The sequence below is a fragment of the Carassius carassius genome, chromosome 35, assembly GCF_963082965.1.
Source record: "Carassius carassius chromosome 35, fCarCar2.1, whole genome shotgun sequence".
NCBI lineage: Eukaryota > Metazoa > Chordata > Actinopteri > Cypriniformes > Cyprinidae > Carassius > Carassius carassius.
Window position 1 is genome coordinate 5479285 of NC_081789.1, and position 72089 is coordinate 5551373.

The following is a 72089-nucleotide window of genomic DNA, read 5'->3' on the forward strand; positions in this document are numbered from 1 at the left end:
GCTAGTGGAGAGAGATCAGCACTGGTGAAATATGTTCCCTATTCATTGTTCCAGTTAACAATCGGGTGGCAGCAGTTTTAACAAGTTGAAGATGGGACAATAGAGATTGTGAAACACCCAAGTACAGTACATTACAATAATCTAACCTAGATGTTTTATCAAAAGTCAAATCAGAGTCAAAAGTTATACCTAAGTTTCTGATCTGTGACTAATGATTTTCAGACAGAGGTCAAAGAAACCTGGGCTTCCATACCACCTCAGCAGTGCCACAAACTGATCAGACTGATATTTATCGAAATTAACATTTTCCTGTAGAAAAGAAAAAAGCTGATTAAACACAACCTTCTCCAAGACGTTTGATAAAAAAAATAACAATAATTTAGGTAATTTAGAAATGGGACAGTAATTATTTAAACCTGTTGGATCATCATCAAACAAGAATCTGCACAACCTCACTGGAGTGCTCAAGATACAAAAACCTATGCCAGAAAGTTATTGTTACTCATGAACTCATGAAGACATCTACATGATCATATTCGGTTATAGTTATAGCATCACCTACTGCTAACAGGAAGGGTCTTGTTTCACACAAGCTTTAACATAATGTCTGATCTGCCAAAAACATCACATTCTTTTTCTTCTGTTGCTTTATGGGCATTAACACATCCTCAGGACAATATTCCTTAATAATAGCGCCACCTGCTGATAAGAGGAAATTACTTGTTTTACATGAACTTAAACATGCAGTTTCTGATCTGCCCCAAACTTCACATGTTTTGTAAGAATACTGGTCTGAAAACATCTCAAGGCCAATATTCAGTTATAATAATAGCGCCACTTGCTGGCAACAGGAAATTACTTGGTTTACGCTAGGGCTGTCCCTGACTAAGGATTTTCATAGTCAGAATCGGAATTTTAGAATCTTGCCGATATTTGACTGATAGTCAAATCATATGTTTGGGGGCGGGGCAAAATACATTAACAAGAGTCAAATCAGACATTCGACTAACATAATTACTGATTTTAACATACAGGGAAAATGTGCAGATAAATGTACACCTTGCAGATTAAAAATGGTGGAATTAATGTTTTATGTTTTGATTAACAGATAGCTAACACTTACATCAGCGAAACCATAACAATTATTTTTTTTTTTTTACAATAGTTTAATAATATACAATAGCTCTCATTATAACGTTAGTCTAAAACGTTAGCAGTTAATGTTCTGCATTTCTGTTTTGAGCTGCGCGCAATATGACCAGTAGAGTGATGCATTTGATAGCAAGTTTTTAATCAATGGGATTCAACTCATAATTTCATATAGAATACGCGTTGTTATTTATACAATATAATGTTAATATTAAGACTTATTAAGAATATTAAGGCTATTTGCGAAAAGGGCCCGAATGCACATGAACATATCTGCAGGGCTCTGAATGCGATCTCCTTTTGTGGACGTATTTTTCACGAAACAATGTGCAGAAACACGCCAGATAAACTCAAAAAAATTCATAGCATTTTAGTATAATGGTCTTCTCATTATAATAGTATCTATATAACAGTCCCAGTCATAGTTATTAATATTCTGCATTGTAGTTTGACCTGCTGGCACTTTGGTTGGATTTATTCACGCCCTTTAAAATATTATTTTGGAGCTTCTTTCTTTTCATGTTCTTACAGCTTTATCACAATAGGCTGTATATTAACTTATTGGGATAAAACGGGTAGTTCTATGTGAAATCAGACATTTGAGCTCCCCCAGTTGAGCTTGTAGTCAAAATGGCATAATGGCATACCCCGTGAATATTGGACTGTTTGATTGGTAGTCGAATCAGGCTCCTCGAATCAAAGCATCGATTCGTCGACTATTTGGGATTACACCTAGTTTACACTAACTTAAATATGCAATGCCGGATCTGCCCCAAACTTTACATTTTTGGTAAGAATACTGGCCTGAAGACATCTGCATGCCAACATTCAGTTATAATCAGAGCACCACCAACTAACAGCAGGATGTATGGCACATATAAATTACTTTGACATATTCCTCTTAGGAGGAGTCGTGGCCTAATGGTTAGAGTGTTTGCTGCCCACTGCTCCGGGTGTGTGTTCATGGTATGTGTGTGTGTGTGCACTTTGGATGGGTTAAATGGAGAGCACGAATTCTGAGTATGGATCACCATACTTGGCTGTATGTCACGTCACTTTCACTATATTTACCACTTTAAATGTATATTGCCCACCATTTGCTGTTCACCTTAAACCATCGAGTGGCGGTGACCCCAGGTGCGATGGCACTTGTATTGCTGCTTGCAGCTTTAATTTAAGTTGAAATGCAACTGAGCTTATGATTTTCAGTTGAAATAGGTGGATTTTTTTACAGTGTACATTCAACTACATCTATTGAAAAGAAAAAGGGAATTTGGTGTGACTGATATCCTCGTCCTCTCTCAGGCTCTATGTGTACTGAATGGTGGGATTCAAATGAGACCATTTCTGCCCCCCAGTCCCAAATCAGGTATTCAAATGAATAATTCTTCTTTTGGAATATCCACACTTGACATGGGAATCAGTGATGAGGAGTGGGAAAGACTACAGAAGGCTCTCGACTGGCCTGGTCCAGATCAACATATCACTCAGCTGGATCTGAGCACAAGTCCAGTCCACTCAACATTCTCTGTTGTGCAACTGAAAAAGAGTTACAAAGTGGGAGATAATATCTCCGTCATTATCACAGCCAGAGACCACAACAAGAACCTGAAAAGATATGGAGGAGATTTTTTCAAAGCAAAGCTGTTCAATTCAAAGCTAAAGGTGAATTTATTTTATATGTTATGATAAATATTTGTACAAATCAATATACAAACGTGTCATATTGAGTTTTTATTGCCTGTTAATTGTTAATTTGTTTACAAAATATCACATATTATGTTTATATTTATAAGCTTACTTAACTAACAGATATTTGTTTGTTTGTTTGTTTGTTTGTTGTTGTTGTTTTAAGTGCATTACACTTAACCTTTTTTATTCTTCTTGAAGGCAAGTGTGTATGGTGAGGTTGTGGATCATCGTAATGGGACTTACTCAGTTGTTCTTCTTCTTCCCTGGGAAGGTCAGGCACATGTTTTTGTACGTCTTGAGCACTCCAGTGAGGTTGTGCAGATTCTTAAAAAATACAGGGAGTCTTCATTCCCACGCAGTCACTATAATGGCCACTTTGAAGGGTCAGGAGCCAAGAACACCAAGATCAGTGAAGTAGTAGAATGTAATCTTAAGTGGGGTGCCAAAGGAAGTTTGAGGACAAGCAAATGCTGCTGTGAGTATAAGGATATAAAAACAGGGAATGAGTGGCAGTGTGAGAGACCAAAGAGACTTCCTTGTGACAAAATGGTTGGTCACTCCATGGGACGTTTTGAAAGCCCATTAAATCATTTTGAGAATCAACTTTTTTCAAAGTAAGTTTGAAAATATTCAAAATAAATTTCAGAAGAATTATAAAATGTTTTTAAAAAGTAGAAAAAATATTATTATTATTTATCCATAGGAAATTAACAAATGTTGCTATTATTGGAGACAAAACAATCATAAATGTCCTTCCCAACACTGAAGTCATAGGTATGTTAACATATGGAGAATGTATTTACATATTTTGACCATTTATTTCCCTGTTTAGAATATAATAAGAAGTAAATAGCAGTTTGTTGTTGTTGTTCATCTTAATGTTCTTAATCTTATTTATCTTAATGATAACATTTTCATGCACATGCAGGAAATTTTTCAGTGAATGAAAAATTCAAGCCATAGTACAATTTATCTTATTTTACTTTTGTTCATACAATATCCTCTTTATTTTTTGCAAAAGCAAAATTGTCAAAATATACATGGACCACACATCAGAGGAATGATATAATCTGAAATCTAATGTAAAGTTACAAGAGAATGAACCATGATAACAGTCTTTTCAGGCAAATGTTTATGTGCTTTTAGGCACAACAGAGAGATGCAGATCTGACATGACAACACCAGTTCCTGCTGGGTTCTATTTCAAAGATGTTTGGAAGTCTTTTGTATGTAACACTCAACAGTTCAATTCTTCAGAAATGAGAAATTGCCTTAAAAACAAAATTGTCTACTTGTTGGGAGACTCCACCACAAGGCAGTGGTTTGAATATTTGGAAAAAAATGTGCAAGGCAAGTAATTCAACAATATGACTATGAATATGAATTTTCTTAAATAAGACTTGATAGCATCAATGTGTAATATAAATTAAATAAGGAATTTACATACATAGTCCCCCAAAAGTATATGGACTCTTAAGAAGGTCATTGGATGCCCATTTTCCACAAGTTGATATGATTATTTAGGGCCTTAATGAAAAGTCTATAACATACTTTGGTTAAAATTTCTCAGTGGTAGTGTAAAAACACTTTTTACCTTGTTAAAATCAGCTCTTTGCACAGCAACCTATTTTGTTGCATTTCCCTTTAAATGCAAATGTGCTCTGCTCTTCCTGACCCTCGCTTCTTTGGGCATTTAGGTGCATTTAGCAGCAAAACTTGCTAACTAGCACATTATTAGGAAAGGTGATTTGCAAAGATTCATAAAAAACCCTTATACTCACTTTAGCTGAAGCTGGATCATAAATTATTCGCACAAACATAGATACATTTAGATAGATCAGAGGGAGAATTCCCTTCAAAAAAGAAGATAGTGATAATCCTCTGCATCTTCAGGGCTTAGATGTCGGGAGTAAATGACAACTGCTATGTTCATTTTAACATCTAACAACAAAAACACTTTAATCGCTTAGGAGCCATTCTAGTCTCAGCACATTCTTGTCTCTTCACGTCCCAGCTCCAGCGTCGAAAAACAATGGCAGTCAGACTGTTCACAGCTCACACGGGACAGGCCTAAGGTAAGACGGCTGTGTCAGTCAACTATTGAATGCTCTTTTTCTGTGTGAACTCTCTCTCACAACAGACACGTAAGAGAAGGCAATGCGGAATAAAGTCTTAGTTTTTGCTATTTTTGGACAAAAATGTATTTTCGATGCTTCTAAAATTTCTAACTGACCCTCTGATGTCACATGGACAACTTTGATGATGTTTTCCTTACCTTTCTGGACATGGACAGTAAACCGTTCACACAGCTTCAATGTAGGGACGTAGAGCTCTCGGACTAAATCTAAAATATCTTAAACTGTGTTCCAAAGATAAACGGAGGTCTTACGGGTTTGGAACAACATGAAGGTAAGTTATTAATGACATAATTTTGCTATTTGGGTGAACTATCACTTTAAAGCAACCATCATGGCACACAGAATAGAAGAAAGGGATTTGGATGGATTAGAAACCAGATCACAAATATCTAACTGCTCAAGAACCAGCAGACAATCTGTGGCTAATTCTATGGCATTGAAAGCACGGTCTAAAGCAGAAGCTGCATGTGCTGAGCTTGCATTTGCTAGGAAAGAGGCAGAGCTAATAAAACAACAAGGCATTCTAAATGCCAGTTTGAATTAAATGAAATTAGCAAGGGTGGTGGCTGCTGCTAAAAAAGCTGAAAGCCTTGAAGGAGCTGCTGAAAGCCTTGAAGGAGCTGCTGAGGAGGAATATGAACTGTTAAATCCACTTCAGCAAATAAAAAAAAAACACAATGCCTCTAACTCCAGTCGAAATTCATTGTGGAAATGCTGCAATGCAGATTCATATGATATATCCAGATCACCAGCCTTATCAGAGTGCAAAAGCAGCCAATACAGTAAATTTACTTTTCATGGACAGAAGTGAACCGAACAGATGTGACAATCAGGTCAACGCGTCACCAAGTTAAATTAGTGAACACAAGTTTCTTGAGCAAACTAAACATTACTCGTACAAAGGAGAACCAATCTGGACCCCAAATCAGATATCCAGAACTGCACAGAGAAAATCATACAATGAGCTCTCCCACAATGTGAAACAAACCAGTGACGATTTCAGGCCTCCCCAGTTTTACTACATACAGCCACTCCCTATGTACAACACAAGCCCACCCAGTGCAGTGGCTGCAACAGACCTAGGGAAGTACCTGATGCAATGAGAGCTGGTGAGCTCGGGTCCTACTGAAGTTTGACGACAACCCAGAGAACTACTGGGCCTGGAAGGCGTCTTTTATAAGCTCTACTGATGACCTGAAACTCTCCACTAGAGAGGAACTTGATTTGCTGTGCAAATGGCTCGGGCCCTCGTTATCTGAGCAATCTAAAAGGATTTGAGCGGTGCACATTCACAATGCACCCACAGGCCTCAGGATGTTATGGCAATGACAGGAGGATGTTTATGGCTCACCTGACGTGATTGAAAATGCTCTTCTGAGAAAAGTTGAGGAATTTCCTAAGATCTCAGCCAAAGAAAACCACAAGTTAAGTGAACTGGGAGACATTCTCATGGAACTTGAAGCAGCCAGAGCAGAATGACACTTACCTGGTCTCTCATATCTCAACACCTCCCGTGGAGTAAGCCCAATAGTCCAGAAACTCCCTCCCAACCAACAAGAGGGTTGGATTACTGCAGGATCACATTACGAAGACCAACACAGGGTGTCATATCCTCCCTTTGGATTCTTCGTCAACTTTGTTTGTGAACAGGCAAAAACACGCAACGATCCTTTGCCAGCATTACAGGAGCATGGTGTGCAACAAAGACTGAAAAAAAGTGTTTCAGCTGTTGCTGTGAGGAGGACTGAAATCTCAACAAGTGGCAGCAACAGTGATCATTCAACAATAGTCAGGAAACAAGAGGATCCCGACAAACAGTGCCCACTACATAACAAGCCTCATCCATTGAAAAAAATGTTGTGGCTTCGGAATCAAAACATTTGAGGAAAGGAAAGCATATCTGAAAGAAAAATGCATCTGTTTCAAGTGCTGTGCTTCAACCACTCATGTTGGTAAGGAATGTAACAGGCCTCTGCTGTGCCAGGAGTGCAACAGTGACAAACACCTGTCAGTGCTACATCCAGGGCCGCCCCATGGAAAACTGATGTACATGTGAGTAGCGTGGATCACAGCGCGGAGTGGCAGCCACTGGAGGTCATTCCGTTTGTGACATCCAAATGCACAGAAATCTGTGGGAGTGTGAAGACGTCAAAATCCTGTTCCAAAATCTGTTTCACCTTAGTGTATCTTGCTGGCCAAAGAGACAAAGCCATGAAGACTTACATTGCTCTTGACAAGCAGAGCAATAAGTCCCTTGGAAGAACAGAATTCTTTGAACATTTTGGAATTCAAGGTGCAGGGTCGAGGTACACCTTGAAGACTCAGGACTCAGGAGTGGTGGATACAGCAGGGCGACACGCCAACAACTTCATAGTGGAATAAGTAGACGGTAACATCCACATTCCCTTGCCTACTCTGATTGAGTGTGACATGCTGCCAGACGACAGGTCTGAAATACCATCACCAGAGGTAGCCAGACATCATCCACACATCAAAACACTTGGCAGACAAAATCCCACCCCTGGATGCCAACGTGTCCATCCTCCTCCTACTTGGGCAAGACATAATACGGCTGCACAAATTGCGTGAACAATGTAAAGGGACACAAAATGGACCGTTTGCTCAGCGACTCGACCTTGGATGGGTGATAATAGGAGATGTGTGTCTGTGAAGAGCACATAAAACCACTACTACCAGCGTCTTCAGAACCAGTGTGCTGAAAAGCGGACGCCACTCCATCCTTAACCCATGTATCAGCAACTTAATGGTCAGAGAGAAGATTGACAGTAATGTACCACCCCACACCTTTCCATGTGTGTCTCATGCAGCCAATGAAGCAGATAGCCTGGACTGGGAGGTGTTTCAAATAACACAGCGCCACCATCAGCTTGGCCTGTCCATCGAAGATGAGTTGTTCCTTGACCACATGGATAAGGATGTCTACATAGACGAAGCAAACGGCTGGGTAGCCTGTAAGCTGTCAATCGACCCGCCTCCCTCCGTCGCATACTGGAGAAGAAACATGGCATGAAAGAACACTTCTTCAACTTCATGCAAGCAATGTTTGATGCTGATCAAGCAGAGCTTGCCCCAGCACTGAGGCCACAACAAGAATGCTGGTATATACCAATATTCAGTATTTATCACCCACAGAATAAAGACCAAATATGTGTAGTGCTTGATTCCATTACGAGACACAAAGGCACCTCCCTTAATGACATTTTTCTCAGTGGGCCTGACATGAACAACTCCCTACTGGGGGCCCTCATGCGTTTCCACAGAGAGCCTGTAGTGGTAACTGCAGATGTCCAGCAGATGTTCTACTGCTTCATTGTCCGTGAAGATCATCATGATTTTTTGATTCAAAGACAACAACCCAAACAAACACATCACTGAGTATCGCATGAAAGTGCAGGTTTTAGGCAACTCTCCTTCCCCTGCAGTAGCCAACTACGGCTTGAGAAGAGAAGCCTTGCATGGAGTGAAGGAATGGGACAGTGAAGCTACACAGTTCGTCATGAGAAATTTCTATTTTGATGATGGGCTCTCCTCATTCCCCACCAATGAAAGGCCATCACTGTACTGAAAAACACAAAAGAGATGTTAGCAGAGTCAAGCATCAAGTTACACAAAATAGCCTCTATTGGTCGTCCTGTGATGGATGCCTTTCCCCCTGAGGAGCAGGCCAAAGACTTGGTGGATCTAGAGCTAACTGTTGACCCCCAGACCCTGTGTGCCAGTTTCCTTGTTCTCCACAAAACACAGACATCTTCTCTGACGCATCCACTATGGCCATATCAGCAGTGGCTTATCTCAAAGCAACAGATAAAAATGGACACACTGAATTCCTTATGGGCAAGGAAAAGCTGGCTCCTTATCCCCCACACACTGTTCCACAGCCTCAAGCTTTGTGCTGCTGTCTTGTCTGTTGAATTCGCAGACTTAAAGAAGAGCTTGACATAGACATCCTTAAAGTCACATTCTACACAGACAGTCAGATTGTATTGGGCTACATCAACAACACAAGTAGAAGATTCTATGTATATTTGGCCAACAGAGTCACACACATCAGAAAGTCTTCAATCCCGGAACAATGGCACTTTATCAGCACAGAACACAACCCTGCAGACCATGGGACTCGCTCAGTGCCAGTTGCCATGTTGAAAGACACCAACTGGTTCAAAGGTCCAGCCTTCTTAGCCAAAGACACCTCACTGCCAGAGGAGTTTGAGCTCATTTAACCCTGAAGCAGATGCAGACATATGCCCACAGATCCAAGCTTTCATAACCAAGACCTTCAAAGGAGAGCTGGGATCAAACCAATTTGAACACTTCTCCAGCTGGAAGTCACTTATTTGAGCCATTACCAAGCTCACACACAAGGCCAGTTCTTTTCTCCAGCTGGAAGTCACTTATTTGAGCCATTACCAAGCTAATACATAAGGCCAGGTCTTGTGCAAAGGGCTCAATCTGCAATATGGATGAGCCGACACAAGCAAGACTAATAATCATCAGAAACGCTCAACACAATACAGGCATTGGCCGACTCATTCTGGAAACGCTGGCGTCAAGAATACCTGGTGTTACTCCAACCAAGGTGAAAGTGGCATGTGGACAAGCCAAACCTGAGCTAAGGAAATATTTTGATGCTCAAGGATGCTCAGGTCAAGCGGAATTAATGGCCTGTCGGAGTGGTGGTGAGCGCCTACTTGTAAAAAAGGAATAGTGTTACAATACATTATAACAAGCGGGGAGTGTTATGTTCTGTTGTTTATCTGGGCAAAATAGAGACCTCTTGTGGTGATTCATAACCTAGCATGTTGTTTACATTTTACTAGCAGTCTCCCGTCAATACAATGTCTCTCTGTGAATAAAGCGGTCTCATATTTTTCTCTCTTGATTTAATTTGGTCAGAAAACACGTTTGCCTGTAAGTACAAAGTCATATAGTTATCTCATCATCTAGCACTAAGGATAATAGTAATGAGATCCTTTGCTAATGAAGTTGAGTTCATTCTAAATGTGTATTTTGATTGCATATACTAATCGTTAGCTTCATAATGTAAATTCCCATAGAAGTTAGCATTAAGCTGGCGCATTTATTTTTATATGTTTATCATATTAAATGTAAATATTATTCATAAACAACTTCTGTATTTGAATGCAATACTGAAATGTATTGTTCTTTGCAGTTTTACAGTTCTTCCTGAGTAAAGTTTGGAAAGGATATACAACCCGAATTCCGGAAAAGTTGGGACGTTTTTTAAATTTTAATAAAATGAAAACTAAAGGAATTTCAAATCACATGAGCCAATATTTTATTCACAATAGAACATAGATAACGTAGCAAATGTTTAAACTGAGAAATTTTACACTTTTATCCACTTAATTAGCTCATTTAAAATTTAATGCCTGCTACAGGTCTCAAAAAAGTTGGCACGGGGGCAAAAATGGCTAAAAAAGCAAGCAGTTTTGAAAAGATTCAGCTGGGAGAACATCTAGTGATTAATTAAGTTAATTGATATCAGGTCTGTAACATGATTAGCTATAAAAGCTTTGTCTTAGAGAAGCAGAGTCTCTCAGAAGTAAAGATGGGCAGAGGCTCTCCAATCTGTGAAAGACTGTGTAAAAAAATTGTGGAAAACTTTAAAAACAATGTTCCTCAACGTCAAATTGCAAAGGCTTTGCAAATCTCATCATCTACAGTGCATAACATCATCAAAAGATTCAGAGAAACTGGAGAAATCTCTGTGCGTAAGAGACAAAGGCCGGAGACCTTTATTGGATGCCGTGGTCTTCGGGCTCTCAGACGACACTGCATCACTCATCGGCATGATTGTGTCAATGACATTACTAAATGGGCCCAAGAATAATTTCAGAAACCACTGTCGGTAAACACAATCCGCCGTGCCATCAGCAGATGCCAACTAAAGCTCTATCATGCAAAAAGGAAGCCATATGTGAACATGGTCCAGAAGCGCCGTCGTGTCCTGTGGGCCAAGGCTCATTTAAAATGGACTATTTCAAAGTGGAATAGTGTTTTATGGTCAGACGAGTCCAAATTTGACATTCTTGTTGGAAATCACAGACGCCGTGTCCTCCGGGCTAAAGACGAGGGAGACCTTCCAGCATGTTATCAGCGTTCAGTTCAAAAGCCAGCATCTCTGATGGTATGGGGGTGCATAAGTGCATACGGTATGGGCAGCTTGCATGTTTTGGAAGGCTCTGTGAATGCTGAAAGGTATATAAAGGTTTTAGAGCAACATATGCTTTCCTCCAAACAACGTCTATTTCAGGGAAGGCCTTGTTTATTTCAGCAGGACAATGCAAAACCACATACTGCAGCTATAACAACAGCATGGCTTCGTCGTAGAAGAGTCCGGGTGCTAACCTGGCCTGCCTGCAGTCCAGATCTTTCACATATAGAGAACATTTGGCGCATCATTAAACGAAAAATACGTCAAAGACGACCACGAACTCTTCAGCAGCTGGAAATCTATATAAGGCAAGAATGGGACCAAATTCCAACAGCAAAACTCCAGCAACTCATAGCCTCAATGCCCAGACGTCTTCAAACTGTTTTGAAAAGAAAAGGAGATGCTACACCATGGTAAACATGCCCCGTCCCAACTATTTTGAGACCTGTAGCAGAAATCAAAATTGAAATGAGCTCATTTTGTGCATAAAATTGTAAACTTTCTCAGTTTAAACATTTGCTATGTTATCTATGTTCTATTGTGAATAAAATATTGGCTCATGTGATTTGAAAGTCTTTTAGTTTTCATTTTATTAAAATTTTAAAAACGTCCCAACTTTTCCGGAATTCGGGTTGTATATATAATTTATATTGTTTGGTTATAAAAACATTTTGGCCAAACATTTAATTCAAATATTCACTTAATCTTTCACTTTTGGCCACTTTTTTTGGCCTTTTTAATTTCTTAAACAAAAAAACATATGGACATCACAACCCTTACAAAAATAAACCATGTTTAAAAATTAGGCTACTAAATTTTATTTTGCATGATTTCTGAATGCTTGATACTATAAAATAAATTAGAGTCATAATACATGTCAAGAGCTACTTGTAAATTGTAAATAAAACAATTTATTTAGTTTGTAAAAGTTTATTAAAGTCCTATTTTGACCGCTATAGTTGTATTTTTTTTATGACATTTGAGAAAGGAGGTGCACGGGAATACGATCCTGTTTAGGGGATCCATTTAGACAGCAGCGGCCCTAGTTATTATAGGTCTGTATGTCCTGTATTTCTGTCGACTGAACCAGCTATGCCATTAATTATGAATTTATCAGTCCAAATATTACACCAAATAGAAGCTGAAAATCTGTAATAAGAATGTAATAAAGTATTTTCCTAAAGCTGTTTTAAAGCATTTGCTGCCAAAAAAAAGGCTAATATATAATTCACAACTGCATTGCAGGAAATCCTTTAAATGTTAAGGTATTTTGAAAAGAGCAACATAAAAATCAAGAAATATAAGCAGTTATACAATTATAGGACAACGTTTTACATAAATGCTATTATAATTTGTTTTTTATTTTGTAATTGTATAGAATTATAAAATTAAATGCAAATTAATTATTATCAGGCCTGTTTTAGGCTTTTCCTTATTTTTATATTTTAGACATCCATCAATTTTGGTCATGAAAAATTACTCCTCTTTGGACAAACCTTTAGAGAGAAATTCTACTTTACAGAATACATAATGTAAGGGTTTCTATTTTCGATTTGAATTATTTTGTTTTAAAGTAGTAATTTAAAGCTTTATATAAATTTTAGATTCATCATTGCGAAGCACTCCTACTCAAGACAGAGACAGCAAAAAGCATTTGTTTTCTTTATTTTATAAAAGCACAATGTTTTGTTGATATTGTGAGTGCACACAAATAAAAGTTTAAGAGCAAAAATGAAGCATATTTTAAGTTGTTTCCACTATTATAAACAATGATCATGCTGGTGCCTCTGTGTACTGCAAAGCACGCTTTGGATCCACTCTCTGCACAAACTATTGAAAATGCTTAACAGCACACATTTATATAGGTTAAACATTTAAACTGACATTGTGATATGTTGAACTGTTTTATATCTATAGATTTTATTTTAGGCAAGTCCTGATGATTTGAGAAGGCTAAATTAATCAAACATAGCCCATGATCAACTCACTGTCTCCCGCTGGCCACTTGGTTATTCATTTAAAAAGAAAAACGTCTCAGGTTACGAATGTAACCATGGTTCCCTGAGAGGGAACGAGACACTGCGTCCTCTGAGGGGACACTATGGGGAACACCTCGTCGTGACCCGTGTCTAAAGCATACTTTGAAAAACGCCAACATGTTGGCCGGCAACAGCCTCTGACGTCACTACCAGCGCGACTATAAATACGCGCCCGTAGGACCCGTCACTATCTTCTTCGTGCTTCGTGAAGCTTGCGTCCGAAGCATGGCAGGGAGCTAGAGGACGCAGTGTCTCGTTCCCTCTCAGGGAACCATGGTTACATTCGTAACCTGAGACGTTCCCTTTCAAGGCAACTTCGAACTGCGTCCTCTGAGGGGACACTATGGGGAACAGTATACCCACGCCGCCATGCTGAGGGGAGTGCAGACCAGAATCATGGCAAACACTAAGTACCAACTCTACCGCTTTTCTCTTCACCGGGAGTCGCCCCTGGGACGGTCTGATGGCTGCCTTATGACATTATCCCTTACGGCCAAAGGCCTAAGCTACATACCCAACTTATCCTGTAGGGCCCTGGCCCGGGGTAGAGCTAAAGGCTTGGAATCACAGAGATTCCTTTAAAGGGATACGGCTAAGAGCCTGGCAATTTCCTCTACCAAGTCTTTGCCTGTCACACAGGGGCTACTGCTAGCTATCGCAAAACCTGCCGAAAGGGCTGTCCCCACAGCACTCTAGTAGCGGCGCCCTGTTCTAGATAGGTATCCGAGGATACCTAGATGGAGTGGTGCCCAAGATGAACGGGGCTTAAACCAACTCAAGAAAGGGCACGAAGCAGCAGCACGAAGCCCTTACCATCTAGGGATTTTAGAAAGAACGCAGAGACTAGCGTGCGAACTTACCACAATGTGGATTTCAGAAAGTGCGCAAAGACTCCCGTGCACACTTACCATAACATGGATTTACAAATACTGTTCTAAGGAGGGGTTCTCGTGGAACTCTGTCAGAGCAGCTCGTAGAAGAATGGCCCGGGAGCAGAGCAATTGGAGGCCTCAGCCCCTGCCTCAGCAGGATGCCGGCTCTCACAGAGCGTCTCAAACAGTATGTGGTACTGGAGCGCTCTGAAGAACCAGGAATCAGTCTCCCAAGAGAGGAAGACTCCGAGCTCCGAGCAGCATGCTCATAGGTGACCCTTTCAGAAAAGGGGAGCGCTGCTGAACTAGCCGAGAATTGCCCACACAGCCCCCCCAAGTTGAGGGGGCTTGGGGTGTACAATAAGTACACACCGGTTGGATGAAGCCCAAGGAACACCGGGGCGAATCATCCCAAGAAAGGGAACGAAGCGGAGTGCGTAACCCTTACCATACAGGATTTTAGAAAGTGCGCAGAGTCTTGCGTGCACACTTACCACTTAACGTGGATTTCAGAAAGTGCACAGAGACTTGCGTGCACACTTACCACTTCACGTGGATTTCAGACAGTGCGCAAAGCGTTAACGTGCACACTGCTTTGAGAAAGTACACAGGCAAGCGTGTGTACTGAAAGGTTACCTGACAACCACAGTATGTGGGAGCTCACATTCAGAGAGGCCTGTGAAGCCTGCTACCTGATAACCACAATATGTGGGAGTTCACCTACCGCCTCAGTGGAAACTGAAAGCAATAAGGAACTCGACTCCAGGGAGGCCTGGTGAGGCCTACTACCTGATAACCACAAATCGCGGGAGCTCGTTTTTTAGGAAGCGCACAGTATGTGGGAGCTAAATCTCCAGGGAGGCCTGGTGAGGCCTACTACCTGGCAACCACAGTATGTGGGAGCTCTTCTTCAGAGAGACCTGATGAAGCCTACTATCTGAAAACCACAATGTGCTATTTAGTGGAACGCACAATATGTGGGAGCTAAATCTCCAGGGAGGCCTGGTGAGGCCTACTACCTGGCAACCACAGTATGTGGGAGCTCGTCTTCAGAGAGACCTGATGAAGCCTACTATCTGAAAACCACAATGTGCTATTCCGTAGAAACGCATAGTATGTGGGAGCTAAATCTCCAGGGAGGCCTGGTGAGGCCTACTACCTGGCAACCACAGTATGTGGGAGCTCGTCTTCAGAGAGACCTGGTGAAGCCTACTATCTGAAAAAGCCACAATATGCTATTCCGTGGAAACGCATAGCCTGTCGGAGCTAAATCTCCAGGGAGGCCTGGTGAGGCCTACTACCTGGCAACCACAGTATGTGGGAGCTCGTCTTCAGAGAGACCTGGTGAAGCCTACTATCTGAAAAAGCTACAACATGCTATTCCGTGGAAATTCATAGTATGTGGGAGCTAAATCCCCAGGGAGGCCAGGTGAGGCCTACTACCTGGCGACCACCAAACGTGGGAGCACACCTTCAGAGAGACCTGGTGAAGCCTACTATCTGAAAACCACAATATGCTATATAGAGGAGACGCACAGTATGTGGGAGCTAAATCTCCAGGGAGGCCTGGTGAGGCCTACTACCTGGCAACCACAGTAAGTGGGAGCTCGTCTTCAGAGAGACCTGATGAAGCCTACTATCTGAAATAACCACAATATGCTACCCCGTGGAAACGCATAGTATGTGGGAGCTAAATCTCCAGGGAGGCCTGGTGAGGCCTACTACCTGGCGACCACAGAACGTGGGAGCTCACCTTCAGAGAGACCTGGTGAAGCCTACTATCTGAAAGGACCACAATATGCTATTTAGTGGAGACGCACAGTATGTGGGAACCAAATCTCCAGGGAGGCCTGGTGAGGCCTACTACCTGGCAACCACCGTATGTGGGAGCTCACCATCAGGGAGGCCTGATGAAGCCTACCACCTGATAACCACAATATGTGGGAGTCCACCCAGCCCCTCATGTTGAGGGAAGCGATGCTTGAGGTGCATAACAAATACACACTGTTTGGATGAAGCCCAAGGAACACCGGGGGCGAATCATCCCAAGAAAGGGAACGAAGTGGAGCACGTAACCCTTACCATACAGGATTTTAGAAAGTGCGCAGAGTCTTGCGTGCACACTTACCACTTTACGTGGATTTCAGAAAGTGCGCAGAGTCTTGCGTGCACACTTACCACTTTACGTGGATTTCAGACAGTGCGCAAAGCGTTAACGTGCACACTGACCACTATGTGGCTTTGAGAAAGTACACAGGCAAGCGTGTGTACAGAGAGGTTCCCAAGCATCGCAGAGGCGCTGGATCGCACGGGAGCGGTGAGCTCCAACCCTCTTTTCTAGGCGAGGGGAGCATCACCTGAGGCAGTAAATACAGAGCTTCTTGCCGTAACCACCACCTCCCCGGATGCGCCAGGCGGCCAGGCGGCCCCTCAGGGTGACCTGGCCGGACATCTATGGAATTCCCTGCAATGCTGTGCCAATTCTTTGGCCACCTAGCTACTGTAAAGGAAACTCACAGAGATTGTTAGTAGACATATAACCACCAGCAACATAACGTCCATAAACAGGTAGAGCAAGGTTTACGTACTCACCCACACTTCTGTACTGGAAGGAGACTGTTATGTGAGAGCCCGTCCACCTAACCACGATCAGGTGGAAAGCTGGTGGCTACAGGGGAATTAGGCAGGGGAGGACAAAAAACAGAGGTTAAAAACAGAGGTTAAAAACATCCGGAGCTACTAGGTCATCCTACCGCTCTGACCCGGGCGAGGACGCTGCCTCGTCCGAATCACGTCCCTCAGACCCTGCTTACCACTCCGTGACCCGCGGTTCCTCTTGCCCCTGGCCTTAGGCCGGGGAGGAGCGCGAGCCGCAACACTAGCCTTCTGCGCCCCTCTACGACCCTCAGATCGAGATGGGCCAGGACCCCTGAGTTGCTCGGGCTCGGACCTGGACTTTCGTGGAATGAAGGATTTAAAGGCCGCTGAGCGCGCCCTTGCCTCCCTGAACTTCCCGACCACCATCTCGACGGAGGTACCAAAAAGCTCAGAAGGCGAGACCGGAGCATCGAGAAGAAACCCCCTTTCTTCCTTCCCGATGTCAGCCAGGTTCACCCACAGATATCTCTCCGTCACCACCATGGCCGCCATAGACCTGCCCATGGCGGAGGCGGCCGGCTTGGTAGCTCGGAGAGAGAGGTCTGTGGTGCGGCGCAGCTCGGCTACCTGGTCAGGTGAAAGGCCCTCACCTGTATCCAGGTCCTTCAGCAGGTCAGCCTGGTAGGCCTGGAGCACCGCCATCGTGTGCAGTGAAGCCACAGCCTGACCAGCTGCTGCGTATGACCTGCCATTTAAGCGGGATGTATCTTGGAGGGGCTTAGATGGCAAAGCGGGAGATTTAAGAGAGGACGTTTGCCCCACAGAGAGATAGCAAGCCAGCGTCTCTTCTACAGGGGGCATCCTCTCATCCAAACAAGAGACGCAAAGAGTGTGTGTGTCATCGGGTGTCAGATAACGCTGACACGGATGCACACACTGTCTAAACGCCTTGCTAGTGGAAGCCATGATGAAAACAGTAATAGATCGCTCTTACCGTTTTGGTCGTTTCTCAGATGCACTCTTCAAACAAAACAGTCAACTGAAGACGAAGAAGATAGTGACGGGCGCGTATTTATAGTCGCGCTGGTAGTGATGTCAGAGGCTGTTGCCGGCCAACACATTGGCGTTTTTCAAAGTATGCTTCAGACACTGGGTTTCAGTTTGTGTGCAATGAATCTAGAATATTCTAATTGTGTATAAAAACATAATGCAATGATGTGGAAATTTCAAATTTCAATATTTTATTCAGAATACAACATAGATGACATATCAAATGTTTAAACTGAGAAAACGTGCCATTTTAAGGGAAAAATATGTTGACGTTGAATTTCATGGCATCAACACATCACATGGGACAAGGCCATGTTTACCACTGTGTGGCATCCCCTCTTCATCTGCAAACTTCTGGGGACTGAAGAGACAAGTTGCTCAAGTTCAGGAATAGGAATCTTGTCCCATTCTTGTCTAATACAGGCTTCTAGTTGTTCAACTGTCTTAGGTCTTCTTTGTCGCATCTTCCTCTTTATGATATGCCAAATGTTTTCTATGGGTGAAAGATCTGGACTAAAGGCCGGCCATTTCAGCACCCGGATCCTACTTCTACGCAGCCATGATGTTGTAACTGATGCAGTATGTGGTCAGACACTGTCATGTTGGAAAATGTAAACATGACAATGTCTGAAAGAGACGACGTCTGGATGGGAGCAAATGTTGTTCTGGAACTTGGAAATACCTTTCAGCATTGATGGTGCCTTTCCAGATGTGTAAGCTGCCATGCCACACCCACTCATGCAACCCCATACCATCAGAGATGCAGGCTTCTGAACAGAGCGCTGACAACAACTTGGGTTGTCCTTGTCCTCTTTAGTCAGGATGACATGAAATCCCAGTTTTCCAAAAAGAACTTCAAATTTTGATTCATCTGATCACAGAACAGTTTTCCACTTTCCCACCGTCCATTTTAAATGAGCCTTTGCCCAGAGAAAATGCCTGCGCTTCTGGATCATTTTAAGATATTGCTTTTTTACCTATAGAGTTTTAGCCAGCAACGGCGAATGGCACGGTGGATTGTGTTCATCGACAATGTTTTCAGAAAATATTCCTGAGCCCATGTTGTGATTTCCATTAGAGTAGCATTCCTGTATGTGATGCAGTTCCGTCTAAGGGCCCGAAGATCACGGGCATCCAGTATGGTTTTCCGGCCTTGACCTTCCGGCCTTACGCACAGAGATTGTTCCAGATTCTCTGAATCTTGGGATGATATTATGCACTGTAGATGATGATAACTTCAAACTCTTTACAATATTTCTCTGAGAAACTCGTTTCTGATATTGCTCCACTATTTTGGTCATTTTTTGGAATTGGTGATCCTCTGTCCATCTTGACTTCTGAGAGACACTGCCACTCTGAGAGGCTCTTTATATACCCAATCATGTTGCCAATTCACCTAATAAGTTGTAAATTGGTCCTCCAGCTGTTCCTTATATGTATATTTAACTTATTGCTACCTGCCCCAACTTTTTTGGAATGTGTAGCTCATGAATTCCAAAATGAGCCAATATTTGGCATGACATTTCAAAATGTCTCACTTTCAACATTTGATATGTTATCTATATTCTATTGTAAATAAAATATAAGTTTATGTGATTTGTAAATTATTCCATTCCTTTTTTACTCATAATTTGTACAGTGCCCCAACTTTTTTGGAATTGTGTTTGTAAAAAAGTTAGTCCTTTTAAATGAAATTACAAAAAAAAAAAAAGTCCATGCTATTCAAATTTTTTGAGATGCACCTGCAATCACTTTCCATTACATACAAAATATAACTATTTTAATAGCTGAAAGAGTACTATAAGCTTTTTTTGGGAGAAGGTGAAAAAGGACTGGCTAGGGCCTATATTTGAAGCCTGTGCAGGGCTCTAATCCAGTTTATCCAACACTATTTTATTCTCTGATTTTTTTGTCTGTGAGCATGCACTTCATATAGGCTATGCATTTGACCCTTTTGTTGAGTTTAAAATGTGTGACACATTTGACAACCGCATTTCTGAAATGCATCTATTTTTACAAAGCTCATCGTTCTGAAAAGTGAGGTGTATGCTGACTGGGCCGCTATCCAGGGCATTGTGATTGGCCGAATACCTCAAGCGCGTGATGGAAATGTTAACATACTGTGATGCAGTCTCCCGGTGCAATGAGACAAAACCAGTAAAACCCATTACAAACGAGGCATTTGTTGCATCCAGTGGGGACATAATTACTGATTATAATTATTTATACTGTGTATTTACATATTGTTTTGTGTATCAAGCAGTGTAAACATAAAACCATGACAAGTCACCATAATTTATATAGTTCTTTTAATGATACAACACTTTGCAGTATTGAATAGAAAAATTCAAACTATGTCATTGTGCAATAGTAAACACTCGATAGTAAACACTCGATTTTTAGTTAACTCCTTCCCCGCTCACATTTTTTATAAAAGTTGCCAATCACCACCAGCTATTTTAATTATTTTCACTAAAATTTAATGGCCTCCAGTATATTTTGCTGTATGAATACTTGTATATGCAATACACCAAAATAAAGAGCAGAGCCTCTACTTTTAAACAAACAAATAAATTATGTTTTATTTTAGCTTGAAGTATTTTTTTTATCAGCACTTGAATATAGGTAGGTTTAAAAAATGCAAACTTTTGAGTAAAAAGTTGAGCAAATCACATTTTTATCAAAAACTACATCTACAGCATAAATCCAGTGTATTGCTTCCATCAATACCTCCAAAGCTTGCACAGACATATAGCACTTCCTGGATCAACATTTTACTCTGTAACATTATGCAGTTTACATTCATGTGCTGTCTATTGCTGATGATCGCATTATTTTTCATATGCATCTGTTTACATAAGAGATCACTCGTTTCTTCATCCTGTTCATGTGTGTTTTTGTCTGGAAGGTTTTATACTTGTTCAGAAGATGTGTAATAGCACCCCCCAGTGCATAACAGTGAAAACACAAAAATAGATCACACAGCGTCACACCGCAGATTTGAGTGAGGAACGACCAATGGACTTGAGAATGGCACGTCCAGTAGCTTCGATGAAGGAGCAACCACATGTGATGACCCTAGGCTGGACTCCGCTTTGTCCACAGTGAAAGTCGAACCGGTGATCCAATGACCAGCACGGATCAGCTCTAGACACGATGAAGCAGTTATAGTCCTCTTTTGAAAGGACAAATAAAGTAGTTTCGCTTTCACAATGAAACACACAGCATCTCCACAACACGGCGGCGGCAAAAACAATACTAGAGAAAGAATAAAAGTTATGCTTTCTTTCTTTGCGTCAACATTTAGGCAGTGTTATGCAAATGTTCCAACACTAGACATTGGGGTGTGTTAAATGAGGTGTTTTAGGGGGGCGTGGACAAGTCTTAACTTTTATAAAGAATATCTCTTTGGATTTGAGACTTTAGTCTTTGCAACTTTAAAGATCTTATTTATGCACCAAGAGCTTGTAATACTCCAAAGAGAAAGGAAAAATTTAAATTGCATCATATGAACCCTTTAATGGATCTTTGCAAATCGCCTTTCCTAATAATGTGCTAGTTAGTGAGTTTTGTGATAAATGCGGCTAAAGTTTACCGTCTCTCAGAGAGCAGCGCGGAACCCAGGGGTAGGGAGAGCAGAGTTCATTAGCATTTAATGTAGTGGAATGCAATAAAACAGCATGCTGTAGACAGAGCTGTTTTTGATGGTAAAAATGGTGATGTTTTATACTACCATTGAGAAATTTTAACCAAACTATGTTACAGACTTTTCATTAAGACCCTAAAGAATCATATCAACTTGTGGAAAATGGGCATCTGATGACCTCTTTAAAAAGATATAGTGCACCAAAAATAAAAATTTGTTCATGACTGATTCATTATTATTCATGAATTTATTGACTTTCTATATTCATTTATTTATTTTTCTTCTAATAGTGAAAATCAGTGGTGTCCAGAACAACACTGGACTCCAGTGACTTTCATTATATATAAAACAAAAAAAGAAAATTGACACCTTTGTCAAAATATATATTTTTTTGTTCTGAAAAAGAAGGAAAGTCAAACAGCTTTGGAATTACATGAAGGAAAGTAAATGGGTGATTTTGGGGTAAACTATTCCTTATTTGCCAGTATACTTCTTGGGACTGCTGTTTAAGAAATTAATAAAGAAATGAGTCTAATGTAAGTATTGCTTATCGTTTTTAGGTTTAAAAAGAATGGACCTCCACACTCCTCGTACAGGTGGACCCCTGATGGCTGTGGAATTGATAAATAATATCATTATTCACTGGAGGCCACATGGTGTTCCTTTACGATTTAGTAAAATGCACATAACTGACCTGCATTATATCAGCAATGATATAGATGAAATAGCTGGTGAATCTCATGCAGTTGTTGTCTTTACATTCGCTGCCCACCGGGTTTTTCACCCACTAACATTTTATGTGCATGAAGTGGCTAAAATTCGTCAGTCTGTGGTTGCGCTGCTGAGTCGTGCACCACAGACCACAGTCATCATCAAGTCTGGAAACACTGCAGGACGAAAGGTACACTTGGTCACTTTTCAAACAATATTTTTTTCACTTGTTTTCTTATGTTAATGTCTTTATATATTTACAACCCAAATTCCAGAGAAGTTGGGACATTTTGTAAAAATATAATACAATTAAGAATCTCTGATTTGTTCATTCTTGTTAACTTTTATTTAACTGACAAAAGTACAAAGAAAAGAAAAGAAGGTTTTCACTGACCAATGTAAATGTATAGTGTAAGCATGAACTAATATTTATGTTGATGGCTGCAGCACATTCAAAAAAAGTTGAGACAGATGCTAAATAAAAGTGAAAATGTTATATAATATCCATTTTAAACTGTTTTGAAAAAGTTCACACTAAGCAGGTGACCTGGTAATAGGTCAAGGTATCAAGTTTGGGTATAAAAGGAGCATCTCAGTCTTTGCAAGCAAAGCTTGATCGTGGCTCATCACTTTGTACGAAATTTCATGAGAGAAGTGTCAAACAAATCAAAAATCACATTTTGCAATTGCATGATTTAGAGAATCCAGAGAAATCACATTACATGTAGGCCAAGGCAAGAAACCTCAGTGCTGGAGTGTTTAATATAGCCACATGGGCTCAGGAGTACTTTATAAAACCACTGTAATTTACCACAGTCTGCTGCTGCATCAAGAAATGCAACTTGAATCTCTGTTACTCTAAAGCCCCTTTCACACTGCACGTCGGACCCGGCACATTGAACCCAGGTCGAGGACCTAGTAATATTGCCGGGTTCAATCGTGGGACGAGCGCTGTGTGAACAAAAGCCAAATCTAACGTCGTGTTGTAGTGATGATGCACATTATCGCGAGACTCTTTTACCGGCTGTTTTGAAGGAAGATCAACGTTCGTGACAAAAAAATATGTGCAAACTGTAATGAAGCAGAGATCAGTTAGTTCCTCATTTTCCGCGCTGACGCCATTCGCCAGCTTCAGTGAAAGTATAACGTGCCTAACGTTTTCAACTCGTACATTACACGTCACTCCCTGATGTCACGTATCGTTACGGAACCTTTACGGGTTGTGTGTGAACGCGCGCACATTTTCCGGGTAATCACTGGCAGTGTGAAATTGCAAAATCTAGCAACCCGGGAACAATTGCCGGAACACTTTACCCGTGTATTTGCCAGGTAAAGTCTTCTCAAAGTCTACATTCAAATGTCCAAATCTGAATTTTTGTCAGTGTCAAAGGTCCGGATCAGAGCAATTGGTTATTATAAAACTTGTTTTTATACATAACATGCATAACAAATCAACATTATTTAAGGAAAAAAAATTATAATAAAAATAAAGCGCCCTTGCATTCAAAATTCATTATCCTTTATCTCATAAAACTGAGTTTGAGTAAATGATTATTGCAGGGCACAAAATGGTAATAGTATTAGTAGTAGTAGCTTAATTCATAGTAATAATACATGGCTCAAAGCACCTTTTCAAATCTGTTCTGAAGCATGCTTTTTATTTATATTTGTTGACAGACACCAGTGTTTCCCACAGACTTGCAAATGCAAAATCATTCTCTACCAGCAGGAGCGGAGATAACGGTTTCCACAGTAATTGCTGTAATCAAAAAAGCGCAGCGCTCATAAACACTAGGAAAGCGGAAATTATATCAAAGCTTTTCAATGATACGTTCATTTAAAATCACCCGCGCTGCAATTTAATTTTGAAAAGTGCAGTGCTCAGTTTATTCAAAGAAGTAAAATCCTTTTGTAAAATCTGTTTTTGGCAGTCAGTTTTGATATTGTGATGGGCACCACAAATAACTCAATGTATGGGAAATACTGGACACTGCTTTAAGTCAATTGGCCATAATCTAAGTGATAAAAAATAATAATAATTACTCCTATTAGTGGTGAAACATCGACTGATTATGTCAAATGCTCACTGGATGTCATAAAAAATTTAATTGAAAGAAAGGTTTACATGGACAGAAGTGAGGATCTAGGGCACATAAAGGCCGTGAATGGGGTGCTTGTGAGCAATTGCACATGCACAGGCTGTGTGAAGAAACCCGTAGCTACTCGAACTTGTAGAATCTGTCAATGAAACAATATAAAGACGGGATGTGATGTGCAATAATGTGCAATAATTCTGGGCATTTGTTTGTTCCCATGTTTGTTGTGGAGCACACCATCAGCGTACGCTTGCGGTAGTATAAATACAAGTAGTCTGCATCTGCACTGTTCGTGAATGTGTCCGGATTTATCATGCAGAAAGTATAACACAGGCTTCATAAATTGTAACCAATGTAAGTGTGCAAGACCGAAAGTGCACATGAAGTGTTCCATTTGGGACAGGGTCTCCAAAGGTTCTGCCAGTAATGGGCACTCATCCAACTTAATCAATGACATACACCCAAGTAAACAAGATGGAGGGAAGTTAGCTTAAAAAAGTTAAACTGGAACACAGCCCTGAGAGATTGGAACCGTTAGAAATCCCAGAAGATGCTGCAGGTGGACGGTGTACGCCTGTACAGTCGTAGCCAAAAGTTTTGAGAATTACATAAATATTGAAAATTGGAAAAGTTGCTCCTTAAGTTTTAACAATAGCAATTTGCATATACTGCAGAATGTTATGAAGAGTGATCAGATTAATTGCATAGTCCTTCTTTGCCATGAAAATTAATTTAATCCCAAAAAAACCTTTCCACTGCATTTCATTGCTGTCATTAAAGGACCTGCTGAGATCATTTCAGTAATCGTCTTGTTAACTCAGGTGAGAATGTTGATGAGCACAAGGCTGGAGATCACTATGTCAGGCTGATTGGGTGAGAATGGCAGACTTGACATGTTAAAAGGAGGGTGATGCTTGAAATCATTGTTCTTCCATTGTTAACCATGGTGACCTGCAAAGAAACGCGTGCAGCCATCATTGCATTGCATAAAAATGGCTTCACAGGCAAGGATATTGTGGTGCTACTAAGATTGCACCTAAATCAACAATTTATAGGATCATCAAGAACTTCAAGGAAAGAGGTTCAATTCTTGTAAAGAAGGCTTCAGGGCATCCAAGAAAGTCCAGCAAGCGCCAGGATCGCCTCCTAAAGAGGATTCAGCTGCGGGATCGGAGTGCCACCAGTGCAGAGCTTGCTCAGGAATGGCAGCAGGCAGGTGTGAGCGCATCTGCACGCACAGTGAGGCCAAGACTTTTGGAAGATGGCCTGGTGTCAAGAAGGGCAGCAAAGAAGCCACTTCTCTCCAAAAAAACATCAGGGACAGATTGATCTTCTGCAGAAAGTATAGTGAATGGACTGCTGAGGACTGGGGCAAAGTCATATTCTCCGATGAAGCCCCTTTCCGATTGTTTGGGGCATCTGGAAAAAGGCTTGTCCGGAGAAGAAAAGGTGAGCGCTACCATCAGTCCTGTGTCATGCCAACAGTAAAGCCTCCTGACACCATTCATGTGTGGGTTGCTTCTCATCCAAGGGAGTGGGCTCACTCACAATTCTGCCCAAAAACACAGCCATGAATAAAGAATGGTACCAAAACACCCTCCAACAGCAACTTCTTCCAACAATTCAACAACAGTTTGGTGAAGAACAATGCATTTTCCAGCACGATGGAGCACTGTGCCATAAGGCAAAAGTGATAACTAAGTGGCTCGGGGACCAGAATGTAGAAATTTTGGGTCCATGGCCTGGAAACTCCCCAGATCTTAATCCCATTGAGAACTTGTGCCTCAATCCTCAAGAGGCGGGTGGATAAACAAAAACCCACTACTTCTGACAAACTCCAAGAAGTGATTATGAAAGAATGGGTTGCTATCAGTCAGGATTTGGCCCAGAAGTTGATTGAGAGCATGCCCAGTCGAATTGCAGAGGTCCTGAAAAAGAAGGGCCAACACTGCAAATACTGACTCTTTGCATAAATGTCATGTAATTGTCGATAAAAGCCTTTGAAACGTATGAAGTGCTTGTAATTTTATTTCAGTACATCACAGAAACTACTGAAACAAAGATCTAAAAGCAGTTCCTCTTCAGGAACTCGAGCTGCGTCGAAGCGCTTTGGGGAACGCGTTCAGCGTACGCGACTCTGAATATCGTGTGTAATCAGTCCAATGGAAGGGCGTGACGTCACCGACGTGGTGACGTAAGCGACCAGGAAGCTATAAAAGCACGTGCCACGCAGCTGGCGTCAGCTTCGCGTCTTTCAGCAAGCGCTCTGTGTGTGAATGTCATTTGTCCGTCTTGTGAGTCTTATTTACTGTTGTCTGTTCAGTTAAAAGAGCTCCTAGACATGCCAAAAAGCAAGGCGAAAGTTAAGCACTCAGATGGCGATTCCAAATCGCGTTATAGGCTGTGTGTTCCTCCCTGCCCGAGATATATAACGGGTGGGGATACACACAACCTGTGCGTGGTTTGCCTGGGTTCGAAGCACGCTGAGTCGGCTCTCGAGGGGGCCGACTGCCCGCACTGTGAGCGAATGTCGGTGCGGCTGCTTCGTTCCCAGAGGGCCCTCTTCGAGGAGGGGGCCTTCGCCAGCGTTCCCCGCGGTGCTGGTCCCGCTTCTGTCGAGGCAGAATGGCGGCTGCACTCGTGGGGTTCGCAAGTCGATCTGGTAGAGGGAATGGAGACGGGCCAGTCCCTATCTCCTTCCACTTCTGCCAGATCCGGCACCCAATCCCTAGAGTCGGAAGCACGCACAGCGGTTCCTTCCACTCAGGGTGAGGGATCGACGCTCCGCCTCTCTTCCTCCGAGGAGGTCGATGTGGAGTCGCTCGATAGGGATTCGCCACCCCACTCGCTACAGTATGAGGAGCTCTTAGAGGTGGTTACTCGCGCGGTGGCCAAATTAAGTATCGATTGGCCCGCCGAAAAGTCTACCGAACCGCAGAGAAGCAAGCTGGATGAACGCTTCCTGCGCGCGAGTCAGCCACCTCCCAGCCGGGGCCTTCCATTTTTTCCCGACCTGCATGATGAGATCGCCAGGTCGTGGAAACGTCCATTCTCGGCCCGCCTCTACATCCCCTCGTCTGATTACTACGGAAATGTAGTGGGGATGGGAGAGCACGGTTATAGAGCGATGCCCCGGGTGGAACAGACGCTTGCGAGCTATCTGTCCCCTGGCGCGGCATCGTCTCTGAAGGCCCCGGCATTGCCCTCAAAGCCACTAAGAACAACTTCGGCTTTGGTGGGCAAAGGGTATGCGGCTGCAGGTCAGGCTGGTGCGTGTCTGCACACCATGGCGGTGTTACAGGCGTACCAGGCTGACCTGCTCAAGGAGCTAGATGAGGGAGAGGAGATCAAGTCCCATGATATTTCTGAATTAAGAAGGACCGCTGATCTCTCCCTCCGCGCCACCAAGGAGACCGCCCGAGCGATTGGGCAGTCCATGGCAGCTATGGTGGCCGCGGAGAGGCACTTATGGTTGACCCTGTCCGATATGAAAGAACGGGACAGGGTCTGCCTCATGGACGCCCCGATCCAGCCGACTGGCCTGTTCGGCGACGCAGTTAATTCTGTCGTCGACAGGTTCCAGGAGGCCCGCAAACAGGCGGCGGCGTTCCATAAGTTCCTCCCTCGTCGCTCCCTCGGGGCATCTGGGAAGGAGATGCCCCAGCCGCACCCTAGCTCCTCACACCGCGAGGCCCAGAAACAGAGCGTCGCCTCTCGTGCTCCTCCGCGTCGGGAACGAGAGTCTCAGCGACGCTCTAGGCCGAGGTCTTCTAAGCCCAAGTTAGATTTAAGGGCGGTTATCGAAGCTAAGAAGTCCTCGGCCAAGAAACCCTGACGCCAACGGCCCGGGGTTTCAGAGGGCAGCCTCCGCTGGGGTAGAACGGTACACACCCCAGTCCACGGTGCCCGTCCCACCTCAGTGCCCTCTAGGGGTCGTTCTGCCAACCCTGCCAGTGCTCCAGGGCGCAGCGGCCCCGGGCGAGCATCGTTCTCAGTATCCTCCGCCCGTGCGCGTAGCGGGGCTGGGACGCTCGCCGCCCCTGCGGGGGTCTCTTACACCAGAGGTCAGTCTCGAGAGACTGATTCCCTTAGTAGATTATTTAGCAGCGTGGAAACTACTGCCAAATGTATCTCGTTGGGTCCTGCATATAGTAGAAAAAGGCTACCGCATTCAGTTCGGCTCCGTGCCGCCTATATTCAACGGGGTCGTTCACACGATAGTGGGCCCCGGGCACGGTCTGGTTATGGAACAGGAAGTGGAAACCCTATTAGAGAAGGGGGCCATCGAGGTGGTCCCTCCTCAGGACAGGGAGTCCGGATTTTACAGCCGGTATTTCATAGTTCCAAAGAAGGATGGGGGGCTGCGTCCCATTATAGACTTGAGGGTCTTAAATCGTTCAGTTATGAGACTGAAGTTCAGAATGCTCACAATCAAGCATGTTGTAGCTCAGATCAGGTCCGAGGACTGGTTTGTCACGATAGATCTCAAAGACGCATATTTTCATATCTCCATCCTTCCTCAACACAGGAAGTTTCTGAGGTTCGCTTTCGGGGGGGCGAAGCCTACCAATATCGAGTACTTCCCTTTGGCCTCGCACTCTCACCCCGCACGTTCACAAAGTGTGTAGATGCGGCTCTGGCCCCCCTGCGCACGCAGGGCATCCGCATTCTCAATTATATCGACGATTGGTTGATTTTAGCTCAGTCAGAGCAGATTGCGGTTCGACATCGAGATGTCGTTCTCGCACATATGGGGGAGCTGGGTTTGAGACTGAACGCCAAGAAGAGTGTACTTTCTCCGGTTCAGAGAACCACCTATCTAGGCGTAGTATGGGATTCGACCGCGATGCAGGCACGATTGTCCCCTGCTCGTATCGAGTCGATCCTCATCTCAGTCAAGAGAGTCAGAGAAGGCCAGTCACTCACTGTCAAACAATTTCAGAGATTGTTGGGTCTGATGGCAGCTGCGTCCAACGTGATACCTCTTGGCCTGCTGTACATGAGACCCCTACAGTGGTGGCTCAAGACCAAGGGATTTGCCTCCGTGCCTTAGACATGTGGAAGAAACATTGGTTCTTGAATCAGGGCCCGGTGCTGGGAGCTCCTTGTCGCCGTGTGACACTAGCGACGGCCGCGTCCCTCACCGGCTGGGGTGCGGTCATGAGTGGCCACCCTGCCCGTGGTCTGTGGAGCGATCGCCATCTAACGTGGCATATCAATTGTCTAGAAATGCTAGCAGTTTATCGTGCACTGAAGCACTTCCTCCCAGACCTGAGAGGTCACCATGTGTTGGTGCGCACCGACAACACATCAGTGGTCTCTTACATCAACCACCAGGGCGGTCTGCGTTCGCGCCCTTTGTACAAGCTGGCGCACCAGATCCTGGTGTGGTCCCAGAACAAACTCCTCTCATTAAGAGCAGTATATATTCCTGGGAAGTTAAATATGGGAGCAGACATACTGTCGAGGCAGGGGCCGAGGCCCGGGGAATGGAGACTTCACCCACGGGTGGTAGATCAGATATGGATATCGCTCTGCTTCCGGGAGTTCTGGCGAGAGTACGCCGGGACGGGGTCCGTCTGTTATTAGTAGCCCCGTTCTGGCCGGGCCGAGTATGGTTCTCAGATCTAGTCTCGCTCCTCGACGGCTCTCCGTGGGAGATACCGATCAGGACAGACCTACTCTCACAGGCGCAGGGCACGATAATTCACCCTCGCCCGGAGTTGTGGAAGCTGTGGGTGTGGCCCCTGAGGGGGCACAACTGGTAGCAGCTGGTCTCTCAACTGAGGTTGTGGAGACCCTACTCCAATCCAGAGCTCCCTCTACGAGGAAACTGTACGCCCTGAACTGGAAGCTTTTCACTTCATGGTGCAGAGACCGCCAGCTAGACCCAGCAAACTGCCCAGTTGGTACAGTTCTGGAGTTTCTACAGGCTAGGCTCTCTGCAGGGTTGACCCACTCTACTCTGAAGGTCTACGTGGCGGCCATTGCGGCCTACCACACCCTTCTCGACGGTCAGTCTTTGGGAAGACACCCCCTAGTTACACGTTTCCTCCGCGGTGCACTGAGGCTGAGACCTCCAGTACGGTCCCGTATTCCCCCGTGGGACTTGGTTGTGGTGTTAGAGGCTATGTGCAAACCCCCGTTTGAACCTATTCAAGATATCTCAGACAGACATCTCACACTTAAAACCTCTTTTCTGTTGGCTATTACCTCTCTGCGGAGAGTAGGAGATCTTCAGGCCCTCTCGATGGCCCCTTCTTATCTTGAGTTTGCACCAGGCATGACTAAAGCGTTCATATACCCTCGAGCGGGATATGTTCCCAAGGTTCCCTCTGTTACACCACGACCTGTAGTGCTGCAGGCCTTCTGTCCTCCTCCCTTTTGGGAGCCTGACCAGGCGAAGCTAAACTGTATGTGTCCGGTTCGAGCACTGGACGCATACGTCCACAGAGCTGCCCTGTGGAGAAAAACTGACCAATTGCTTGTGTGCTACGGTCCCCCCAAGAGGGGTTCTCCTGCTTCTAAGCAGACTATTAGTCGTTGGATAGTCGAGGCTATCAACGTCACCTATGAGTCCTCTGGTCGTCCCCCGCTGTCGGGAGCCAAGGCTCACTCTACTCGGGGTATGGCGGCCTCTAAGGCCTTCTTAGCAGGTGTATCCATGCTGGACATCTGCAACGCTGCGGGGTGGTCCACGCCCTCTACATTTGTTAGGTTCTATGGCCTAGATATGCCAGTCACTCCAGGCGCTTCTGTCCTCCTGTCCTGAGCTGTGCTCTTCGGATACACACCAGGCAGGGGTTTGGTAGACTGGCGGCGTTAGGACTCGTTCCCCAAAGCGCTTCGACGCAGCTCGAGTTCCTGAAGAGGAACGTCTCTAGGTTACGTATGTAACCCTAGTTCCTCGAGGGAACGAGACGCTGCGTCTCGGAGCCATACCCCCGGCACCCCTGCCGGCGCTTGCTGGTACTCGAAGCTGACGCCAGCTGCGTGGCACGTGCTTTTATAGCTTCCTGGTCGCTTACGTCACCACGTCGGTGACGTCACGCCCTTCCATTGGACTGATTACACACGATATTCAGAGTCGCGTACGCTGAACGCGTTCCCCAAAGCGCTTCGACGCAGCGTCTCGTTCCCTCGAGGAACTAGGGTTACATACATAACCTAGAGACGTTTAGCAGCAAACTTTTTGAAAACTAATATTTATGTAATTCTCAAAACTTTTATGCCACGACTGTAAGCTTTACCCTTACGAATGGAAAATATATTTACCAATATATTTCTTAAAATATATTGTGATATATTGTAATATATAAATTTCCCTTTTTATTTTCTAAAATATAATATATTTGAATACATTTAAAAATATATTGATGATACATATATTACATAATATATTGCAAAATATACAAATGATTGCCGCTTTCAATATATTGCAATATATTGGAAAAAATAAATATATATAAGAATATATGCCTAATATATTACATGATATTTTCCAATATACTGCAATATATTTTTGTTTCATAAGGGTAAACGTATTGTCCTTGATTGACAGATTACCAATGCAGCTCGCAAATACATGATGGCTCGCGAAAGTAAATATTTGTCATTTTGTTTTGCATTATTTTAATGAAGCAAGAAAGTATTAAAAATAATTTTACATTGGCAATGAAATACTGTATGTAATATTATAAATAGCTTAATCATTTTCACAAATACACATAGTAAAGAGTATAGGACAATATGAAATTATTTATTATTTATGAATAATAAAATGGAATAATTTTTTTTTAAGTGTTATGACATTCCTTTGTGATGTTATGTGTTTTATTTTTATTTATTTATTTATTTTTTTGCATTGCATGCTGCTGTCTCGCTTCTTATAACACACTGGCTGTCAGAACAAAGGGCATCTCAATTCTCACAAGTATGTGTTCTGTGTTCTCACGTCCTTCAGAGTTAAATAATAATAATTTACAAGTTTAACATGCGTTATCAAAGTAGGAGATCATTTCTGCACTTGGAATATGAAATTGAGGCAAGTCCGGACTGAATTCTCTCCAAGAATCTAGACCAGTATGCGCTAGATTGGCCTGCCTGCAGTCTAGATCGGATTCCTATTGAAAATACCAGTCACAAAAAGGAGAATCAGACATTGACAATAACAGACTGCTGAGCAACTGAAGCCTTGTTTCAAGAGAGACTGGAAAAAATTTTTGCTTGCAAAACTTTTACAATTAGAATCCTTAATTCCTATACAATGAAACATTGCAATTAAAATGAAAGTTGAAGTGACAGTGTTAAACATGCATCTGTCCCAACTTTTTTGGAGTGTGTTGCCGCCATCAAAATTTCAATTTGTTCTTATTTACAACATGCATTTACGTTAGTCAGTGAAAACTTTGGAAATGTTTTCCTTGTACTTTCGTCAATTAAATAAAAGTTAAAGAGAATGAACAAATCCCAAATTCTTGCTTGTATTGCATTATACAAAATGTCCCAACTTCGCTGGAATTGGGGTTGTAGATTTTATTGTCTTGAAGCTTGAAAGCACTGAAAGCTTTGTTACTAGAAAACTTCCTTGTGTGTGCATGGAATTCTGATTCTGATCTGTGTTCTTACAGAATATTTTTCAAAGTGATTGGTATACGATGCAGCTGAACACAGTGATGAAAGAGATGTTCAGAGATATTAATGGATTAATCTACTTAGATGTCTGGCAGATGACTTCCTGTCACTATCTAACTGAAAATATTCACCCAGGACCTGTTATCGTTGCTAATGAGGTCAAAACATTTTTGTCATATGTCTGTCCTGCATGATTCATCATTTAGTATCACACAGCCCCAAAGAAAAACATCTTGCTTCTTCATCATCTACAGTGTACATACAATAAGACAATGTACTGTACATGAAACCAGAATGTTGAACGAAATGCTAACAAATAGCATTAAAAATAATGGACAATGTAACATCTAAAATTAATTGCATTAGAAAGTGTCATAAACCTTAAACATACCAATTTGTAAAAAAAGAGATCATCTTATAACTGCATTGTCTGTCTCAATTAATGTATGGATTTTATTTACCTAAAATTGTAATTATATTTATTAGAAGTAGCTGCTTATATAGAGGTTATGCATTAGCATCACTTTCCTGCCGGGAACACTCCCCCTCAGGTGGACTGAGTGGCAAAAGAGCCTGCCACATTAATGGATTAAATACTGTGCAAACGCGAGTAAAAAAAATGATTATCAGTTTAAACTAAAGGTCGTTGAACTTGATATAGTGTTCTTTACAACTTAATAAATATCCAGCGGCCTATAGATATCGACATGCAGCCAGGAATCGTGTTTCCTGACATTTATATGTGCTTGATTTCAATGCTGGGTAAATAAGGGAAGTTAATTTGTTTGTGAATGCTTTTTGTAGAAAATACAAAATACTGTAGGTTGGTCTAAATCCATGTCATATTTTCCAGTCCAAAAACATATATAATTATTCAGAATATAAGTTGTTAAATATTTAATTGATGAGTTGTTAATACATTATATAAGGTATAACTTTACCACAAAATCCAAACTCAGTCTTGGAAGGGCCATTGTCCTGCAGAGTTTAGCTTGTAAAAGCTAATAAGTATATATACATTGTAAAATCCAATAAGTATCTATCTATCTATCTATCTATCTATCTATCTGTCTGTCTATATTGTTATTTATTTAAGTTTATTATAAAGTTGATAATAATTACCTTGCATGTTCCTATAATTTGTCCTTTTGTCATCTTTTTTTTTTTGATCATTTGTGCTTTAATGCTGCATATGAATGCTATTTTGTCCTTCTATTTAACACAGTCTTAAAACTAATTGTTGGAGGTTTGTCATTTTGTAAATGCTTTAACACCATAGACCAAGACCCACTGTGTTCTACTACTGGTCACAAATGTTACCAGACATAAGATAAATTTTTTCATGGACTTTTCAATATTTATTTTTTTTACTTAATTGACGTTGATTGTTTAATATCCTTACAAATACAATACACATTTGGTAACACTTAGAGGTTCATTAGTTAACATGAACCAAAAATTAATTGCACTTATAAAGATGCACTTTATCTTGTATGTTAATGTTAATTTCAACATTTACAAATACTTTATTAAAATCTTGTTAACATTAGTTAATGCACTGTGAACTAACTTTTGTATTGTATAAATGCTATGAAAATAAAGGTAAAGTTTTCCTGATTTATTTTCTCTGATCACCCTTCTAGCTTACACTGAATTGCCACATTTTGGAGCCTTTGTCTTTTTACTGCACTCATAGGACGTAATCAAGATTAATCTTAAGTGTTGTCTCAATAAAAGGGCAGCAAATAAACTACCGTTCAAAAGTTCGGAAAAAGGTAGTTTATTCACTTTTTAAAGAAATGCTGTATTATTGTAATACTTTAAAAAAAAAAATTATGAAAAGTTTTTTGGTAACTAGAAGAGTTTTTGGTAAAACAGCTTTCGGAGCACAGAAGTGCAATTGATGACAATTCTTATTTTTTTGGGAGAAGTAACCCTTTTAATTTTTTTTACTATGAGAACTTACATTGCAAGTGTTGTAGAAGTTACTGGCATCATCACCAAGCAGGATAGGTAAGCCCCGGAGCACAAGAGTGCGCATTGCTGTCACATCTGCTTCTTTCTAGAAGTAGATGGGGAAAAAAAAGAGATCAAGTTCAAGAGCATGAAACTTTAAAGCTACAGTAAAAATAAATGAGCTTACTTCACCCAAAGATTTAAATTCTGTCATTAATTATATTAATTCTGTCACAGAATAATAAACAAAATTAAGGATGCAGTAAACTCACCCCTGTATTCATATGCTGCATAAGCTCATCCAATTTCTCTCCAACAGTCCCTTTCTTGGACTTGAAGATTGTGACAAAGCGTGGTGTGTAGCAATCCACATCACCATAAAAGTTACTCTTCAGATCTGTGGTGACTATCATGTTAAACTCTGCAAACACCTACACATGCAACAAAAAAAGAAAAATGACTGAGGGTTGGGACAGTGTGGACATTTGTTAATGTTTGGTCAGGGCTACAGGCCAATTCTTAAGACAAACCTAAACAGAATGCAGTTTCTCATGGTAGAAAAAGGAATATGAATAAGTACTTACTTGTCTCTCTGTAAAAAGTGCTGGCCACCGCTCCATCAATGTTTTCACTGGAGTTTCTGCATCCACAATCTCATGTCTTCGCATTGAGAAGGTCAGGTCCATCTTTGATGCAATGAAAGTAAACTTTCATGTGATATTAAGATTTCTTAGTTTAACATCACTTAACATTACTAAGTTTCTTATCATGTTAGAAGACGGCTCATTATATCAGCAGTGATATAAAAGAGTTGAGTTTGAGTAAAGAAACATTTTACAGTGCGTATAATATATTCTTAATTTACTGAACTGATAGTTTTATATGTAAAAAAAAAACAAAAAAAACAGGCGAAACCATATTCATCAAGATCTGAATAAAATCAAAATTATTTGGTAACTGTTACACATTAAGAAGCTCAGCAGCAATTAGCAACAGACAGTAACAAAACATTCACCCAAATGTTGCATGTTTGATTACTTACCTTCTTATTATTCTTTTTCTTTCAAAAAAGTAACGAAGCTCAGGATAAAAACGTAGGCGGCCTGTCAACGTCTTTCCACATCTGCAGAATTGGCGCCGAGATACCTACAGATTACGCATGCTCATGCAAGTGCCGCTTCTTTTTCTTCATTTTTTCTGCACATTAGGCACACTTTATTGCACTGCTGCCTCTCTCTGGTGTAATAACGTCATTGCATCCTTTGTTGCTACTTGCTTGTTTCAAGTAAGCGTCACTCAAACAATTAAGTAAATTGTTATTTTCAACCTGCAATTGACTGTAACTCAACAAAACCTAGTAAGAAGTATGTATTTTATATTACTGAGTAAAGTTAACTAAGTATATGTGAGTCAGGAAAGCTATTACAATTTACGGTGTTGCCTCAACACACCTGTCTGGAATTTTCTAGCATGCTTAGTAAGACCTTGATTAGCTGGTTTAGGTGCGTTAATTAGGGTTCCCTGTCTGTCGGTTACTATTAGTTATGTTGTGATTACATATGAGAAAACACCAATGAGAATTGGATAGTGGATTTTGCATGCTGAGTCACTCCGTATACCCCTATAAGGCGACAGCATTCATTTACATTTATATTTAATCCTTTAGCAAACGCTTTTATCCAAAGTGACTTACAAATGAGAACAATAGAAGCAATAAGACAGCAAGAGAACAACAACAGAATACAACTGCCATGATAAGTCTCAGTTAGTCTAGTACAGAACATGTAGTCAAGCCTCCATGTCTAGGCATTCATACACTCATTTGATTTTTGCTTCGGTGCTGAGTGGTTGTATGAAAAGCTATTATACTACACAAAGCCATTCATCTGCTGTGTTTCTGGAAGCTGTTCTGTTTGGTGGTACGGCGTGAACAGCGGAGAAGAGCAAATTTCCTAAAAATAGCAAATCACAGACGATTTGCATCTTTTTATAGATGCCGTTTTGTCCGTTTCCTTCTCGATGTTGTCGTTTCCTGTACTCTAACAATTGCCACAAACGTTGTCCTCCATGTCTAGGCATTCAGCACGCTGAAGATGCATTGGTAAATGGTTCATGCCCACACTGTAAGTGCATGACCATAACAACACTGCGATCACATCTCTCCATTCTTAAAGGGAAAGGATCATGCCCTGCTGTTACCATCTGGTTTCTCTGCCACAAATATTTCAACATATCACCTCCTTATGGGTAGGATGTGGTCTCCGTAGCTACCTTTGTTCTTAAGGCCATCACCATAATTCTGCCAGGCTGAGAAGAACAAATATGAATGATCTGAAGCCATCTTTCAATGAAGGTTGAAATCCCTTCCAAAAACAGCAGCATGGCCTTCTCCAGCAACGATGTAATAAACCATTTGGTCCTCTTTGGTACCAAAGTCAGTGAATTTCGCTTTGGGAAGGTTACGACCTTAGCGTAGCTTTTGTCTTGACAAACTATGGCTTGGCCACATTTGCAGCGTCACAGAGTTGAGACAGGGTTCAGAATGTGGCACTTTCCAACGACCCCTTACAGTATGTCATAACAACATATCTCGTAGATAGGGAGAATCCGTTACATATGTAGCCCTTGTTCCCTGATGGAGGGAACGGAGAAATTATGTCCTCATGCCACAACCTTGAACCATTTGCTGTTGCCATGAGGGGAATGGTGAGGGGGAGTGGCATAACGAATGCAAACAGGAAACAAGAGATCCAATCCCAGTATTTAATGGGGAATCCAAAATCACATCCAAAAACAGGCAATAGGTCGTAACAACAAAATCAGTCCAAAAACAAGAAACAAGAAAAACACAAGGGAACACAAGAAAGCCGGGTGACGGAAAACAAGGACTCCATGAAACAGATAGAGACAGGCCGGTTTATATGGACAGGTGAAAATGATGAAAGTGGAGACAGCTGAGTGCAATTAACGGGTGTGCAATTAACAGTGATGAATGGGACAAAGGCTTGTGGGAAATGTAGTGTCTGCAGTGGGGTGACTATGGGCAAGTGAGACCACTAGTGGACACCCAGGGAAACACAGACCAGACACTGTGACATTACCGCCCCCCCCCCCCTCTAAGGAGCAGCTACCAGGTCGGAGGGCCAGGTCCATAGAGGGATGGAGCAGGTGGAACTGGAGCCCACCGGGATGGCGCAGATGGAGCCCACCACAGCCGAGCAGATGGGACTGATGCCCACCAGGGCGGTGCAGAGAACCACCACTGCCTTGCGGTCGAGACAGAGGCCCACCAGGGCAGCGCAGAGGGCCACCACAGCCGAGCAGACAAGACAGAAGCCCACCAGGGCGGCTCAGAAGACCACCACAGCCGTGCGGTCGAGACAGAAGCCCACCAGAGCAGCTCAGAGGACCACCACAGCAGTGTGGTCGAGACAGAAGCCCACCAGGGCGGCGCAAAAGACCACCATAGTGGGATCGGGACAAAGTGATGACAAAGACTTTTTTGAAAATTCACTTTTCAAGTTGTTTGCATGTGTTTTGGGAATGTGCGTACACATCCATCCTATAATTATAAAAATCCACTCTTTTTTCCCTATTTTAAAATCCTTTTCTCACATCAGGCTGTTCTGAGACTCCTGTCAGAATGATGTAGTTCTGCACAGGCCCCCCCCACAAAAGTTATTTTCAAATCAGGTTCAAAATTCATGTTCAAGTTCAAATCTTTTTTTTTTTTTCAGATGTGCCTATGGTATACTGCAGTATAATTGCAAGAATTTCATAAGTGTCAAAGGCTTTTATTGACAAGTGCAATAAGTTTATGCAAAGATTCTAATTGCAATGTTAGCCCTTCTTTTTCAAGACCTCTGCGATTTGCCCTGGCATACTTTCATTCAACTTCTGGGCCATATCCTGACTGATGGCAGCTCATTTTGCATATTTAATGCTGGGAGTTTGTCGGAATTTGGGGGGTTTTGTTTGTCCACCTGCCTCTTGAGGATTGACCACAAGTTCTCAATGGGACTAAGGTCTGGGGAGTTTCCTTGCCATGGACCTGTGATGGTTTAGTATGGAAGACAGGAGGCAAATGCAAGTTGACAGGGTTTATTGTAATGAGATGAGATGGATGAAGGTTGGAGAGTGACGCAGGGACCTCGATGGCAGCACAGACTGGCGAGTAGGTGGGTTGAGTGCGCTGGTAGAGATGACGGTGGTGGGAGATCCGTGAGAGGTGAAGATAATCCGTGTGAGAGAGGAACAATCCAGAGACGACCGAACAAGAAACAAGTAAGAGCAGGAACATGGGAATCAGGACAGACATCTAACACGGAGGACTTCAAACAACGATCTGACAAACAAGAGACGAAAGACAGGGTGTTAAATAGACTGTTTCATGTGGGTGTTGGTGCATCTCATTCCAACTATCAACTTGACGTAACATGAATACAGCTGGAGACGGTGCATTCATGAACCGTGACAGTACCTCTCCTCCTAAGGACGCCTCCTGGCGTCCCCAGAATCTCTTACCTGTCGATTGTAATCATCGATAAGGGAGTGATCCAGGATGTCCCTAGCAGGTACCCAACTTCTCACCGTAACCCTCCCAGTCCACCAAGTACTGAAATCCGCGTCCCCTCCGTCTAGAGTCCAGAATGCGATTGACCGAATAGGTGGTCTCCCCATCTACGAGTCGCAGCGGGGGGGGGGACCGGGGTAGGCGGATTAATGGGAGAATGAAAAACGGGATTTATTTTGGATACGTGAAAGGCGGGATGAATTCTCCTGTACGCAGGAGGGAGTTTAAGGCGGACTTTCACCGGACTAATGATCTTGGTGACAGTAAACGGGCCAATAAATCTGGGAGCCAACTTATTAGATACGGAACGGAGAGGAATATTTTTGGTAGAAAGCCACACTTTTTGACCCACGACATATACGGGAGGCCTTGAACGGTGGCGATCGGCTTTGGCCTCGGTGCGCGCCCCCACCTGGAGTAGAGTCTCGCGGGCTCTAGTCCAAGTGCGGTGACACCTCTGGACGAAGGCGTGAACGGAGGGGACCGCAACCTCGGATTCCATACTGGGAAAAATAGGTGGCTGGTAACCTACACTACACTCAAAAAGAGATAGGCCCGTAGCTGATACTGGTAAGGTATTGTGGGCGTACTCCACCATAGACAATTGTTGGCTCCAGGAAGAAGGATTCTTGGAGACCAAACATCGCAACACCCTTTCCAAATCTTGGTTGGCTCTCTCGGTTTGACCATTGCTCTGGGGGTGAAACCCTGAGGACAGACTTACAGTCGCTCCCAGTAGTCTACAGAATTCTTGCCAAAATTTAGACACAAATTGGGGTCCCCTGTCGGAAACGACGTCTATCGGGAGGCCATGTAAACGAAAGACCTGGTCTACGACGGTCAACGCTGTCTCCTTGGCTGAGGGTAATTTGGGCAAGGGAATAAAGTGGGCTGCCTTCGAGAACCGGTCCACCACGGTTAAAACTACCGTGTTGCCCTGGGAGGGCGGTAATAAAATCTAGAGCGATGTGGGACCAGGGTCTCGAAGGAACCGGCAGCGGTTGGAGTAACCCATCAGGGGGCCGATTGGAAGTCTTACCAGTGGCACAAACCGAGCAAGCCAAAACAAAACTGTGAATGTCGCGAGCCATAAGTGGCCACCAGAATCGTTGCTTGACTAAAAATCTAGTACGGTTAACCCCTGGATGGCAAGCTACATTAGAGAAATGTCCCCACTGGATAACGTTGGACCTTAATCCCTCCGGCACAAATAAGTGGTTCGGTGGGCACCCGGGCGGAGGCGTTACCCCTTCTAAGGCCGTTCTGACCTTCGATTCGATCTCCCATGTCAGAGTGGAGACCACTAATGTCTCAGGAAAAATACACTCGGGAGTGGACGGGCATTCGGAATGGTCAAAAATTCGCGACAAAGAATCGGGTTTGATATTTTTGGAACCCGGGCGGTACGAGATAGTAAAGTCAAAACGTCCGAAAAAAAAGTGCCCATCGAGCCTGCCTGGAGTTCACCCTTATGGCGGTGCTAATGTACTCTAAATTCTTGTGGTCAGTCCATACTATAAAGGGAACCCCCGATCCTTCTAACCAGTGTCGCCATTCCTCCAATGCCATCTTAACTGCCAACAATTCTCGGTTACCAATATCGTAATTTCGTTCTGCCGGGGATAAACGATATGAAAAATACGCGCAAGGGTGGACCTTGTCGTCTAAGGGAGAACGTTGAGATAACACCGCTCCTACCCCCACCTCTGACGTGTCGACCTCCACCACGAACTGACGTGTAGGGTCAGGGGTATTCAGAATAGGGGCTGAAATGAAACGGCTCTTCAGTTTGGCAAATAGAGCCTCAGCTGTGTCTGACCACCTGAACGCAGTCTTGGCAGAGGTCAAGGCGGTCAGAGGTGCGGCTAGTTGGCTGAAGTTGCGAATGAAACGCCGGTAGAAGTTAGCGAACCCCAGAAACCTCTGCAGGGCCTTACGGGAATCTGGGCTTGGCCATTCTACCACAGCCTTAACTTTCTCGGGATCCATGCGTATTCCCTCAGTCGACACGATATACCCCAAAAATGGAATGGACTGTGCATGAAACTCGCATTTCTCCGCCTTGACAAAAAGCCCATTCTCTAGCAACCTCTGAAGCACTGGTCGGACATGCTGCACATGTTCCTGGAGAGAGGAAGAAAAAATCTATATGTCGTCCAGGTAGACATAAATGAACTGATCGATCATATCTCGCAGCACGTCGTTGACGAGTGCCTGGAAGACCGCTGGGGAGTTGTCTAAATATTCAAAGTGCCCTCTGGGGGTGTTAAAAGCAGTCTTCCATTCATCCCCCTCCCTGATCCGAACCAAATGATACGCATTGCGTAAGTCCAGTTTTGTGACAATTGACGCTCCCTGCAACCTCTCGAAGGCCGAAGACATCAACGGCAAAGGATAAGTGTTCTATACCGTGATGTTGTTCAGTCCTCGGTAATCAATGCAAGGTCGCAGTGATCCGTCCTTCTTTCCCACAAAAAAGAACCCCGCCCCCGCAGGAGAAGAGGAAGGGCGGATGAATTTAGAAACTAGAGAATAAGAAATATATTTCTCCATAGCCTCTCTCTCTGGAACAGAAAGTAAATAAAGTTTGCCCTTAGGCGTAGACTTACCTGATAGTAAATCTATGGCACAGTCGTAAGGACGAAGCGGAGGAAGAGAAGCAGCACAAGACTTACTGAACACTTCCTTCAGATGGAGGTACTCAGCGGGCACGTTAGACAAATCCACCGCCTCCTCCTGTAACACAGACACAGACACAGACGGACAGGCAGATACTAAACAAGACTCAAGGCACGTTTTACACCAGGACAAAATGGAATTAGAGGACCAGTCTATTTTGGGGTTATGGAGGAGGAGCCAAGGGTGCCTGAGGACAATGGGTGCCAGGGGAGAGTCAAGGATGTGAAAGGAGATGGTCTCGGAGTGATTGCCAGATGTGATGAGTGTGATGTCTTCAGTAATGTACGAGATGGTAGGGAGTTGCTGTCCAGTGAGGGCGTGAACCGTGATGTGGTGCGGAAGGGGAATGAGGGGTCTGAGGGGAATGTGGAGCTTGTGTGCTAATGTGCTATCCATGAAGTTACCCTCTGCCCCAGAGTCCTGTAGTGCTTGACAGTGGTGTGTCTGTGCTGACCACCGCAGCCTTACCGGAAGGAGCGTAGATGATGATGATGATGGTGATGAGGTCTTCTTGGCGGAGATCCCACCCGATAGTAGCCTCATGCGTACTACCGGGCCTGGCCCTTTTACCGGACAGGCATGGGCTTGATGTCCGGCCCCCCTGCAGTAAAGGCATAGGCCCAGGGACCTCCGCCTCTCCTTCTCCTCCCGGGAAAGCCAAGCTCGCCCTACCTGCATGGGCTCGTGATCGTAGACGGGACTGGCCGCATCCCCGCCGCTGAATCGCACGTCTGCCGGTCCCCCGGATGGGGTGCTGAGTAGACCCCTCCTCTCCATCCGTGCCAGACATGCATTGACCCGTAGCGCCAGCTCAATCAGTCCATTGAGGGACGGGGGAAGATCCAGGGCGTAGATCTCTCTCTGGACGCGGTCAGCCAGCCCATGCAGGAACATGTCCCACTGCGCCTCCTCGTTCCAATGGCACTCCACCGCCAGGGTCCGGAACTCGATGGAATAGTCCCAGACGGATCTCTCATGCTGACGTAGCTCCGCCAGCTTCCTGTCCGCCTCCCGCCCTGCGGCGGCCCGATCAAAGACCCGTCTCATCTCGGCGGAGAGCGCCTGGAACGAGGCGCAGCATGGATCCTGGTTCTCCCACACCGCTGTTCCCCACAATGCCGCCCTCCCAGAAAGCAGGGTAAGTACAAAGGCCACCTTGGCCCTCTCAATGGCAAAGGTTCTGGGCTGGAGGGCAAAGTGCATATCACAGCGGTTAAGAAAGGCTCTACAAAAATCGGGCTCACCCGAGTACGCCTCCGGGATCGGGATGCGTGGTTCCGGCTGGGAGGGGCCCTCAGACGGTGCTGGTGGAACAGGCGGTGTGAGTGGCGCAGTGGGAGCTCGTAATAGTTGGAACTGTTGAGCTCGGACATCTGCGTCACCAAGGTTTGAACCGCGTGACCAGTGTCGTCAAGACTCCTCTCCTGGGAGTCCATCCTCCGAACACTGGCGCTGAGAAACTCCTCGAGGGTGGAATGGTGACTACTCGCTACCTCCATAATGGTCAGATCGTTCTGTGATGGTTTAGTATGGAAGATAGGAGGCAAATGCAAGTTGACAGGGTTTATTGTAATGAGATGAGATGGATGAAGGTTGGAGAGTGACGCAGGGACCTCAATGGCAGCACAGACTGGTGAGTAGGTGGGTTGAGTGCGCTGGTAGAGATGACGGTGGTGGGAGATCCTTGAGAGGTGAAGATAATCCGTGTGAGAGAGGAACAATCCAGAGACGACCGAACAAGAAACAAGTAAGAGCAGGAACATGGGAATCAGGACAGACATCTAACACGGAGGACCTCAAACAACGATCTGACAAACAAGAGACGAAAGACAGGGTGTTAAATAGGCAGTTGGAATGAGATGCACCTGACGTAACATGAATACAGCTGGAGAAGGTGCATTCATGAACCGTGACAGGACCCAAAACTTCAATGTTTTGTTCCCAGAGCCACCTAATTATCACTTTTGGCTTATGGTAAGGTGCTCCACCATGCTGGAATAGGCATTGTTCATCACCAAACTGTTCTTGGATGGTTGGGAGTAGTTGGTCTCATAGGATGTTTTTGTACCATTGTTTATTCATGGTTGTGTTTTTAGGCAAAATTGTAATTGAGCCCAGTCCCTTGGCCGAGAAGCAACCCCACACATGAATAGTTTCAGGATGCTGTACGACAGGTATGACAGAGGACTGATTGTAACACTCACCTTTTCTTCTCCGGACAAGCCTTTTCCCAGATGCCCCAAAAAATCGGAAAGGGGATTAATCAGAAAAAGATACTTTACCCCAGTCCTCAGCAGTCCAATCCCTGTACTTTTAGGAGAATATCAGTCTGTCCCTGAGGTTTTTCCTGACGAAAAGCGGGTTCTTTGCTGCCCTTCCTCACTGTAAAAAAAGGATTTGAAACTATAACTTCCCCAAATCATTTTCCTTCGTCAGTTCAACTAAAATGTTGGGTACACTTAAGATATTAAGTTCACCAGTGCCCAACTAATGCGTTCAATCAGAGTAATTCATGCAACAAAGATTTCTTAGTTCTATGAGTGGCAATGCATGGAATCCCTGCCCACCAGTCCGAGCCTTCATCGCAGAACAGGTCCCCATGTTTGAAGACTTACGAAAAGCTCAAATTTTTGAGTCAAGACTAGTTCCAGAGGTAAGAGCAAACTTATGCCCAGCTTATATTTATGAAAAATGTTTGATAAATGAGGGTAAAGAGTAATATTACACAAGTTGTTAGTGTAATCCTTGCTACAGTGTTGTACTGAGTGTAAAACATGGACAAAAATATATTTATAGTGATCACTTATGTTAAGGTGTAAACTAGATAAATACAGTGTAATCCTCTTGCCACTGTTTTTTTATAGAACCCTGCACGTGATGTGGACAAAAATACATTTCTATTGAACATGAATTAGTTCCTTCGTGATAGTAAAATTGTGTCCATGATTAATAATTCTTTCACTGGACTAGACTAGGCTATTAATTCGTTCCCTTGTTTTATTCAGCTGTGGCCATGATGTAATTTGTTATCGTTGTCTTATTTCTAAATGAATCGAGTAAACATTTTGCCCATCTTGAACGTTAAACCTTTATTTGAGTCAATTTGATTGTGATATATTTTATGTTAGGCCTTAAATTTACAACAGACATTCATCAGTAGCCCCTGCAAGGAAACCCCAGGCGTCAGAACAGGTCGACATGCGCCACAGCTGACGAATCCTTCATTTTGAATTAAGACGTCTTAATTGTGGTAAGAGCAAACTTATGTCCCGCTTGTATTGATGAAAATGTTTGTTAAATTAGGATAAACTAGAGAAATATCAAACAGGTTATCAGTGTATCCTTGCGGCAGTAATTTTTACCAGAGCTTCTCAGTGATTTTAGTCCAATCTGAATGTGCCATCTCAGTAATAACTACGAATGATGTCATTAAAGGTTACGGTGAGTTTTACCTTCTGTAAAAACATCTGGAAGAATTACCTAAGGTAACTTAATACTAATCCTTTGAATATACCAGCTGTAAATATGTATATATTCTGTAATTTCCTTTTTAAAGGTAGTTTTCTGCATTTTGTCACGTGCGTATAGAATTTAGTTGCGTTGGTGGGATAAAAAGCTGTTATCAGGAGTGCAAAATCGTCAGCTTTGTGAAAATTGCCGTTTTGGAACAAAAATAGGTTATTACTGTGATTTATTCCAGATCTGATGAGTTTTTGAAAAATGGTGGCAGAAGTTGTCTGCGATCAGCAAATTTACCACAGTAGCACACAAGCTATACCTTTTTGCATATGTGCGTGAGACCGAACCATTCGATTGTGCATGAGGTTAATAGCGCACTTACACAATGCTCAGTATTTTTCAAAAGCAGTGTTATCATAATTATGAGCATGCTTGGTTCTGGAGTCATTACAGTTTGTCTATTTTTATTTTTGTGTGTGTGTGTGTGTGTCTTGAGACTTCAAACCAGAAGAGACGAGCAGCCGCTTTGCTTGGACTCCCATATTACTTAAAGGAGGATCCTAGCAGTTTCATCCGTGTCTGTGAGGTGTGAGAGCTGATTTCATTTCATTATGACATCGGGAACTTTTGTCAGTTAAAGAGAGAGCTCACACAAAAATTAAATTTTAATCACCCTTAAGTTGTTCTAAACCTGCATGAAGTACTTTATTTTGAAAAACATGAAGATATTTAGAAAAGTGTTGGTAATGAAACAATTGATGGTCACTGTTGAATTCCAAATACTATAGGGAACAGAAACTGTCTGGTTGCCAATATTCTTTAAAATCTCTTTTGTGTTTAACCGTTCTTTAACTGAGTGTTTCCCAATCACTGTCCTCGCACCCCCCCACTCAGCATATTTTGCATGTCTCACGTTTACACACCTGATTCAGATAACTAGCTCATTAGAAGTGAGCTACGTGCATGAACTGTGTTCCAATTGGATTAAGTAGAACAGGAAATATTTTAGCAGAGACCGTAGCCTACAAACGCAAGTCAACCGATATAGGTTAATATTAACCAACTACAGAAACGCTTCTGACAACAGTAGTGACAGAACAATACCCTTACAGTGGTTTCACACTACAGTGGCAAAGCTTAGCCCAGTGCTACTGGCATTGAGAGTAGGGTTGGGTGTCAAAAATCGGTTCCATTTTAGAACTGGTTACAAATTTCCAAGAACAGGGTATTCAATCATTTGTTTTCATAATAAATGTTATTGTAATATAAGTTACTAAAATCTTGCTGACAAATGATCAAAATCTAAGATCAAAACCTGGAGGGAGAGGACGCTGGCACACTGTGGCTGCCGCTTCTCCATCAGCGCGTTAAATTGTTTATTTTAAGGTGCTGTTGTACGGTTTTATATTGGCTGATATCTGCTAACATGCGGCTTGCTGGATTTTATTTGTTTTTATACTGGCATTATTTGGTGTCTACTGCAAGATTTACTTCTACCTCTCGGACTGCACTATGATAAAACACTCGGCCACGGAATTTTTCAGCTTCGTCATTCCCAGCCCCTTGCCACTTGTGTTTCGGAAACACAGCTGCAATCGCTACAACTTCTCCGACGGCCAAAGTACGTTCATCGAGGCTCCCGCCGGAATCTGTATTCAAACAGAGTAGTTATAAAAACAGTTTGGTCTCAGAGGCGTCTGGATCGTCGCCATTTATCTTTGCGTCATGTCTGCTCTGCTAATTTCTCCTACCTCCAGAAGTCCACTCCATCCAGCTGTGGTGTCTGCCTCGACACAATCAGGTTTGCACATCTGAACACTCGATCTATTAACAATAAAGTGGCTTCACTTTGTGACATTGTTTTGGACAAAAAACTGGACGACTTTTGCCTCTGTGAAACCGTGTACTCTGCCTGGCTACACTTATCTTGACCGGCCACGCTCCATCGGCCGCGGTGGCGGTCTTGCTGTCATTTATAGATCTGATGTTGCGATTACTGAGGTTTCATTGCCTTGCTTTTCGTCATTCGAATGCTTGGCTTTTAAGCTGACTGGTCTTTCATCAGTTCTTGTACTGAATATCTACCCTCCTCCCAAACTTAACTCTGCATTTTTCTCTGAATTTACTGAGTGTTTGGCACTTGCCAGTGCACTCTGTCCAGCTATTCTTTTAACTGGTCTAAATTTTCACGTTGATAATTTGGCTTGCAATAATGCTGTGTGCCTCATGGTTGCACTTGAATGTTTTAACTTGAATGCACTTGAGTGTACTGATGTATGTATAAGTGATCACAAGCTTCTCACGTTCACTCTGACTCCTCCTTCTTTGCAGACTGTGAAAGAACGTGTTATCTGTTTCAGGAAAATCAGTGATATTGATCTTGATCTCCTTAGTCATACTATGGGTGATCTACCAGTGGCAGCCTCTATTGACCAGTATAATGTTGCTCTTACATCTATTCTGGATGAGTTTGCTCCTTTGAAAAAACGTGTTGTGTCTTTTAAGAGATCATCTCCCTGGTACACATCTGAGTTGCGCGAGTTGAAGGCATTAGGCAGGCAGCTGGAACGGAAATATAAAAAATCTGGTCTAACAGTTCACAGATTAATGTTAAATCAGCATCAGATTGAGTATCAAAATGCTCTCAAAGCTGCAAAAGGGACATATTATTCTACTTTTATTTGTAGCAACATCTCTAATCCCCGTGTTCTGTTTAGAACAGTCAATAATCTAATCAAACCTCCTAGTGACCTTAACTGTTCCCCCATTGAGCAGTGTAATGCATTTCTCAATTATTTTTCAACTCAAATTGAGAATATCCATAACGCTATTGCTTGTGAGGTTGCTCCTGAGCTTGAGTTGCATCCTGCTAATTTCTCTGGTATTGTTTTTTCAAGTTTCAGTGCTGTTGACTCTGATTTTATTTCTAAACTTGTCTTGTCTATGAACTCTACTACTTGCATACTTGATCCACTCCCTACGACTGTTTTAAAAAATTGTCTGTCAGTCATTTTACCCCACATCACGACCATTGTAAATGCCTCAATCATTACAGGAAATGTCTCTGCTGCTCTAAAAATGGCTGCAGTTAAGCCAGTTCTTAAAAAAAGCTGGTAGCGATATCACTGACATGTCAAATTATCGACCCATTCCTAACTTACATTTCCTGGCAAAAGTACTTGAGCGTCTGGTTGTTGGGCAACTCCATACTCATCTCCGTACGTATAGCCTATTAGAAAGATTTCAATCCGGGTTTAGATCTGGATACAGTACAGAGACTGCTTTGGTCAGGGTTCTGAATGACCTCCTCGTTATAGCTGACTCTGGGGCTTGTGGCATTTTGGTCATGTTAGACCTTACTGCTGCATTCGACACCATATGTCATAGAATATTATTGGACAGATTGCATAAGTGGACCGGTCTGTCTGGAATGGTGTTAAATTGGTTTGAATCTTACCTCTCAGGTCGTTCACAATTTGTCTACCTGGGTTCAAACCGATCTCAGACTGTTTTCTCTGTGTCAGGGTTTCCCTCAGGGATCAGTCTTGGGTCCTACTTTATTTAGTATTTATATGTTGCCTCTCGGGCAGATCATTCAGAAATATGGCCTGAGCTATCACTGCTATGCTGATGACACCCAGATTTATATTAGCTCTCAGCCTTATCTTAATTTTTCCTCTTCAAACCTGTCTGACTGTTTGATGGAAATTAAAGGGTGGCTCAAACTCAACTTTCTTAAACTAAACTGTTCCAAAACTGAAGTCTTATTAATTGGCACTCCTTTGAATGTAAGTAAATGCAAGGATTTTAGAATCTCAGTAGACAACACCCAATTGTCCCCTTCTGGCCAGGTTCGTAATTTGGGGGTTATTTTCGATGCCCGGCTAACTTTTAATTCTCATTTTAATAACATAACGAAGGTTGCTTTTTTCTACCTGAGAAACATTGCGCGCATTAGACCGTTTCTCTCTAGGCCTGATGCAGAGAAGCTTATCCATGCTTTCATCACGACAAGGCTTGATTATTGTAACTCTCTCTTTACGGGCTTACCAGCTAGTTCTATTAAGAGGTTGCAATGTATTCAGAACTCGATTTAGTATTTTGTGTAAAAGTAATCTTTTAATTTCATAAACCGATTCTTCTTGTAAATGGTTTAATATCTATTTAATACTCTTGCATATATAAGTCTGGTTTTGAGAAAAGTGATAGTCTAGTACTACACAAATTATATTGTGTCATGAGAGAAATTTTTCTTCAGGTAATCATCAATGTTGCACTTGTCATTTTCACACAGGGTAGCACATTAAATTTGGTAATGTAACAGTACATGCTTAATTACTAATATCTTTGTTCATTATGTTCTTAGGCTGACAGTTCAGAAGAAGATGCTACAAAAAAAGTTGATGTTGGCATTCTCATCATCACTGAAGAATGCGGGAGCAGCAGAGCGTTGCTAGAAAGGGAGATGGTGGATGTTGCGGTGGTTCTGGAGGAGAAGATTGTCAAACGTGACCTTGGAGATGTTGCTAATGCCTTTGCTACACTCATGGGTCTTCTTTACTGTCTTGACATAGACTATCCCAAGAGACTGAAGTACACATTCGAATAGATACAAAAAGTACATCGGCAGTGGCAATTGTTCTGCAAAAGTGAATGGAAAATGCAACAGTGTAGTGGCAAGATGGCCTAGTTAATGTCATTAATAAATCAATGATACCAACTGAAACCGTATTAGTTACACCAGTGTTTACTGTTTGTATGATAAAAGTTGCATTACACCACCATTTTGCACGGTTAAAGTTTTAACATATTTGTTCTAAAATGCCATTGAGTTCAAGGGTTATTTCACCCAAAAATGAACATTATGTCATTAATGACTCGCCCTCATGTCGTTCCAAACCCGTAAGACCTACTTTCAGAAACGTTATGATATGGAAACGTATTTTAATGTTTTTCTTAGATCATTGTTTTGCACATACTTTTCATTCTTGTTTTTTTTTTTTTTTTTACATGCGTAGCTACAGTAAATATGAAATGTCAATGTTTTTATAGGTGTTTTTATACCAAACAAACTAATACTTAATAGCATGCTGTCAACTTTGAAATAAACTAAAATACATTGCATGTTCTTAAATGTCTGTTTTCATGTGTTTGCGTGGGCAAATTTCATATTTCAGCCAGTTGAATGAACTTCACATTACTAGTGAGATGAACTATTCTTAAAAAAGTAACCTGACTGCCTTAAAAATGTAAGTTAATTCAACAAGCCGCTTAGTTTGGCCAATTTGTATTTAGTTTGCACAATTTATATTTACAAGTTTATTCAACAAAATGCTTAGTTCAGACAACTTAACATTTGTTGGTCTCACTACTTTTATGTTGGTTCAACTTGAATTTAGGTTAGCACAACTTTCTCGTCTAGTTGGGCTTACTAAAAACGTGTTGGTTAAACAAAATATACAGTTGATTCAGCTTCACCTTTGTTACCCCAACTATTAATTCTAGGTTTAGCCAATTGGAATGTACAGTCGTGGCCAAAAGTTTTGAGAATTACATAAATATTGGAAGTTGCTGCTTAAGTTTTTATAATAGCAATTTGCATATACTCCAGAATGTTATGAAGAGTGATCAGATGAATTGCATAGTCTTTCTTTGCCATGAAAATTAATTTAATCTCAAAAAAACCTTTCCACTGCATTTCATTGCTGTCATTAAAGGACCTGCTCATTTCAGTAATCATCTTGTTAACTCAGGTGAGAATGTTGACGAGCACAAGGCTGGAGATCATTATGTCAGGCTGATTGGGTTAGAATGGCAGACTTGACATGTTAAAAGGAGGGTGATGTTTGAAATCATTGTTCTTCAATCGTTAAATCAACAATTTATATGATCATCAAGAACTTCAAGGAAAGAGGTTCAATTCTTGTAAAGAAGGCTTCAGGGCGTCCAAGAAAGTCCAGCAAGCGCCAGGATCGTCTCCTAAAGAGGATTCAGCTGCGGGATCGGAGTGCCACCAGTGCAGAGCTTGCTCAGGAATGGCAGCAGGCAGGTGTGAGCGCAACTGCACGCACAGTGAGGCCAAGACTTTTGAAAGATGGCCTGGTGTCAAGAAGGGCAGCAAAGAAGCCACTTATCTCCGAAAAAAACATCAGGGACAGATTGATCTTCTGCAGAAAGTATAGTGAATGGAGGACTGGGGCAAAGTCATATTCTCCGATGAAGCCCCTTTCCGATTGTTTGGGGCATCTGGAAAAAGGCTTGTCCGGAGAAGAAAAGGTGAGTGCTACCATCAGTCCTGTGTCATGCCAACAGTAAAGCATCCTGAAACCATTCATGTGTGGGGTTGCTTCTCATCCAAGGGAGTGGGCTCATTCACAATTCTGCCCAAAAAAACAGCCATGAATAAAGAATGGTACCAACAGTGTTGTGCCTGAACGCGTTCATTGAACGATAGTTCATGAACTAGTTCATATTTTGGGCGAACGTGAACTGAACGTGCTGTATTAATGCCTGATGAACGTTACTGTGAACTCGTTCATTCTGGTGTCTGTGAATGGCACGCTCTCTCAGGTTAACTTCGTTCAATAGGGTGCCAGATTTCTATAGAGCCTTCCAGGCGAAAATCCAGCTAAAACACACCGTAAACGGGTCTTAATATGTAGCGGAAAAACACCCAATCTGGCAACACCAGCCACCAGTTTCGCACCGCCGCATGCGTGACGCGTTATCAAAAAAAAAAACAGCAAATGACAGCAGCATGTAGCAAGAAGGCGTATGATCATTTAAAAGAATTTTATGATGTTTATGACAAGGTCGGTGAGAATGGGAGACAAAGCATTAAAGCAACAATGGGGAAATGCTGTCCCCTCAATGCTAATGTAAACCCTGGTTGGATAAGGATTCAAAATTGGATATGAAGATGAAATCTGACGCATAGCTTCATTGGTAAAACTGATAAAATAATTGCTGTCTGTGATTTCTATATGGGCTGTGGCAATAATTTTGAAAAATAATAGCTCGCAGCAACGTATGGAAAAAAAAGAACTATGAACTATAGTTCATTTTTGGAACTGTGAACTTTAGTTCAAAATTTTGTAGTTTGAACTATGAACTGAACTAGTTCATTTTAAAATGTGTGAATTGAACTTTGAACTAGTTCATGTAGAAAGTGAACTTTCCCAACACTGGGTACCAAAACATCCTCCAACAGCAACTTCTTCCAACAATCCTACAACAGTTTAGCAGCAAACTTTTTGAAAACTAATATTTATGTAATTCTCAAAACTTTTGGCCACGACTTTAGTTTGCACAACTTATACTTAAAAGTTTATTCAACAAAATGCTTAGTTGAAACAACTCAACGTTTGTTGGTCTCACTAATTTTATGTTGGTTCAACTTGAATTTAAGTTGCCACAACTTTCTTGTCTAGTTGGGCTTACTAAAAACTTGTTATACAAAATATACAGTTGATTCAGCTTCACCTATTTTACCCCAACTAATAATACTAGGTTTAAGGAACTCTGATATATGTGTAAACAACAAATGTTTTTTTAGCTTATTGAACTAAACATTTTAAGGCAGCCAGGTTACAAATTGTTTTAAGCTGAATCAACTTTTTTTTTTTTACGGACACCAGGCCATACTCCAAAAGTCTTCTAACTGTGCATGCAAATGCACTCACACCTGCCTGCTTCCATTCTTGAGCAATCTCTGCACTGGTGGTGCCCCGATGATGCAGCTGAATGTACTTTAGGAGACCGTCCTGGCACTTGCTGGACTTCTCCACTTGAAATTCTTGATGATAAATGATTGATCAGATAAATTATTGATTTAGGTGCAATCTTACTAGCAACATTATACTTGCCTTTGAATCCCTTCTTGTGCAAAGCAATGATAACTGTTTCCTTAACTATAGTTAACAGAGGAACAACAATGATTTCAAACACCACCTTCATTTTAAAGCTTCTAGTATGTTATTCTAACTCAAGCAGAGTGATCTCTATCCTTATCCTCATCAACCCTCTAACCTGTGTTGATGAGAGAATCACTGACATGAGGTCAGCTGGTCCTTTTGTGGCAAGGCTGAAATGCAGTGGAAATGTTTTTGGGATTAAGTTAATTTTCATGGCAAAGAGGGACTTTGCAATTATTATCAAATTGCCATCATAAAAACTGAGGCAGCAGACTTTGTGAAAATTTTTATTTGTGTCAATCTCAAAACTTTTGGCCAAATCTGCACGTATATGCTCATGTTGCAGTGGAAAACAACTAGACCTAAGAGAACAGTAGTAAAACAACAACTAGACCTAAGAGAAATCTGCGTCATAGTGGCTTATCTAATTTTCTTCATCGGTATACTACATTTTAACAAACAAATAGGAAAGTCAAACAACTAATACATCTTTCATTGTTTCATTATGAAAACTGAATATGATTAATACAATTTACAGTCAATGGCTACCGGTTAAGTCCTGTATCAGTTACAAAATTCTATTACAGTATAAGGCCCTAAATGGTTTAGCTCTTGCATACCTATCTACTCCTCTACCAGGCTACAATCCATCATGCTCTCTAAGGTAACAGAACTCTTGACTTTGGTAGTACCTAGGATAGCAAAGTACCCTACAGGATGTAGAACTTTTTGCATTTGGCTCCCAAACTCTGGAGTCTGGAATAGCCTTCCTTATCATGTTCGACACACTTTGTTTAAATCTAAAGACAAATCTCTTTGGCCAAGCATTCAAATAATGCATCTCATAATCTTGTACTGCAGCATATCTGATCAAATGCACATTATTATTTTTTAGATTGGGTTAAACTAATTAATTTTACTTGGTTGGAACAGCATTTACGCTAATTATGTCTCTATTTGATTATGTTTTGCTAGGATTTACACAATCTCCAGTCTGGATCCAGAACACTTGAGAAGAGATGATGCAAACCCCTCAGAGGACCTCAGATGATGCTAACCTTGAAACAACATACACAATTACCAAATTTTGCTATAAGTTTGATTGCATCATAATAATGGTGGTTAATAGTGTTAGTCATCTGCTTGATTATGTCTGTTTTCCGTACATTTCTGCAATATGTACATAAAATGAGTCACCACTGATAAGCTAATACAAAACATTTTAGAAACATACATTTTCTGTAAAGTTGCTTTGCAATGATTTGTATTGTTAAAAGCACTATACAAATAAAACTGAATTGAATTGAACTGAACTGAACTGAACTGAGCATTTCAAATTTGCCATTTGTGAAAGCAGGTCTAACTTACCTTGACACTTTTTTAATTTCATAATCTTAAACTTGCTTAAAATTAAATTACCAAAATAGTACCATGCATATTACTTTTAGATATTTACATTTATTCATTTAGCAGATATAAAAAAAAAAAAATTAATGGATCCACGCATGGACGTACTGCATTGTATGTACACCACTTCGTGTGTGTTTAGTAAAGTATCTTTTTTAGTAACTTGTTTGTAGTTTACGTTTTATTGCAAAAGCTTTGTTTCTACATGGAATCTTTAAGTTTATTATAAGTGAAGTAATAAAATACTTAAACTCAAATTCATGTCCAATTGGCTTATATTTACTTGTGTTGAAAATGGGCTGTGTAATGAAGCATCTGAAGATCCTCAAATGTAAACCGTGTGTGTTTTGCTTCAGGAGAGCAACCAAACATTTGTGTTATGTTCTACTGTCTTTGTTTTCATTTATTCTTTTATAATCATTTATCATTTAATCATTTAATTATTTTATTTAACCATATAATCATTTTAACACTTGATATACCCATTTAATTGATTAATAAATTGATTAGTCCTATTATATTATATTATATTATTGTTCCATTTTATTTTGTTTTTATTGATTTTTGTCTTCAAGAATCAGAGGTACGATGGAATATGGAAACACAAACTATCAATGCGTATATTGTTTTCCCCTTGCTAATAGCTCTTCCTTGTTTTATTGTCCTCATTGGTAAGTTCCTTGATGGTTCGATTGAACGTTTTAAAAAATAAAACCTCACCGGCACACTAAACACAAGTGTAATAATACGAAAACACGCTCAAAATAATTATGTTGTTAAATATGCAACACTAAATGATGCACGTTAGTTGTGCTAATAAAAAAGGTTCTTGCGGACATTCATCTCTTATGTAACTATGATGCTCCAGAGGCAGTGACAGAGCGCGCATGCGCATTTGCAACAGCATCAGCACCAGCGCTACAGAACATCGCGATGCTCCAGCCTCTTCTTGTGTTTACTATCGTTTAGGGAAGATTTGATTATGAAAACCTTTAGATGATCCTTATACATGCTGATGGATGTTTTTTTTTTCTATCGTACCATACACATAAAAGGAGAAGCGGATGTTACATAAAGAGCTCTGACAGGAATCAATTTCTCATTAACCGCGAGGGCCTTATCAGAGCACGTAGCGTCGTTTACATCAAGATTGACCAGGGCTCTTGTTTTAATTTCGGTGATTTCGGTGGTTTCATGTGTATAAAGGTGTAAGCTCTGCTCGGTGGGATGCACATCAGTGCTTTGCCGTACTCTCTCTCCGTTATAATGGCTGCTCTATATCAGGGCACGGACTCGTCTTCTCCGGATAAATATCTGGCGTTAAAAGACGTCAGAGAGGTGAAGGAGGAGACCACTCTGGATGAGAAGCTCTTTCTGCTGGCCTGCGAGAAGGGTAAGTTCATGTACCACTCTAAAGGACGTGTTCTTTAGATATATTGTATAATACATAAATGATAATAATTTTATTTTGGGATTAAATAACATGAATTGCTATTATTTTTGTAAAAATAATTATGCTCTAATTCTAAATGTTTTGTTCTGATGGTATAGCCTACTGTAGTGTATAGGTAGCGTTGCATGTGATATTTTACATATATGTGGAGTTCTTGCTTTGTTTGGATGGATCATCATATTGTCAGTAATCTATATAGACATAAATTAATACATTTTTAAGAAGAAAAAAGATTTTGACTTCAAACAACAAGGTTTGGTAAGATATATGTAGCCTACTACAAGCTGTAATTTCTCTCTGTGTTTTCATTCTGTGTATTGTTGTTGCATTTAGTACTCTTTGTTTATTTATTCACACCATCCTTTTACTGTTGTTACCTATACTATGTTATGTATTTCTGTTTCCAGTATATAACATGCAACTGCAATCATGGCTATCCCCAGACTGGGCAAATGTCTACTGTACACTTAATTTGATTAATTGATTAGTTTATCCTGAAATTACTGTTTATGATTAAGTGAATCAAATGTATATTGTGTTACTGCCTTTATACAGTGTCATTGAGCTGGGAAAAGGGCACTATATAAATTACACATACTGTGTAGAACAACTAGGGAAACAAAACTTAAAGAAGTGCCGAAATAGAATGGTTGAACTGCTTGGATTTCTTAGAAAAGTAATGAAACAGTGATGATGTGAGAGTGAAATAATAGAGTTTAACAGTTTTAACAGTTCTAAGTAATTTCCTTTTCATTTTACATGACAAACTTCTAGGTAATAGTGATTTGTTTTGAGGTAAGTAGATTTTGAGAGCTTGACTGATGGTTCAATGTTTAGTGTTTTGTTTAACACAAGTGCATAGTTTATTTCCAAGCATTCCAGAAACAGCTTGGAAAACTAATGGATTTCCTCCAGTTACATTGTGCAGACAAGAGTCCGTTGCTATTCTTTTACCATATAAAGAAATCCTAAAATGGTTCAGGGAAGGATATCTCTCCTTTATGGTCTACATTAGTTTCCATCACAAACTGCTGTCCTTTCTTTCTGATAGCATATGTTGATGTTATTGTGTAAACCATTAAACTAATATATTGTTACCTTACTACATCTGAAGGAGACTACTACATGGTAAAGAAACTTCTGGAGGAGAAACGACATGGTGAATTAAACATTAACTGTGTAGATGTACTTGGGAGAGATGCGGTCACCATTTCAATCGAAAATGAGAATCTAGACATTTTGCAGTTGCTCTTGGATCATGGCTGTCAGGTGAGAACACACCCGTGTCATCATAACATGTCACATATAACATATTATGCATAACATGCTAGATAAAAGCAATCTGATCATTTGAGATGGATTTGTGTGTGTGTGTGTGTGTGTGTGTGTGTGTGTGTGTGTGTGCGTGCACCACAGGCCACAGATGCATTATTAGTGGCTATTGATTCAGAAGTGGTAGGAGCAGTTGACATCCTGCTAAACCATCGGCCCAGACGTTCCTCTAAACCTTCTATTGCGGTTAGGCTTTTTTTTTAGTTATTTATTTTTCATTTATTATAATTTATTTATATATATATACATATTGTAGTGTTTTTATATCAATAAATATATTAATAAATACAAATTATTTAAAATGTACCTAAATTGTCCTCAAAATTTCATATTGCATAATCAGATCCTTGTATACCCCATTTTTAGAAATTGATGCAGCGCATTCAAAACCCAGAGTATTCCACCACCATGGATGTGGCTCCAGTCATTCTTGCTGCCCACCGGAACAATTATGAGATTTTGACCATGCTATTAAAACAAGACATCTCTCTGCCACGACCCCATGCTGTAGGGTGCGAGTGCACCCTCTGTAATGCCAAGAACAAGAAGGACAGTCTCCGTCACTCAAGGCAATCATTTTTAAGTAATCAAACCATGAAGTGAATGAATAGTCTAAAAATATCAAAAGCCATTTTATTCACTGAGGCAGTGTTAATGAAAAATTTATTTTAAGATGCAGTTCAGATGTATTAGTTCAAAGGAGCAAAAATCCTTTGAAAAAAGAATCACAAGAATACAATTGAAGACTTATTAAGGCCATAGTCAGATCTTTATTTAAGAACAAATGTTTTAGCATATATGATAGATATCTTGAGATTTTGTGAAGTCTATACTGAAGAAGAAATATATTTGAAAAGCACAAACAGCAATCCTAAAGTGTATTTACAACGTGGAGTTGAGTTTGACTGCATTATTTTGAGTGTTCTGTTTCATCCTCCATCTGTGTCTGTTGCAGGTTCCGTCTAGATATCTATCGATGCCTTGCTAGCCCATCCTTGATCATGCTTACAGAAGAAGACCCCATTCTGAGAGCATTCGAGCTCAGTGCTGATCTGAAAGAGCTAAGCCTGGTGGAAGTGGAGTTTCGGTAATGGAAGAGTGATTAGGGATCGTAGCTAAATGGAAAGAGAGTTGGTTTGACAGTTTTACATGCATGCATTTATAGCAGATAATTTAATGGGGACAAAGGTTGTCAAAAGAGTGAGGATGTCTGCCCATGGTCAGTATAGAATGTTTTTTAAATTCCAAATCAATAGCTAAATTTAAACAAATTCACAATGTGTCTTCAGGTTTGCTTGAAAGGAAGAGAGTGATTCATTTCATATTATGCTTTTTTGTCGCAAGTAAACAATAAATAGTCAGTAATTTGATTTTAAATAAAACTTAAAGAATGCAAAATAGTTTCTTGGTAAGTAATGCGTGCACCATTAGCAGAGGTTTTTTCTGTAGCCGTTTTGGCATACATGAATTGCCCAGTCAGCTCAGAGAAATATATTATAATACAAACCTCTTGTTTGTCAAAAAGTAAGTGGTTCAGACAAATTTTTCTCTGATGGAACAAAAACGTGCATTTCTGTTTCGAGTAGCAATAAAATTGCCAACAATCACATCTAGGGACCTGTACATGTTGACACTCGCCCATGTTCCCCTATGAAACAATCACAGTCCAAACTATTTCTATAGTCTTCTTTGATTGACATCAAAACAGTGTCAGCCAAGTCCATGACAGATCCAGAAGAAAGAAGGTGTTTCTCATTCTGGATCTTGTTGTCATTATATTACAGCAATGATTATGAAGAACTTGCCAAGCAATGCAAGATGTTCGCCAAGGACTTGCTGGCTCAGGCCCGCAACTCTCGCGAGCTGGAGGTCATACTGAACCACACGTCCAGTGAGGACCACGTAGACAAGAGAGGCCTACTAGAGGAACGCATGAACCTCAGTCGCCTCAAACTGGCCATAAAATACAACCAAAAGGAGGTTAATGAAGATTTTTAACAAAACTATGCTTGTATCTTCAATAGCCTGGGGTGCATTTCCAGCCTAATCTCACGGCAATTCATACATATTTTATGAGGTGGCTAATTCATACGAATTCGTGCAAGCTTACTCGTACAAACTCAAAAGATTTTTGCTAAATCGTACGTATTTTATGAGTTGCACAATTTGTATGAATTTGTATGAATGACCTAAATCTAACCATACAATGATGTAACTTGCCTACTTAACTACCATAGTACGGCACATCATGGTAAAATGAACTAGGTTGTCATGTCTGTTTCCCATAACATAGTGATTTTGCAGCACATTTGTTGTTCAAACAACGTTGCTTCAACAATAGAAAATCAATGATAATTCACAAAGGTTATATAGCTTTTGCTAATAGATTGCTTTGAAACCGAATGTCATTATGGCCGTAAGTATTGACCACTGTGGACTACATCACTATTTTTGTTCTCCATTGTTTCGCTGTGATTGCAGATGTTTTATTCCATCACAAGTTCACTCTACATGCACATGCAACATACCTACATGCACATCCAGCACTTTCATTTTCTAGACAAACTGAAAGACATAGAATGAAATTTGTATACAGTATATGGAATGGAAGATGTTAGCATGCTCATTAGCTTGCTTATTTTGCTCAAAAGCAAGATCTATTTAAGTTCACGTCATGCTAGCGTAAAACTATACAGTATTTTGTGGGCTACAGTTCCATCCACACAACTTTGCAATGCTATTTGCGAATGGTTTCTGGAAACAACAAATCATGGAACTATATATATTGCTAACAGCAAAACCTGCCAGCGATGCTTTTGGGAAATGTACCCCGGTTAACAACGGTTACAGAGAAACCGTTTACCCAAAAAATTTTACTCGATTTATGCAATTTCTGTCTTGATTTGTTCCAAAACTGTATGAGCTTCTTTCATCTTTAGAAAAATGTTGGTAACCAAACAGTTGATGATTGCTACTGACTTTAATATTAGGGAAAAACATACTATGGACGTCAATGGTTACCGTCAATTATTTGGTTTCCAACAGTCATCAAAATATTTCCTTTTATACTCAACAGAAACTCATACAGGTTTGGAACAACTTGAGATAGAAATTATTTTTGGGTGAACTATCCCTTTAACCAATGGCCAGATATTGTTGATATATCAACATTTATTTTATAAGAAACCACCAGGCATATTTCTTGGGGGGTGTTTTTTTCTTGTTTTTATCTAATGCATTTTCTCATATTCCAATCTGTACAGTTCGTTGCCCAGTCCAACTGTCAGCAGTTCCTGAACACGGTGTGGTTTGGTGAGATGGCGAGCTACCGCCGCAAGCACACATGCTTGAAGATCCTGTATGTTTTGAGCGTGGCGCTGATGTGGCCTCTGCTGTCCATCTGTTACCTGCTGGGACCCCGTTCTCGAGTGGGCCAGGTCATCCACACACCTTTTATCAAGTTCATCATCCATAGTGCGTCCTACTTCACCTTCCTGCTCCTTCTAAACCTTTATTCACTGGTCTACAATGAGGATAAGAAGAACACCATGGGTCCCCCTTTGGAGCTGATAGACTACCTTCTCATTCTCTGGATTATAGGTGAGGATAGACGGCATATGTGTATGAACATGAAAAGTTTTCATCTACTATTTTCTCTGCATGTGCTTCCTATCTGACAAATATGAACCAAACAAGAATATTGTGCTGTGATTGCTGTTTCAACATAAAGCAAAAAAAATTTAATAATTAAAACAGACCCACCAGCCTTGAACTTCTTTGCATTATAAACATTCACTCCATCCATCTGTTCTTCATAATTCTACAACACCATTAGTATGACTGATAAATTACATAGATAATGTTCCTTGATGCGGAAGTTATAAACACAACTAGTGGTTAGCATCTCTCTGGAGCGTATTAGCATAATACCACTGGGTAATTTGTTGCTAATGGCACTTGTTTTAGTTTTTGTCAAATTTCTTTCTATAAAGACTTAACCTTCATGAATAAAATAAAAAGTTGATCATGATTTATGACCACAAATGCCAGCAGATTTAAGAATATCATATGATTATTAAAATGAAAACTGCACATACACCACAAGAGGGAGGAAGAGTATTATTTTACACTGCTAATTTAAGAATATACATCATAATTCATAACATTAAAAAATATATTTCATTAGATGTCCAGTTTGTTCTGATCAAATAACTAACCTTTCCATCTTAAAATTCTGTTGTTTACTGCTTTTAGTAACACACCCAGAATAATAGCAACCTCAGAAATGACATGAACAGAATGTCAATTGAAATTTTGACATGAAACTTGTATTGAGCCCATGGGAGCTGAGTATAGTCATGCCCTGCAGTGTGTTTTTTACAGCTGAAACTGGTTTTCAAACCGGTCCTGCGTGTAGTGTTATTACAGTATGTTCTGTGCCGAAAGCTTGGTGCGTGTGTCGAGAAATCCCAGCAGCTGTCAGTGAAGCACGTATCGAGGCTTGTATCGCTTAAGAGTAATGACGTCCGAAGCCTTGTTTGGCCAGAATCTTGAAAATCTTGAATCTTGAAAATTCACATTCCTCTGCACTGTTGAACCAAGCCATTTCCAGTTTTAGACTAATAATATTGCCTCTCCTACTTATTATGAGCAAAGACTTGATTTAAACACATTTGATAGGCCCATTCATTTCAAGCCAATATGCAGTTATGTTGTATTATGTTATACTATCATTATAAAATACATATTATATTAATTTAAATAGATTAGTCTATTTATTAGTCTATAATCTATGTGGAAATATATGTATATATACTGTATATATATTTTTTTCTTAAGCATTATGTCTAAGCCTTAATTGGCGCAAAACAGTGTATCACAGACCTCATCAGGTCACCTGTAATGTATCTGCTCGTTTTACACTTTTTGGCAACCAGGTGGTATTGTGAGCAAATAAAGGCTTGAGAAATGATCCCTTTTGTGAACCACTTAGCTGAAAAGCTTCAATGCTTCATAAGGCTTCATCTCACCATCACTACCTCCGAGCACCAGCACTGCACATTTTCTGTGTCTCCTTCATCTATCACACCTGATTCAACTCATCAGCTCATTAGTAGAGACTGCAAGAGCTGAAGTGGGTGTGTAAGATATAGGGAGACAGAATGTGAGGTGCTAGGGGTGCTTGCAAGACCAGTTTGAAAACCCGGGAAGTTCAAAAGAAATCACAATCAATCTTGGTTACTAGGTTACCCCAAAATCAACAATCTCCTTTCTGAGTTTGGATTATCACTAAATGTTGTTTTGTGTTAACATTGCAAGCTGTTTAAACTGTGGAGTTGGTTAGCCTTGCTTCAGACTGGCTGGCGCTAGAATCTGGACAGATCATTCTGGGCCTCTTTGTAGAATTTGGCTCTTTGGGATGTTCAACACCTATCTGATCAAATCTTAAATTGTCTGATTCACTCTGATACACCCTAGAGCTACAATATAATTTAATTTTCTGGCGTCATGGGTGCGCCTGTCTCTAAAGCCATTAAATACACAAATGCTTTGGAGAGTGCCATTTGTAAATGACAGTACATTAATCATAACACAACATAGTTACTATAGCTGGAAGATCAACAAAATATTTCTTTGGATAATACAATGAAATATATTCTTTATGAATGACAGCTATTACATTGTATTTTTTATTCCCATTGAGCCCCATTCAAAAATGCTAATTCTCTATCTAAACAAGTTGTGTTCCAAATAATTTTCAGTAAGATTTTGAGGTTCAAATAATTTCCAATGCATTAACCTTTGACTGTGAACAATCCAGGTGTGACCATTTAGCCTTTTCGAATCATGTCCATGACTTTCCATGTTTATACACACAGACACACACAGACACATGTATATATACTGTGTGTATATATACTGTGTGTATATATATATATATATATATATATATATATATATATATATATATATATATATATATATATATACATGCTGTTTTGTTATGTACTACAACACAATGAAGTGCAAATGGGGAAGTCGTGGACTAGTGGTTAGAGAGTTTAACTCCTAAGGTTGTGGGTTCGAGTCTCGTGCCGGAAATACCATGACTGAGGTGCCCTTGAGCAAGGCACCGAACCCCCAACTGCTCCCCGGGCGCTGCAGCATAAATGGCTGCCCATTGCTCTGGGTGTGTGTTCACGGTGTGTTTGTGTTCACTGCTGTGTGTGCACTTTGGATGGGTAAAATGCAGACCATGATTTCTGAGTATGGGTCACCATACCATTTTTTTTTTTTTTTCACAAATGGTATCTGCCACTATCTGCACTTAGTATAAATAGCATCTACTGTAAATACTGTTTAGACTTAGTGCAGACTTGTTTATGCTACTTACAGTTATATATTAAATATAATGACATATTTTTATTTAAATAAGTAAAAAAAAAAAATATATATATAGGCCTATATATACAGTATATATATATATATATGTATGTATATATATATATATATATATATATATATATATATATACATATTTCTGTCGAGCATGATTCTTTGAGTTACATTGCCCCTGGCAGGTGATAAAAAACCTGCTGTAAGGAATTTCGGATTTGCTGCTGGAATGAGTCTTTGCACTGATAGCAAATTCCTCTCTCTGCAGGCATGGTGTGGTCTGATGTGAAGCGTCTGTGGTATGAGGGATTGGAGGACTTCCTGGAGGAGTCACGCAACCAGCTGAGTTTTGTCATGAACTCGCTTTATTTGGCCACTTTTGCCCTAAAAGTGGTGGCTCACAGCAAGGTATAAACCCTGTCCAGAACATTTCATTCTGAGCACTTTACCAAGTTATTAAAGGACTAGTTTACTCAAAAAGGAAAATGACCAAATTATGACACGGACTTCCTTCCGTGGTACACAAAAGAAGTACTATTCTCTTCAGTTTATCCTTTGTGTTCCATTGAAGAAGAAAATGAAGAGTTTGAAACAACACAAGGATGTGTAAATTACAGAACATGTCATTTGTAAAATATATTTATATATCAACTTTGTGATTATATATACAGGTATTTTGTGGAAACTACATCATTTAGCATTTCCTTTGTCCTCTGCTTCAGTTTAATAACGTTGGTGAAGAGCCATTTGAAGACAGGAAAAACTGGGATGCGTTCCATCCCCTCTTGGTTGCTGAAGGCCTTTTTGCATTCGCCAATGTTCTGAGCTATCTCCGTCTGTTCTTCATGTATACCACCAGCTCCATCTTGGGGCCTTTACAGGTAATCACAACTTCCTCTATCTGTACTTCTTATCCATTTACTGCCACATCCAATGGAGTGTTTAACCACTGAAGCCTTTTCTTTTGTTACGTAATGCCCAGCGGTTGCATCGATAACACAGAATGCCAGAAATTCTCTCAGGTTACCTGTGATCTTATCAGTGCTGCAAATGTCAGTTTTCATTTCTCTTGAGTTGTTTTTCTTTTTCAATTCTCTGTTCTTGGATCTCTGCCATGGGGTTTAATTTCTTATTTATATGTATTTATTATAGTATGGGGTTGAATCTCATGAAGTATCGTCCACCACTTGCCAAATGCAGGTACTTTTTTTTTCTTAGTTTTCCTAAGAACCATTCAGTGATCAGATTGAATGATCTAAAGAACCTTTTCTCACTATAAAGACAAAACAATGGAAATGCTCTATGGATGTTGAAGTTTCTCCATAGATGCCCATAAAGATCCCAAAATATTAAGTGTGAGCTGGAAATCATGCCTCCAGACACTGTGGTGTGCAACCTGTATAACACGTTGTTGATTGGCCTTTCATAATTATCTTACTTATCACAAAACATGGACTTGTTAAAGTAACATTTCATTGTATCTTAAAGAATGATGAAGGATAAGCTGTCAAGGCATGCATATGTTTGTTTGGATGTGTAGTATGTGTCATGATTAAATCCTTGACTCTGGCAATGCTAATGCTACACTTTTTTCAGTCTTCCAGTCTTCATGAGATTCACCCTGTATAACTGACTTCAGCAGCTCTCTGTCTTTAGCAGCCATTGTCTTTCTGCAGTAGTTTCAGGGAGGTTGCATGATACAGCAGTGCTCTTCTCTGAGCACTCCAGTATTCGACGTGAGTAACACCATGTCAGTCCTGAGTTTATGTGTGAGTGGCTCTCTGCTCTTAGACTGAAATCAGTGTCTGGCTCTGCTGTATGGAAAAGTAACTCGCTCAAAGAGTGTGGTTTGGAATGATGCATATGAATAAACACACATTCTCAGCTGAAATGGATTGACGCATGAACACACACCCAACTGAAGATATTTAGAGGAAAGTGCCTTGTATTATTGCTTTTTTTTTTTTTTTGTAAATGCATGAACCTACCCACATTCTTAAATGCTTTCTATGTCACTCCCTCTACCATACAAACGTATGATGTACAGATACAAGAATGACAAAGAACACAGTCAAGTTTTCATACAGCAGACTGGGAAGGCAGACATTTACTACCTCATGCGTCATTGTTTGGCTAAGAGTGTCCAGTAAATCTCCCAAAGCAAAGATAAGTGGAAAACACTGACTCACTCCTGGATAAACGTCTGAGGACATATTTTTTTTCTTTGTGAGGGCAAGAGTTGAGATGTCCAAATGACTGCTTGAACTTTAAATTTAAGGAGCAAAATGGTGTTTGTATACCTACAGTACCTGTCTGAATTAGTTGAGTCTGTCAGGGTGAGAAGCCCTGATTATTAACATGCCTGCTGTGAAATATCTGATGGGCTGGTGTCTTGCCAAACCCTTGCTTGCTTGGACATAAAAGAGTCATTAGCAGAGCCAGATGGAAACAGGGTTTTTTATTTTATTTTTTGTATTTATTTTTTATTTATTTTTTTCTGTGCTGATACTTTCTTTTGCAGTTGATCACATATTATATGTTACCATTTGAATGTTTGGGATCCATAATCCATGATCCTTTTTTGTTATTATTATTAATACTAATAATATTAAAAAATAGAAAGTAAGCATTAAACTAATGAAAATAGATCATAACATTGTTACAAAAAAAAAATACATTTCAAATAATGCTGTTCAACACCAACATTAATTTACAAATTGTTATTAATAAATATTACTCTAATCAGTGTCATGAATATTTATAAACAATGAAACATTCTAGCGCTGTCATACAAAATATCAGGACTCTTGAAGCAGTCAGATTAGTGGACTAAACAAACTGTTTTATAACAAAGTATTATACGATTTCTAATCAGGCTTCAAATCGAATATTCAAAAGAGTTCTTTCAGTCTGCGTAATCACTTGGGGTTGGATTTGGGGCTTTGTATCAGAGACATAAGTTTCAAGTGGCTACTGCAAATTCCGGAGTTCAAAAAAAGGTTGAAAAATATTAGGTGTGGAAAATGCCTACAGGGGGGTTTGAGAGTGACACGAAAATGAATTTGTTTAATGGGAGTTGTTAAAAAAAAATACCCCAAATCCTGGCTATGTTTCAGAGCAAACACACAGTACAGAACATTACGGTTCACCAGTCAGACTTGACACAAGGAATTCATCTTGTCCCTTACCTCAACCCACACTGGAAAGACCAGTGGAAAGCACAGATAGACGCAGAGACCTTAAAAATGCTATGTGTGTACTGTAGGTAAGGGTTGCTTAATGTAGCTACCAGGAAATGTTCCCCTGCCATTACCCCCTAATGGGCCAAACCAATATTTACTTGAAATGTGTTTATCAGTGACTAGTTGTTATCTTATATATAGAATTAGTCAAATGTCCACTTAACCACTTAAAATGAACTTAAGAAAATATTTATATTAAATTAAAAAACATGTTTGAAACAATGTATGTGGTCATCTCCAAAAAGGACCAAATCAAACAAGCTTAATATATATATGAGTTGACAGCTTTTATTTCTTCTTCATTTCTCCAAACAGCAATGCATCAAAAGTTTTTTCTTTGGTAATCAACAGAAAGCAGCATGATGACAGTGGATCTTAAGTTGTATATAATTTGCAATATTTCTTGTTATAAGAGTCTTTCTATAGATCTCTGTATGTAAGTCAGTCTGGACTGCTCAGGCTTTGATGTGGAAGGACTGGTATGTTTGTCGTTGCAGATCTCCATGGGCCAGATGCTACAAGAGTTTGGGAAGTTTCTTGGCTTATTCTTGCTCGTACTCATCTCTTTCACCATTGGTCTGACACAGCTCTATGGAAAAGACAAGGACCTATCCAGCTCCAAAAATATAACGAAGGACTGCGCGGGCATCTTCTGTCGAGAGCAGAGCAACGACACCTTTCATACGTACTTTGTATTTCTTCTCATTTACACGAATCAGATAATTTAATTGTTAAAGGGACCATATCATGTTTTTTTTTTCTTTTCAAAATTAGCTTTTGCATCTTAGTTTACATAAATGCTCTTCTTGGACTAGGGAGGCAGTTTTGAGTTCTGAGTTCTTCCTTATGATATGACCTATTTGAAAAGTATTTGACAGACAAAATTGTTTTTAACTTTCTGTCACACAAGCCCTGTCCCAACTGGCACACTTCATGTGCACTTGCGGTCTTGCAGACTTGAAATATCTTCCTTGTACATCTATCCACCAAGTCCACAAAACCGTATGGTTTTCCATTCATTATTTTACCTTTCTGAAGTGTGCTCATGAGCCTCCCCTTTTAAGCTGCTGTGCTCCCTTTTGACTTTTACATGACAGTCAAAGCAGCATTACGTCAAAAAAGTGTATACTCAGAGGAAGACCACAATGGTTTAGGGTGTTATTTGGGACAAGGCCATAAATTATTGTTCTAAAGTTGCAAGATACCATGTTGACCATGAAAAAAAAGAGGTCTGCTTCAATAAAATCTTTTACCATAATCATTTATCTTTAACTTTCTCCAGGTTTATGGGGACATGTTACGCCCTCTTTTGGTACATTTTTTCCCTGGCACATGTGGCTCTGTTTGTTACAAGGATTAGCTACACAGAGGAGCTGCGGTCATTTGTTGGTGCTCTTATTGTCGGTACCTACAACATTGTTGTAGTCATCGTTCTCACCAAACTCCTAGTGGCCATGCTGCATAAGAGCTTCAGACAGATTGCTGTAAGTGACCCTTGAGATGATTTGATGCTTTCTCAACATGATGTATGATGTGTTCCTGACAAGTAGATTTAATAAAAGTTTCACATATTCATCTAGTGTTAGTATCACATAAACACTATGGGTTCTCCAAACCTGATGGGGGCAGTAGAGATTTGAATGTGGTCTAATCGGTTGTTTGAAGGAGTTCTATCCATTTTCATTCCTGTTCATCTCAACAACCTTTGATCAGCTGGCACATATAAGACTGGAAATAGGTGACCTGGATCCTGACATCATTGCTTATGGACAAAATCACCTAAGTTATCAAGTGCCATGTGACTAATCACTCACAAATTGTGATAAATAGGAATACTAACAGACAGGAATATTCAGGTATATTACTCTTTGTATCAGGAAGAATACACATACACATAGTTACTTATACATGTGGAAATATGCATCAGGCAGGTAGCAATAGGTAGTGAAGACATTATTGTACCTTGAAGATTTTATCTGCTTTCAGAATCATGAAGATAAGGAGTGGAAGTTTGCCCGGGCCAAGCTGTGGCTCAGCTACTTCGATGACAAGTGCACACTGCCTCCACCTTTCAACATCCTACCCTCTCCCAAGACCGTGTGTTACTTGGTCATCAGCTTGAGCAAATGGATTTGTTCCCACACCTCCACAGGCAAGGTCAAAAGACAGAATAGCCTCAAGGTATGTAAGTCATATATGAACTTATATTTGGCAAAATCTGCCTAATGCACTGTCTATCCATAGTTTGAATTTACTGGTATTTATGGATAACTGACCTATTGACAATCAGGTAAAAACTCCTGCTCTTAAAGACTTCCCTGCCCTGGAGGGCCAATTCGCTGCAGAGTTTAGCTCCAACCCTGATTGATCGAGAGATTGAAATTGAACAGGCAGATTTACAGTCTTTATTTTGCATATGGACAGGTGGACATATGGACACCCTTGGTTGCCCACAAAGACGGTAAATCTGCCTGTTCAGTTTCAATCTCTCGAGAGCAGGAACAATAGAGAGCTTAAAGTTTATGAAAGGTTTGTTCAGTCCTGTTCCTGGAGGTCCACCTTCCTGCAGAGTTTACTTCCAATCCCAAGTAAACACAGCTGAACCATCTAATCAAGATCGTCAGGATTACTAGAAACCTGCAGATAGTTGTGTTGGAGCTAAACTCAGCAGAGGTTTGCAAGGGGTTGGATTGTTTTTTGGGGGGGGGGGGGTGGGTGGAGCTTAACTCTGCAGGACAGTGGTCTTCCAAAAAAAGGATTGGACACCTCTGGTTTATGAGAACTGTCGGTACGCAAGATTCATTCTCAGTACTATGAACAACTCCATAGCTGCATACACCAGGGATGCCAATCCTGCACCAGGAAGGCTCTAACTTTAAACGTAATTGAAATACAACAGAATCAGGTAGTCAAGTTCTTTAGGTGTGCTCAAAACTTCTAGGCAGGTGGAGCTAAACTCTGCAGGAAGTTGTCCCTCAAGGAGCAGGATTGGTCACTTCTGGCTCTGTGTTTATCTTTTGGGCTAGTTGTGTAGAAGCATAATTAGCATGTAGCAACATAACATCCTGTTATAATTCATTTGTGAATTTGGTGGAAAATAACTACACCACTTTCCAAAAGGTTTGCCTGAGCATTGGCCAAGTATCAGGTCTAGAACCACAGTGTGCACCCTTTTGGGAAAAAAGGGGTAACTTAGAATTGGCACCATGTTAGTAAAAGAGAGGCAAGCTCTAGACATATTATGCCTTGCAGTCAGCATGCCAGTGATCCTCTAACTCTTTGCTTCCAGGAATGGAAGAACCTGAAGCAGAAGAGAGATGAGAACTATCAGAAGATTATGTGCTGTCTTGTTCACCGTTACCTGACCTCCACAAGGCAGAAGATGCAGAGCACTGACCAGGCCACGGTAGAGAACCTCAATGATCTGCGGCAAGACCTCTCCAAGTTCCGCAATGAAATGAGAGATCTTTTGGGCTTCCGCACCTCCAAATATGCCATGTTTTACCCCAGAAACTAAGCCATTTCCATTTAGTAAAAGTGACCCAGCATGCTCAACGATGCTCTTCTTCTTTTTCTTTGGAAGACGAAAAAGTCCTGGAACTCTACTGGAATAGTATTACTGTATGCTCTGTTTATTCTACACCAAAGCCTGCAGAATCATAACTTATGTAATATTCTTGCATCCTACTTGTTTTCTAAAAGTGTAATTCTTTACAAATAAATAACATTTATTATGAAGATTTTTTTTTAATTTAACTTGCATAAGTTCTTAGTAACTTGCAGTATTTGAATATGTAATTTAAGATTAATTCACATTTAATGTATAGTAAAGACACAGTCTTCAACCCTGCTCCTAAAGAATCTATCGTAGCATTAATTTTGGCAGGTCATGTTAGTCAAGCACTCTGAGCCCTTGGCAATTTTATCCATGCTTGGCTGCATGGATGCGCATGGAGTACTTGCCAAGAACGGAACCAAATTGCCAATCAAAAAACTGTATGCTAATTGTCAATCATCTTTGACAATAGTGGTCCTGACAGAACCAACTGTCCTGCAATGTTTATTTCTAACCTGCTTGTAATTTTCTTCATGTCAAGTGATCATGAAGACTTTGTTTGACTGGTTTGTGTATTTGATTATGGTTGGACCTAAACTACACAGGACAGATATTTTAACGCTGGAAAGAAACTCTTAAAAAATAAACCTGTCCCTTTCAAGAGTTTATTAAGGAGTTAAATGTTTGAATAGTGCCCTTCATAGTCAAGCACTCTGAGCCCTAGGCAATTTTAAAAACAGATGTTCTGACATGACCATGTGAACTACTTGAATATTTTGAACTTTGAAAGCTTCCTTTAAATCTTCATTTTCAAATCAGTTGAAATCTGACTCTGAAAGAAATGCCATAAATTTACAAAAATACAAATAAACAGATGCCAAATAAATCATGAAGACAATATCCAAGATTTACTGATAATGAACTTTATTTTTTCTTTCATAAAACAAATAATTTATAACTTAACATTCATCACTAGGTATCCGTTTCCATTAAAATATTTTATAAACAAAATGTAACATATCCAGAATGATTTCAAAGGTGTGCTACTAGTTTATTGCCTTTTAGACATCATCAACAAAGCCTCTCTAACTTTGCTATTTGATCAAAAATCTAGAAATATCTTGTAAACTGTGCCATTCAAAACACCATCATCTTGATCTTTACATTTTAGCTTTCTTCACCTGTCATGCCTTACTACTTTTGTTCTTTCTGTCAATTTGATGCTCATCACAACAGTAAGAAGAGAAGTAGGAACCAATGTGCTTCAATAGTCCTCGGGCTCCTCTGGAGAGGGCGATGAAG

At 41.0% G+C, this 72089-nt stretch overlaps 3 protein-coding genes across 4 annotated transcripts in view; 2 read left to right on the forward strand and 1 right to left on the reverse strand.

Moving 5' to 3' along the window:
- Positions 1-2459: 2459 nt before the first annotated feature.
- LOC132115903 (NXPE family member 3-like) lies at positions 2460-33058 on the forward strand. Its single transcript, XM_059524310.1, has 6 exons — positions 2460-2814; positions 3040-3455; positions 3545-3615; positions 3988-4191; positions 21941-22281; positions 32818-33058. Exons 1-6 carry the CDS (start codon positions 2485-2487, stop codon positions 33013-33015), a joined length of 1560 nt encoding a protein of 519 aa, XP_059380293.1. The 5' UTR covers positions 2460-2484; the 3' UTR covers positions 33016-33058.
- Positions 33059-55700: 22642 nt separating this feature from the next.
- On the forward strand, positions 55701-71444 carry LOC132115904 (short transient receptor potential channel 1-like). 2 transcript variants are annotated; one of them, XM_059524311.1, is made up of 13 exons: positions 55701-56201; positions 57376-57530; positions 57678-57779; positions 57960-58162; positions 58549-58680; positions 59378-59573; positions 60857-61193; positions 64258-64397; positions 64712-64870; positions 67729-67916; positions 68514-68715; positions 69218-69412; positions 70521-71444. In XM_059524311.1, the coding sequence occupies exons 1-13, from the start codon at positions 56036-56038 to the stop codon at positions 70746-70748; spliced, it is 2403 nt and encodes an 800-aa protein (XP_059380294.1). In that variant the 5' UTR covers positions 55701-56035; the 3' UTR covers positions 70749-71444. The 2 variants fall into 2 exon arrangements, with proteins under 2 accessions (XP_059380294.1, XP_059380295.1); XM_059524312.1 differs by lacking the exons at positions 55701-56201; positions 57376-57530; positions 57678-57779; positions 57960-58162; positions 59378-59573 and having other exon boundaries at positions 58586-58680.
- Positions 71445-71689: 245 nt separating this feature from the next.
- pcolce2b (procollagen C-endopeptidase enhancer 2b) overlaps positions 71690-72089 on the reverse strand; it is a 15994-nt gene continuing 15594 nt past the window's right edge. Inside the window, exon 9 of the mRNA XM_059524313.1 lies at positions 71690-72089. This exon is cut by the window's right edge and continues 207 nt beyond it. The gene's annotated coding sequence lies outside the window, so the exon portion shown is untranslated.

Bases quoted from the DNA above. Each gene is read 5' to 3' on its own strand.
- LOC132115904 (XM_059524311.1), top strand. From the start codon at position 56,036: ATGCACATCAGTGCTTTGCCGTACTCTCTCTCCGTTATAATGGCTGCT. The intron at 56,202-57,375 runs GTAAGTTCATGT...CTACATCTGAAG, and splicing joins TCTGCTGGCCTGCGAGAAGG to GAGACTACTACATGGTAAAG. The intron at 69,413-70,520 runs GTATGTAAGTCA...CTTTGCTTCCAG, and splicing joins AAAGACAGAATAGCCTCAAG to GAATGGAAGAACCTGAAGCA.
- LOC132115903 (XM_059524310.1), top strand. From the start codon at position 2,485: ATGAGACCATTTCTGCCCCCCAGTCCCAAATCAGGTATTCAAATGAAT. The intron at 2,815-3,039 runs GTGAATTTATTT...TTCTTCTTGAAG, and splicing joins TGTTCAATTCAAAGCTAAAG to GCAAGTGTGTATGGTGAGGT. The intron at 22,282-32,817 runs GTACACTTGGTC...GTGTTCTTACAG, and splicing joins GAAACACTGCAGGACGAAAG to AATATTTTTCAAAGTGATTG.